Here is a 72,089-nt window from a genome sequence, read left to right on the forward strand (position 1 = left end):
GTGTATTGTTTTATCCTCACTATTATAATAAAGTGTATTGTTTCATTCTCACTATTATAATAAAGTGTAGTTTCATCCTCACTATTATAATAACGTGTATCGTTTCATTCTCACTATTATAATAAAGTGTATTGTTTCATCCTCACTATTATAATAAAGTGTATTGTTTCATCCTCACTATTATAATAAAGTGTATTGTTTCATCCTAATTATAATAAAGTGTATTGTTTAATCCTCACTATTATAATAAAGTGTATTGTTTCATCCTCACTATTATAATAAAGTGTATTGTTTCATCCTAATTATAATAAAGTGTATTGTTTCATCCTCACTATTATAATAAAGTGTATTGTTTCATCCTATTATAATAAAGTGTATTGTTTTATCCTCACTATTATAATAAAGTGTATTGTTTCATTCTCACTATTATAATAAAGTGTAGTTTCATCCTCACTATTATAATAACGTGTATCGTTTCATTCTCACTATTATAATAACGTGTATTGTTTCATCCTCACTATTATAATAAAGTGTATTGTTTCATCCTCACTATTATAATAAAGTGTATTGTTTCATCCTATTATAATAAAGTGTATTGTTTCATCCTCACTATTATAATAATGTGTATTGTTTCATCCTCACTATTATAATAAAGTGTATTGTTTCATCCTCACTATTATAATAACGTCTATTGTTTCATTCTCACTATTATAATAACGTCTATTGTTTCAACCTCACTATTATAATAACGTGTATTGTTTCATTCTCACTATTATAATAAAGTGTATTGTTTCATTCTCACTATTATAATAAAGTGTATTGTTTCATTCTCACTATTATAATAAAGTGTATTGTTTCATTCTCACTATTATAATAAAGTGTATTGTTTCATCCTCACTATTATAATAAAGTGTATTGTTTCATCCTCACTATTATAATAAAGTGTATTGTTTCATCCTATTATAATAAAGTGTATTGTTTCATCCTATTATAATAAAGTGTATTATTTCATCCTCACTATTATAATAAACTGTATTGTTTCATCCTCACTATTATAATAAAGTGTATTGTTTCATTCTCACTATTATAATAAAGTGTATTGTTTCATTCTCACTATTATAATAAAGTGTATTGTTTCATCCTCACTATTATAATAACGTGTATTGTTTCATCCTCACTATTATAATAAACTGTATTGTTTCATCCTCACTATTATAATAAACTGTATTGTTTCATCCTCACTATTATAATAAAGTGTATTGTTTCATTCTCACTATTATAATAACGTCTATTGTTTCATCCTCACTATTATAATAAAGTGTATTGTTTCATCCTCACTATTATAATAAAGTGTATTGTTTCATCCTATTATAATAAAGTGTATTGTTTCATCCTCACTATTATAATAAAGTGTATTGTTTCATCCTATTATAATAAAGTGTATTGTTTCATCCTCACTATTATAATAACGTGTATTGTTTCATCCTCACTATTATAATAAAGTGTATTGTTTCATCCTCACTATTATAATAAAGTGTATTGTTTCATCCTATTATAATAAAGTGTATTGTTTCATCCTCACTATTATAATAACGTGTATTGTTTCATCCTCACTATTATAATAAAGTGTATTGTTTCATTCTCACTATTATAATAACGTCTATTGTTTCATTCTCACTATTATAATAACGTCTATTGTTTCAACCTCACTATTATAATAAAGTGTATTGTTTCATTCTCACTATTATAATAAAGTGTATTGTTTCATTCTCACTATTATAATAAAGTGTATTGTTTCATTCTCACTATTATAATAAAGTGTATTGTTTCATCCTCACTATTATAATAAAGTGTATTGTTTCATCCTATTATAATAAAGTGTATTGTTTCATCCTCACTATTATAATAAAGTGTATTGTTTCATCCTATTATAATAAAGTGTATTGTTTCATCCTATTATAATAAAGTGTATTGTTTCATCCTATTATAATAAAGTGTATTGTTTCATCCTCACTATTATAATAAAGTGTATTATTTCATCCTCACTATTATAATAAAGTGTATTATTTCATCCTCACTATTATAATAAACTGTATTGTTTCATCCTCACTATTATAATAAAGTGTATTGTTTCATTCTCACTATTATAATAAAGTGTATTGTTTCATTCTCACTATTATAATAAAGTGTATTGTTTCATCCTCACTATTATAATAACGTGTATTGTTTCGTCCTCACTATTATAATAAAGTGTATTGTTTCATCCTCACTATTATAATAACATCTATTGTTTCATTCTCACTATTATAATAAAGTGTATTGACCAACCAGCCCAGGTGGCAGGCAGGGCCGACGCTAGCATTATTTGGCAGCTGCCTAGATCACCGGCCACCAGAGGGCGCCACATAGTCCCCTCAGCAATATGTCTTTCATCCCTCTTTTTATATGGCATTAGTGGCAGCTGCAGGTCTCATCCGCCACAGCTGCCGCTATGCCTGACCCAGGGGCAGACCAGTGTTAGCAGACAGCTTCTGCAGTGATCTGGCCGCTTACAGAGCAATTACCGTTGGTGCAGGTCCTGCCTCATCTGCCTCCAGTCACTCTGCCGAAACATGCTGCCTGGTGACCTGCTGGACTGAGTGTGAGGCCCTTCTGCACCCAGCGCTCCGTGTGTGCCGGCCAGAGACCTGTGTAGGGCATCTGTGTGTGTGGTTGGAGTAAGGCCTATTTCACATGTGACGGTTTTCCCCGTGCGGCAAAAAAATGGCCGTTTTTTTTGCCGGGTGTTAAATTTAATAATACATGAATGCAGGTGGGTTCTTTCACACGGCACAGTCGCCGTGTAACAGCCGGGAGTATCCACTGAGCAGGACGGCTGCCGTGCCATGTCCATGCCATCCAAGCAAGGCAGTGGAGTATAGGAAACAATGTTTCCTCACACACACCGGCCAGCTTGTACAGCTGCTGCTGCGCATACCCAGTAGAAGAAGGGGGAAAAAACACATTAAAAATGGCTGAAAGCTGATCCATGTGAGAGGCGCAGAGTGCCTGAAAAAAAAAACGGCCAGTTTCTGCCTGTTTTTTGGCCGGCCAAAACCGGCAAGTGTGAAGTAGCCCTAAGGAGGGTTATGTGATACAGTAGTCTTCCGGCCGGGGTGCAGGCGGTTGGTGTACTGTTGTGCAGTGTGACTGGGGGTTGGGAGAGGAGGAGGCAGTTTTGCAGCGTTGGTGGATCACTGAGGGCTGTAGTTGGACCGGAGATCTGAGGTGTCATTTGTCACCATAAGAGCGGCTGCTGGTAAGCCGGGGACATGCAAGATGTGTGCAACAGCTAGGGTAAGGGACTGTGCAGGCTATACGGATGCCTGGCTGTATATACTGTATATGTAATGTATGTGAAGGTGTATGTACCAAGTGCTATGTATGATAGTGGCAGGGCTGACGAGAGTAATAGGTTTGGCATGTACTGTAGGTCGGGATGTCCTATTGGTGGCACCTGAGAGCTGTCAGACTGGGCTGCTGGTGGTAGTGTGACCACTGGTATCAGGCGTTATTACATGCCAATGTGTGACCACCTGAGAGCTGTCAGACTGGGCTGCTGGTGGTGGCGTGACCACTGGTATCAGGCGTTATTACATGCCAATGTGTGACCACCTGAGAGCTGTCAGACTGGGCTGCTGGTGGTCGTTTACTGTTTTCTCGGGAGTGATGTGCTCAATATATTTAACGATGTAGTTCAGTGCCGGCTCCCTCATCCCTGAACCTGCACAACCTGACGAGATTGGTTAGTGTTTTCCCGGCAGCGGTGTGCTCAATGTCGTTCAGTACCGGCGGCGAGAGTAACACGGGGCCCCTACAGTGAGGGATCAGAGAGCTGCTGCAGGAATAGCGCATTCATTTCCCTTACACTGTAGTCAGGATAAATGCAGGGAATCGCGTCATTTATTATGTCATAAAAGCAACACATTTAAAAAAGGTAAAAAAGGGTGTAGGAGCGCTTGTATGCAAAGATGAAACAATAAAGTATACAACAAATGTTTATAACAATATTAAAATTGTAAATGACAGAAATATCACAAATAAGTAATAGAGAGAGTGAATAACTCCATGCAGGATTCAGACCATCGTGCTCATGTGGCCATAATGATAGAAATGAATGTCCTGTATAAGTCCATATAGAAAGAATGTTCCAAAGTCAGAAAGCAATGTTGTAACTATTGGAAATGGAAACAGTTCTCACAATGTGTTACCCCAGCCTGAGTAATAAGTGCTGTACGGAGCCGCTGTTACCGGAAACCGAGAGCAGGTATGGAGCAAACCCTCTGACCGCTGATGGCGGGAGTATGACTGGCAAATGAATGTAATAATTACCGTCTCATTCTCATTTATACCATAGCTCTTATGTGGAGATGGTGTAAAGGGATCTCTGGAGAGTGGTAATGCTCTGGCGCTCGTCAGCGGGAGCGTATTGCTGGATGGGTACAAGCCAGGTATCTCCGTGCTCTGTATCCTGCTGGCTGTGTCACTCATAGTGCAGTCAGCGTGTAGAACTCATGGAGGGCTCGCGGCAGGGGGGGGGGGGGGGGGAGGACCAATGAACACTCCAGTGTGCAAATGCGATCTGGCAGCAAACAGGATGTTTCTTGACGCGTTTCTCCGGGTACAAAGAACTCTGGTTTCCTTCTGAGGAACGATCAGTGACACAACCAGCCGGATACAGAGCACGGAGATACCTGGCCTTTACCCATCCAGCAATACGCTCCCGCTGACGAGAGCCAGAGCATTACCACTCTCCAGAGATCCCTTTACACCATCTCCACATAAGAGCTATGGGATAAAGGAGACTGAGACGGTAATTATTACATTCATTTGCCAGTCATACTCCCGCCATCAGCGGTCAGAGGGTTTGCTCCATACCTGCTCTCGGTTTCCGGTAACAGCGGCTCCGTACAGCACTTATTACTCAGGCTGGGGTAACACATTGTGAGAACTGTTTCCATTTCCAATAGTTACAACATTGCTTTCTGACTTTGGAACATTCTTTCTATATGGACTTATACAGGACATTCATTTCTATCATTATGGCCACATGAGCACGATGGTCTGAATCCTGCATGGAGTTATTCACTCTCTCTATTACTTATTTCTGATATTTCTGTCATGTACAATTTTAATATTGTTATAAACATTTGTTATATACGTTATAGTTTCATCTTTGCATACAAGCGCTCCTACACCCGTTTTTCCTTCAGGTAGCAGATCCTGCTTGTTGGGAGCTGCCAGTCTGTAAGCATTGTACACTGTTTTGTGGCCGACAGGCGCACTTTATTTTGTTTAACATTAAAAAAGGTGAATGAAAAACATGATGAGACAGCGGCATAAACCCACAATCTATATACACAGTAATTAGTAACAATGTAATCACTAGTACACGAGGCATCACTGCCAGTTCTTTTATTACAAAATATTTTTATACAAAATATAAGGCACAGCGGCAAAACTAAATGCACATAACACATGGCATAGGGCACATACCACACGGCATAGGGCACATGGCACACAGCACATGGCATCGGGCACACAGCACATGGCATAGGGCACACAGCACATGGCATAGGGCACACAGCACATGGCATAGGGCACACAGCACATGGCATAGGGCACACAGCACAGGGCTGTTCTCCAGTTACACAATATCCAGACCATATAAGAGACACACCTTACAGAGGGCACACACAGACACACAGCATTGATACACACAGTGTACCAGATATAACCAGACACGTAACATAGAAACTTACTCAGTCACCATCATACATACACATTCTCCATTACTGAGGACTGCGCTGGGGGCGGACCCTCGGGTACATCTGCAATAAGAGAGGAGAGAGGACGTCAGTGCTGACACAAGATGGGGCACGTTACACAGATAAACTCATCATACTGTACAAGTCCACCTAATATAATATATATATATATATATATATATATATATATATATATATAGCATCCAGCTAAAGCTATACAATTATATGGTGTACAGTAATAAATGATGATACTCCCAGCTCACCCCTCCCCCTATCAGACATTATATCTTCAATCAACAACATAACCCTCCTCTATCCCCCCATGTACATTCCCTATACTCCCTCTCCCTCCTCTATACTCCCCCATGTACATTCCCTATGCTCCCTCTCCCTCCTCTATACTCCCCCATATACATTCCCTATGCTCCCTCTCCCTCCTCTATACTCCCCCATATACATTCCCTATGCTCCCTCTCCCTCCTCTATACTCCCCATGTACATTCCCTATGCTCCCTCTCCCTCCTCTATACTCCCCCATGTACATTCCCTATGCTCCCACTCCCTCCTCTATACTCCCCATGTACATTCCCTATGCTCCCTCTCCCTCCTCTATACTCCCCATGTACATTCCCTATGCTCCCTCTCCCTCCTCTATACTCCCCCATGTACATTCCCTATGCTCCCTCTCCCTCCTCTATACTCCCCATGTACATTCCCTATGCTCTCTCTCCCTCCTCTATACTCCCCATGTACATTCCCTATGCTCCCTCTCCCTCCTCTATACTCCCCCATATACATTCCCTATGCTCCCTCTCCCTCCTCTATACTGCCCCATGTACATTCCTTATGCTCCCACTCATGTACATTCCCTATGCTCTCTCTCCCTCCTCTATACTCCCCATGTACATTCCCCTATGCTCTCTCTCCCTCCTCTATACTCCCCATGTACATTCCCTATGCTCCCTCTCCCTCCTCTATACTCCCCCATATACATTCCCTATGCTCCCTCTCCCTCCTCTATACTCCCCCATGTACATTCCCTATGCTCCCTCTCCCTCCTCTATACTCCCCCATGTACATTCCCTGTGCTCCCACTCCCTCCTCTATACTCCCCATGTACATTCCCTATGCTCCCTCTCCCTCCTCTATACTCCCCATGTACATTCCCTATGCTCCCTCTCCCTCCTCTATACTCCCCCATATACATTCCCTATGCTCCCTCTCCCTCCTCTATACTCCCCCATGTACATTCCCTATGCTCCCTCTCCCTCCTCTATACTCCCCCATGTACATTCCCTATGCTCCCTCTCCCTCCTCTATACTCCCCCATGTACATTCCCTATGCTCCCTCTCCCTCCTCTATACTCCCCATGTACATTCCCTATGCTCCCTCTCCCTCCCCCCATGTACATTCCCTATGATCCCTCTCCCTCCTCTATACCCCCCCATGTACATTCCCTATACACCCTCTCCCTCCTCTATACTCCCCATGTACATTCCCTATGCTCCCTCTCCCTCCTCTATACTCCCCATGTACATTCCCTATACTCCCTCTCCCTCCTCTATACTCCCCATGTACATTCCCTATACTCCCTCTCCCTTCTCTATCCCCCCATGTACATTCCCCTATGCTCCCTCTCTCCCTCCTCTATACTCCCCATGTACATTCCCTATGCTCCCTCTCCCTCCTCTATACTCCCCATGTACATTCCCTATGATCCCTCTCCCTCCTCTATACCCCCCCATGTACATTCTCTATGCTCCTTCTCCCTCCTCTATACTCCCCATGTACATTCCCTATGCTCCCTCTCTCCCTCCTCTATACTCCCCATGTACATTCCCTATGCTCCCTCTCCCTCCTCTATACTCCCCATGTACATTCCCTATGCTCCCTCTCTCCCTCCTCTATACTCCCCATGTACATTCCCTATGCTCCCTCTCCCTCCTCTATACTCCCCCATGTACATTCCCTATGCTCCCTCTCCCTCCTCTATACTCCCCCATGTACATTCCCTATGCTCCCTCTCCCTCCTCTATACTCCATGTACATTCCCTATGCTCCCTCTCCCTCCTCTATACTCCCCCATATACATTCCCTATGCTCCCTCTCCCTCCTCTATACTCCCCCATATACATTCCCTATGCTCCCTCTCCCTCCTCTATACTCCCCATGTACATTCCCTATGCTCCCTCTCCCTCCTCTATACTCCCCCATGTACATTCCCTATGCTCCCACTCCCTCCTCTATACTCCCCATGTACATTCCCTATGCTCCCTCTCCCTCCTCTATACTCCCCATGTACATTCCCTATGCTCCCTCTCCCTCCTCTATACTCCCCCATATACACTCCCTATGCTCCCTCTCCCTCCTCTATACTCCCCCATGTACATTCCCTATGCTCCCTCTCTCCCTCCTCTATACTCCCCATGTACATTCCCTATGCTCCCTCTCTCCCTCCTCTATACTCCCCATGTACATTCCCTATGCTCTCTCTCCCTCCTCTATACTCCCCATGTACATTCCCTATGCTCCCTCTCCCTCCTCTATACTCCCCCATATACATTCCCTATGCTCCCTCTCCCTCCTCTATACTGCCCCATGTACATTCCTTATGCTCCCACTCATGTACATTCCCTATGCTCTCTCTCCCTCCTCTATACTCCCCATGTACATTCCCCTATGCTCTCTCTCCCTCCTCTATACTCCCCATGTACACTCCCTATGCTCCCTCTCCCTCCTCTATACTCCCCCATATACATTCCCTATGCTCCCTCTCCCTCCTCTATACTCCCCCATGTACATTCCCTATGCTCCCTCTCCCTCCTCTATACTCCCCCATGTACATTCCCTATGCTCCCTCTCCCTCCTCTATACTCCCCCATGTACATTCCCTATGCTCCCTCTCCCTCCCCCCATGTACATTCCCTATGATCCCTCTCCCTCCTCTATACCCCCCCATGTACATTCCCTATGCTCCCTCTCCCTCCCCCCATGTACATTCCCTATGCTCCCTCCTCTAAATTTGTCTGCTCAGTTGAGCTGTCACTCATTGGCTTGTCCCTGCAGCATGTGTATGGGGGGGGGGTTCCCTGCAGCATGTGTACGGGTGATGGGGGGGGTTCCTGCAGCATGTGTACGGGTGATGGGGGGTCCCTGCAGCATGTGTACGGGTGATGGGGGGGTCTCTGCAGCATGTGTACGGGTGATGGGGGGGGTCTCTGCAGCATGTGTATGGGTGATGGGGGGGTCTCTGCAGCATGTGTACGGGTGATGGGGGGTCCCTGCAGCATGTGTACGGGTGATGGGGGGGGTCTCTGCAGCATGTGTACGGGTGATGGGGGGGTCTCTGCAGCATGTGTACGGGTGATGTGGGGCGGAGGTCTCTGCAGCATGTGTACGGGTGATGTGGGGCGGAGGTCTCTGCAGCATGTGTACGGGTGATGGGGGGGTCTCTGCAGCATGTGTACGGGTGATGGGGGGGGGTCTCTGTAGCATGTGTACGGGTGATGGGGGGGGTCCCTGCAGCATGTGTACGGGTGATGGGGGAGGGGTCCCTGCAGCATGTGTACGGGTGATGGGGGGGGGTCTCTGCAGCATGTGTACGGGTGATGGGGTGGTCCCTGCAGCATGTGTACGGGTGATCAGGGGGTCCCTGCAGCATGTGTACGGGTGATCGGGGGGGTCCCTGCAGCATGTGTACGGGTGATCGGGGGGGGGGTCTCTGTAGCATGTGTACGGGTGATGGGGGGGTCCCTGCAGCATGTGCACGGGTGATGGGGGGTCCCTGCAGCATGTGTACGGGTGATGGGGGGTCTCTGCAGCATGTGTACGGGTGATGGGGGGTCTCTGTAGCATGTGTACGGGTGATGGGGGGGTCCCTGCAGCATGTGTACGGGTGATGGGGGGGGTCTCTGCAGCATGTGTACGGGTGATGGGGGGGTCTCTGCAGCATGTGTACGGGTGATGTGGGGCGGGGGTCTCTGCAGCATGTGTACGGGTGATGGGGGGGGTCTCTGTAGCATGTGTACGGGTGATGGGGGGGTCCCTGCAGCATGTGTACGGGTGATGGGGGGGGGTCCCTGCAGCATGTGTACGGGTGATGGGGGGGGGTCTCTGCAGCATGTGTACGGGTGATGGAGGGGGGGTCTCTGCAGCATGTGTACGGGTGATGGGGGGGTCCCTGCAGCATGTGTACGGGTGATGGGGGGGGTCCCTGCAGCATGTGTACGGGTGATGGGGGGGTCCCTGCAGCATGTGTACGGGTGATGGGGGGGGGGTCCCTGCAGCATGTGTACAGGTGATGGGGGGTCCCTGCTGCATGTGTACAGGTGATCGGGGGGGGGTCCCTGCAGCATGTGTACAGGTGATGGCGGGGGGGGGTCCCTGCAGCATGTGTACGGGTGATTGGGGGGGTCTGTGAATTACATCAATTACAGACGTGTTGGGTGCAGTCGCTCGCTAATGTACTAGAGCTATATATCGGCCTGTATAGTGTGTACCCAGCTAATAATAATAAATGATGATAATAATAATAATAATGATAATGATGATGAAAATAATTATGATAATGATGATGATAATGATGACAATAATAATAATAATAATGATGATGATGCTGATGATAATAATGATGATAATGATGATGATAATACTGATGATAATGATAATAATAATGATGACAATAATAATGATGATGATAATAATAATGATGATGATGCTGATGATAATGATGATAATAATAATGATGCTCATGATAATAATGATGATAATAATAATAATGACGCTAATAATAATAATGATGCTGATAATAATAATGACGCTAATAATAATAATGATGCTGATAATAATAATGATGATAATAATAATAATAATAATGATGATAATAATAATAATGATGCTGATGATAATGATGCTGATGATAATAATAATAATAATGACGCTAATAATAATAATGATGATAATAATAATGATGCTGATGATAATAATAATAATAATAATGATGATGACAATAATAATGATAATAATAATAATGATGCTGATTATAATAATAATGATGCTGATAATAATAATAATGATAATGATGATGAAAATAATTATGATAATGATGATGATAATGATGACAATAATAATAATAATAATGATGATGATGCTGATAATAATGATGATAATGATGATGATAATACTGATGATAATGATAATAATAATGATGACAATAATAATGATGATGATAATAATAATGATGATGATGCTGATGATAATGATGATAATAATAATGATGCTGATGATAATAATAATGATGATAATAATAATAATGACGCTAATAATAATAATGATGCTGATAATAATAATGACGCTAATAATAATAATGATGATAATAATAATGATGCTGATGATAATAATAATAATAATGATGATGACAATAATAATGATAATAATAATAATGATGCTGATTATAATAATAATGATGCTGATAATAATAATAATGATAATAATAATAATAATGATGCTGATAATAATAATGATGCTGATAATAATAATGATGCTGATAATAATAATAATAATAATAATGATAATAATAATGAAGATAATAATAATAATGATGATGATGATGATGATGATGATATAATAATAATGATGATGACAATAATAATAATAATGATAATAATAATAATGATGCTGATTATAATAATAATGATGCTGATAATAATAATAATGATAATAATAATAATGATGATAATAATAATAATGATGCTGATAATAATAATGATGCTGATAATAATAATAATGATAATAATAATAATAATGATGATAATAATAATAATGAAGATAATAATAATAATGATGATGATGATGATATAATAATAATAATGATGATGACAATAATAATAATAATGATAATAATAATGATGCTGATAATAATAATAATGATGCTGATAATAGTAATGATGATAATAATAATAATGATGATGCTGATGATAATAATAATAATGATGATGATAATAATAATAATGATGATGAAAATAATAATAATAATGATGATAATAATAATGATGATGATGATAATAATAATAATGATGATGATAATAATAATGACGATAATAATAAGGGTAGCTGTATTATTCTATCATATGATCTTGTAGTGTCCTTACCCCAAAGTAGTTTCGGGGTACGTAACCCTCCCGTCCACAAAGAGCCGCCCACCACCAATTGCCTCCTTCACCGTCCTTCCTCAGAACAGTGACAGAGTCGCCCTCACGTAAGGACAGTTCATCGGAGAACTCTGCGGCGTAGTCCCATAAGGCGTAGACCACTCCGCTCTGCGTCTCCCCCATACACTGCTCCACCTCTGAGAGAAGAACAAGGAGCCTCATGAATGACAGAAGTACAAGGAGGAGAGAGGAGGATTCACGCAGAGAGTAGTTACCAGTCAGGTAGGTGAGACAATCTTTGTAGCCGTCCTTGTAGGGATCACACTTCTCCACGGCTAAGGTGCCATCACTGTAAGTTGTGGCAAAGATGGCCGCCCCGTGACGCACCAAAACGGAACATATCTGGAGGTCATTACAGGAAGCAGCACAGTGCAGAGGAGTCCTAGGGACAGACAAACCATTTATTTCATGCATTCCCCTCACATCACCCAGGCTAGGGTCCCCGTGTAGCCCCCTCTCTCACCAGCCGTGGCTGTCTGCTGCATTCACGTTGGCTCCACTGCTAATCAGCAGGTTGACAATATGGAAATTGGCCCCACAGATGGCGTTGTGCAGGGCGGTGATACCCTCTTCATTTGGCTGACTTGGGTCATTAACCTAATTAAAATGGGGGAAGTTTAAGAATGACTGAAAATAAACACACCCGACACTAGGACAGAACAGGTGACGTAGAGATACAGCGCTGCGCACCCCCAGCTCAGACCTGCACCCGATGCTAGGACAGGACAGGTGACGTAGACATACAGCGCTGCGCACCCCCAGCTCAGACCTGCCCCCGACGCTAGGACAGAACAGGTGACTTAGACATACAGCGCTGCGCACCCCCAGCTCAGACCTGCACCCGACGCTAGGACAGAACAGGTGACGTACACATACAGCGCTGCGCACCCCCAGCTCAGACCTGCACCCGGCGCTAGGACAGAACAGGTGACGTACACATACAGCACTGCGCACCCCCAGCTCAGACCTGCACCCGACGCTAGGACAGAACAGGTGACGTAGACATACAGCGCTGCGCACCCGCAGCTCAGACCTGCCCCTGACGCTAGGACAGAACAGGTGACGTAGACATACAGCGCTGCGCACCCCCAGCTCAGACCTGCACCCGACGCTAGGACAGGACAGGTGACGTACACATACAGCGCTGCGCACCCCCAGCTCAGACCTGCACCCGACGCTAGGACAGGACAGGTGACGTAGACATACAGCGCTGCGCACCCCCAGCTCAGACCTGCACCCGACGCTAGGACAGGGTTCCTGCTTTGGTGAAGTTTGAAACATTTTGGTTGTTGCCAATGTTATATATAGTAGAATATACTAAGGGTTATATTTACTAAACGCCCCTTTTCAAGGGCACAGAAGGACGGCGCTGTCACCTGCAGAAGCTAAAATGGAAATCATATTACACACATAACCAGCCATGTTTTCTCCTTGGCTTGCCGATGTGCCAGGAGCTGGGTGCAGCACAGTGGGCTGACATGCCTGGGTAGATAGCGCTAATATACCTGGTACAGCACTGAGGAAACATTGCAGTATATACTTAGGCCCAAAGATCCATCTCCCATTGTGTCAGGTAACACATAGATATTGGTTGTGTACATACCTCTCTTAGAGCCTGAGAGACCACCTCTATCTCTCCGGTAAGTGCGCCATCAAGCAGCAAGATGAGGGGGTCTAGACGGGCTCGTCGGAGCTGAGACTTGTTGGGGGAATTACGACCCTTTAAAGCTGAACGAAGTTCCTGAAGGGGAGAAGGAATAAGTGATGATGTACAGCGATCGCTCCCTGCATTCTGCAGCACCTAAACCCATCTGCACATCGCCCAATGGCTCTCATCTACCTCCTTCCCCTGCTGGCTTCATTATACAGAAGCACCATATGTACTGAGTGCCTAATTCAGACGCGCTCGCAAGCGGGTCGATGGTGCCCTAGTGCGCATGCGCACGACGGAGGGAGCTCCGTCGTGCGTATGTGCGAGACCCGCATAGCGACAGCCAAGCTGTCATTATGGGTCTCGCACCAAAGGGGGAGCGCTGTCGATGGTGATTGACAGCACGCCCCCTTTGGTGGGCGTGCCGGGGGCGTTGATGCCCAGACGGAGGCGTTTTCCATGGCGTTTTCCCTACCGTCTGGGGCCGGCCCCACTGACATCACTAGTGATGTCAGTGGGAGTGCTTTTGGCTCTGATAGAGCCAAAAGCACCCCCCTGGGCTTGCGGCAGCGAGACCCTACTGCAGGGTCTCGTCGCAAGCCTGATGGTCGCGATGGTCTTGACCATCGCGACCATCTTTTTGGCCGCTCGCATAACCTGTGGGTGGTCACCTACAGCTATGCGAGAGGCCAGGAGGCCACTCCAATTTTAGGTAGGAGGGCCCTGATTCAGAGCGAGCGCTCTGGTCAGAGCGTCCGGCTCTGAATCAGGCCCTGAGTACACTACTGTCACATGTATGACACCCTTATAACGTATATTACAGGTCAGACATTACACCGAATGATACTGTGCCCCCTCCTATAGCTGTGATACCAAATGCAATATCAATACAGTATGCAACCCCCCCACCAATACCAAATCTATACATTACACCCCCCACCAATACCAAATCTATACATTACACACACACCCCACACCAAATCTATACATTACACCCCCCACACACCAATACCAAATCTATACATTACACCCCCCCAGACCAATACCAAATCTATACATTACCCCCCCCACACACACACCAATACCAAATCTATACATTACACCCCCAATACCAAATCTATACATTACACCCCCCCACACCAATACCAAATCTATACATTGCACCCCCACCAATAACAAATCTATACATTACCCCACACACACAAACACACACCAATACCAAATCTATACATTGCACCCCCCCATACCAAATCTATACATTACACCCCCCGTATCTCCACCCATACCAAATCTATACATTACACCCCCCGTTTCTCCACCCATACCAAATCTAGACATTGCTCCCCCCGTATCTCCACCCATACCAAATCTATACATTACACCCCCCACACCAATATCAAATCTATACATTACCCCCCCACACACCAATATCAAATCTATACATTGCTCCCCGTTTCTCCACCCATACCAAATCTATACACTGCACCCCCGTATCTCCACCCATACCAAATCTATACACTGCACCCCCGTATCTCCACCCATACCAAATCTATACATTGCTACCCCGTATCTCCACCCATACCAAAGCTATACATTGCTCACCCGTATCTCCACCCATACCAAATGTATACATTGCTCCCCCGTTTCTCCACCCATACCAAATCTATACATTGCTCCCCCGTATCTCCACCCATACCAAATCTATACATTGCTCCCCGTATCTCCACCCATACCAAATCTATATATTGCTCCCCCGTATCTCCACCCATACCAAATCTATACATTACACCCCCCGTATCTCCACCCATACCAAATCTATATATTGCTCCCCCGTATCTCCACCCATACCAAATCTATACATTGCTCCCCCAGTATCTCCACCAATACCAAATCTGTACATTGCACCCCCCCGTATCTCCACCAATACCAAATCTATACATTGCACCCCCGTATCTCCACCCATACCAAATCTATACATTGCTCCCCCGTATCTCCACCCATACCAAATCTATACATTGCACCCCCGTATCTCCACCCATACCAAATCTATACATTGCACCCCCGTATCTCCACCCATACCAAATCTATACATTGCTCCCCCGTATCTCCACCCATACCAAATCTATACATTGCTCCCCCGTATCTCCACCCATACCAAATCTATACATTGCTCCCCCGTATCTCCACCCATACCAAATCTATATATTGCTCCCCCGTATCTCCACCCATACCAAATCTATACATTGCTTCCCCAGTATCTCCACCAATACCAAATCTGTACATTGCACCCTCCCGTATCTGCACCAATACCAAATCTATACATTGCACCCCCATATCTCCACCCATACCAAATCTATACATTGCTCCCCCGTATCTCCACCCATACCAAATCTATACATTGCACCCCCGTATCTCCACCCATACTAAATCTATACATTGCACCCCCGTATCTCCACCCATACCAAATCTGTACATTGCACCCCCCCGTATCTCCACCCATACCAAATCTATACATTGCTCCCCCGTATCTCCACCCATACCAAATCTATACATTGCACCCCCGTATCTCCACCCATACCAAATCTATACATTGCACCCCCGTATCTCCACCCATACCAAATCTATACATTGCTCCCCCGTATCTCCACCCATACCAAATCTATACATTGCTCCACCGTATCTCCACCCATACCAAATCTATACATTGCTCCCCCGTATCTCCACCCATACCAAATCTATATATTGCTCCCCCGTATCTCCACCCATACCAAATCTATACATTGCTCCCCCGTATCTCCACCCATACCAAATCTATACATTACACCCCCCGTATCTCCACCCATACCAAATCTATACATTACACCCCCCACACCAATATCAAATCTATACATTACCCCCCCACACACCAATATCAAATCTATACATTGCTCCCCGTTTCTCCACCCATACCAAATCTATACACTGCACCCCCGTATCTCCACCCATACCAAATCTATACACTGCACCCCCGTATCTCCACCCATACCAAATCTATACATTGCTACCCCGTATCTCCACCCATACCAAAGCTATACATTGCTCACCCGTATCTCCACCCATACCAAATGTATACATTGCTCCCCCGTTTCTCCACCCATACCAAATCTATACATTGCTCCCCCGTATCTCCACCCATACCAAATCTATACATTGCTCCCCGTATCTCCACCCATACCAAATCTATATATTGCTCCCCCGTATCTCCACCCATACCAAATCTATACATTACACCCCCCGTATCTCCACCCATACCAAATCTATATATTGCTCCCCCGTATCTCCACCCATACCAAATCTATACATTGCTCCCCCAGTATCTCCACCAATACCAAATCTGTACATTGCACCCCCCCGTATCTCCACCAATACCAAATCTATACATTGCACCCCCGTATCTCCACCCATACCAAATCTATACATTGCTCCCCCGTATCTCCACCCATACCAAATCTATACATTGCACCCCCGTATCTCCACCCATACCAAATCTATACATTGCACCCCCGTATCTCCACCCATACCAAATCTATACATTGCTCCCCCGTATCTCCACCCATACCAAATCTATACATTGCTCCCCCGTATCTCCACCCATACCAAATCTATATATTGCTCCCCCGTATCTCCACCCATACCAAATCTATACATTGCTTCCCCAGTATCTCCACCAATACCAAATCTGTACATTGCACCCTCCCGTATCTGCACCAATACCAAATCTATACATTGCACCCCCATATCTCCACCCATACCAAATCTATACATTGCTCCCCCGTATCTCCACCCATACCAAATCTATACATTGCACCCCCGTATCTCCACCCATACTAAATCTATACATTGCACCCCCGTATCTCCACCCATACCAAATCTGTACATTGCACCCCCCCGTATCTCCACCCATACCAAATCTATACATTGCACCCCCGTATCTCCACCCATACCAAATCTATACATTGCACCCCCGTATCTCCACCCATACCAAATCTATACATTGCACCCCCGTATCTCCACCCATACCAAATCTATACATTGCTCCCCCGTATCTCCACCCATACCAAATCTATACATTGCTCCCCCGTATCTCCACCCATACCAAATCTATATATTGCTCCCCCGTATCTCCACCCATACCAAATCTATACATTGCTCCCCCGTATCTCCACCCATACCAAATCTATACATTACACCCCCCGTATCTCCACCCATACCAAATCTATACATTGCACCCCCGTATCTCCACCCATACCAAATCTATACATTGCTCCCCCGTATCTCCACCCATACCAAATCTATACATTACACCCCCCACACCAATATCAAATCTATACATTACCCCCCCACACACCAATATCAAATCTATACATTGCTCCCCGTTTCTCCACCCATACCAAATCTATACATTGCTCCCCCGTATCTCCACCCATACCAAAACTATACACTGCACCCCCGTATCTCCAATACCAAATCTATACATTGCTCCCCCGTATCTCCACCCATACCAAAGCTATACATTGCTCCCCCGTATCTCCACCCATACCAAATCTATACATTGCTCCCCCGTATCTCCACCCATACCAAATCTATACATTGCTCCCCGTATCTCCACCCACACCAAATCTATATATTGCTCCCCCGTATCTCCACCCATACCAAATCTATACATTACACCCCCCGTATCTCCACCCATACCAAATCTATATATTGCTCCCCCGTATCTCCACCCATACCAAATCTATACATTGCTCCCCCAGTATCTCCACCAATACCAAATCTATACATTGCTCCCCCGTATCTCCACCCATACCAAATCTATATATTGATCCCCCGTATCTCCACCCATACCAAATCTGTACATTGCACCCCCCCGTATCTCCACCAATACCAAATCTATACATTGCACCCCCGTATCTCCACCCATACCAAATCTATACATTGCTCCCCCGTATCTCCACCCATACCAAATCTATACATTGCACCCCCGTATCTCCACCCATACCAAATCTATACATTGCTCCCCCGTATCTCCACCCATACCAAATCTATACATTGCTCCCCCGTATCTCCACCCATACCAAATCTATACATTGCTCCCCCTTATCTCCACCCATACCAAATCTATACATTGCACCCCCGTATCTCCACCCATACCAAATCTATACATTGCTCCCCCGTATCTCCACCCATACCAAATCTGTACATTGCTCCCCCCACCAATACCAAATCTATACATTGCTCCCCCCGTATCTCCACCCATACATAATCAATACATTGCTCCCCCCGTATCTCCACCCATACCAAATCTGTACATTGCTCCCACCATATCTCCAATACCAAATCTTTACATTGCACGCCCGTATCTCCACCCATACCAAATCTGTACATTGCTCCCACCATATCTCCAATACCAAATCTATACATTGCACCCCCCGTATCTCCACCAATACCAAATCTATACATTGCACCCCCCGTATCTCCACCCATACCAAATCTATACATTGCACCCCCGTATCTCCACCAATATCAAGTCTATACATTGCTCCCCCGTATCTCCACCCATACCAAATCTGTACATTGCTCCCACCATATCTCCAATACCAAATCTATACATTGCACCCCCGGTATCTCCACCAATACCAAATCTATACATTGCACCCCCTGTATCTCCACCCATACCAAATCTATACATTGCTCCCCCGAATCTCCACCCATACCAAATCTATACATTACACCCCCCGTATCTCCACCCATACCAAATCTATACATTGCTCCCCCCCACCAATACCAAATCTATACATTACACTCCCGTATCTCCACCCATACCAAATCTTTACATTGCACCCCCCCACCAATATCAAATATATACATTGCTCCCCCCCGTATCTCCACCAATACCAAATCTATACATTACTCCCCCTGTATCTCCAATACCAAATCTATACATTACACCCCAAATATCCACCCATACCAAATCTATACATTACACCCCCCGTATCTCCACCCATACCAAATCTATACATTACCCCCCCTGTATCTCCAATACCAAATCTATACATTGCTCCCCCCGTATCTCCACCCATACCAAATCTATACATTGCTCCCCCCGTATCTTCACCCATATCAAATCTATACATTGCACCCCCCACCAATATAAAATCTATACATTGCTCCGCCCCGTATCTCCACCCATACCAAATCTGTACATTGCACCCCCCGTATCTCCAATACCAAATCTATACATTGTCCCCCCCTTCTCTCCACCAATACCAAATCTATTTATTGCACCCCCGTATCTCCACCCATACCAAATCTATACATTGCTCCCCCGTATCTCCACCAATATCAAATCTATACATTGCTCCCCCGTATCTCCACCAATATCAAATCTATTTATTGCACCACCGTATCTCCACCCATACCAAATCTATACATTGCTAACCCCATATCTCCAATTCCAAATCTATACATTGCTCCCCCGTATCTCCACAAATATCAAATCTATACATTGCTCCCCCCGTATCTCCACCCATACCAAATCTATACATTGCTCCCCCAGTATCTCCACCCATACCAAATCTATACATTGCTCCCCCAGTATCTCCACCCATACCAAATCTATACATTGCACCCCCGTATCTCCACCCATACCAAATCTATACATTGCTCCCCCGTATCTCCACCAATACCAAATCTATACATTGCACCCCCGTATCTCCACCCATACCTAATCTGTACATTGCACCCCCGTATCTCCGCCCATACCAAATCTATACATTGCACCCCCGTATCTCCACCCATACCAAATCTATACATTGCTCCCCCGTATCTCCACCAATATCAAATCTATACATTGCTAACCCCATATCTCCAATTCCAAATCTATACATTGCTCCCCCGTATCTCCACAAATATCAAATCTATACATTGCTCCCCCCGTATCTCCACCCATACCAAATCTATACATTGCTCCCCCAGTATCTCCACCCATACCAAATCTATACATTGCTCCCCCAGTATCTCCACCCATACCAAATCTATACATTGCACCCCCGTATCTCCACCCATACCAAATCTATATATTGCTCCCCCGTATCTCCACCCATACCAAATCTATACATTGCTCCCCCGTATCTCCACCAATATCAAATCTATACATTGCTCCCCCGTATCTCCACCAATATCAAATCTATACATTGCACCCCCCGTATCTCCACCCATACCAAATCTATACATTGCTAACCCCGTATCTCCAATATCAAATCTGTACATTGCACCCCCGTATCTCCACCCATACCAAATCTATACATTGCTCCCACGTATCTCCACCAATACCAAATCTATACATTGCTAACCCCGTATCTACCATATATCAAATCTGTACATTGCACCCCCGTATCTCCACCAATATGAAATCTATACATTGCTCCGCCCCGTATCTCCACCCATACCAAATCTATACATTGCACCCCCGTATCTCCACCCATACCAAATCTATACACTGTACCCCCGTATCTCCAATATCAAATCTATACATTGCTCCCCCGTATCTCCACCAACCACTTACCAGAGCTTGGCTTCCGCAGATCACCTCCGGGATACGGAATTCCATCTCTATGTGTGCTGGGGCTGCTTCCCCGACTGCAGATTCCGATGTCTCCAGGATGATGCAGATGGGATCCTCAGCACTGACCATGGAGCTCTCCAGCTTCTCTTCAGCCTTCATCTCCTCAGATATAGGAGGCATCTGGAAGAGGTTCTCCTCCTCGGGAAGCTGTTCTGCCACAGGGAAGCCGCTTTTACCTGCAGATCCTTGCAGCTTCTCTTCAGCTTTTGTCTGTTCTGGAGCAGGGTAGGTTTTGGGTGCTGCCCTCCCAAAGAGTCTGCCCAATATTTGGCGATATTGAAGGCGGTCAGTGGGCAGGAGAGGAGCCTGCAGAGTTTGTTCCTGTGAGCCGCGCCTCCTTAGTGGTCGAGGAATATCTTCCAGCACTCTCTGTACCTCTGCTAATGCAGGAGGGAGCTGTGGCTGGAGACGGGTGGGACTGAGAGGACGGGGGACCTCTTCACTTGCTGGTGGCGCTGCCGCAGCAGAATTTGGCAGATCTATGACCACTGGTATGGGTCCTGGAGATGCATATATAGTCATTGGAGTAGATGGTACTTGTGTCTGGGGTGGAGTTTGGTGCTCCCAAAAGGCATTCTGTAGGCGGAAAATCATGGAGAGTGGTAGGGGTCTATGCGGCTGGCCTCTACCTCCAGGAGGAGGGACAGGAATGCGAGAGATGGGTTGCTGAGAAGGAAAGGATCTAGGCAAAGTTCCAGTACCAGTTCTCCATACAGGGTCCGGCCCCTGAGAGCCACGGTCAGATCCCGGAGAGCCACGGTCAGGCCACTGAGGACTCCGATCCATTGAAGTGAACTTGTAGCCCCGGGGGAGAGTAGAAGAGACATCACCCTGCAGCAAAAAAGAAAATATAGCTGAAATAACCAACAGTCAAGATAAAAACAATTCGGGGTAATTATGGGGTATAAACCGACACCTAATGAAATCCTGGTATAGTTCCAATGTAACCACTACAAGGCAGATTGTGCCTATGTCACTAGTAGATTTATGTACTGTAAAGCTGGGTACACACTATACGATCCGTCATACAATGTATCGTTCAATAGTCGTGCATTGTATAACGCCATGTTGTATTTTACGATATATATTGCGCCGTCGTACACTCGATTGTGCAGTGTGTACAGCACGCATGATGTATCATTACATCGTGGCGTTCCGTTACTGGATACACACCTCATATAGTATGTACACAGTATAACACTCTCTCTGAGGGGTGTATAGGCAGGGCGAGTACAGTTCCTGTGCCAGGTACACAGTATAACGCTCTCTCTCTGAGGGGTGTATAGGCTGGGCGAGTACAGTTCCTGTGCCGGGTACACAGTATAACACTCTCTCTCTGAGGGGTGTATAGGCTGGGCGAGAACAGTTCCTGTGCCGGGTACACAGTATAACACTCTCTCTCTGAGGGGTGTATAGGCTGGGCGAGTACAGTTCCTGTGCCGGGTACACAGTATAACGATCTCTCTCTGAGGGGTGTATAGGCTGGGCGAGTACAGTTCCTGTGCCGGGTACACAGTATAACACTCTCTCTGAGGGGTGTATAGGCTGGGCGAGTACAGTTCCTGTGCCGGGTACACAGTATAACGCTCTCTCTCTGAGGGGTGTATAGGCTGGGCGAGTTCTGTTCCTGTGCCGGGTACACAGTAGAACGCTCTCTCTGAGGGGTGTATAGGCTGGGCGAGTACAGTTCCTGTGCCGGGTACACAGTAGAACGCTCTCTCTGAGGGGTGTATAGGCTGGGCGAGTACAGTTCCTGTGCCGGGTACACAGTATAACGCTCTCTCTCTGAGGGGTGTATAGGCTGGGCGAGTTCTGTTCCTGTGCCGGGTACACAGTAGAACGCTCTCTCTGAGGGGTGTATAGGCTGGGCGAGTACAGTTCCTGTGCCGGGTACACAGTATAATGCTCTCTCTCTGAGGGGTGTATAGGCTGGGCGAGTACAATTCCTGTGCCGGGTACACAGTATAACGCTCTCTCTCTCTGAGGGGTGTATAGGCTGGGCGACTACAGTTCCTGTGCCGGGTACACAGTATAACGCTCTCTCTCTCTCTGAGGGGTGTATAGGCTGGGCGAGTACAGTTCCTGTGCCGGGTACACAGTATAACGCTCTCTCTCTGAGGGGTGTATAGGCTGGGCGAGTACAGTTCCTGTGCCGGGTACACAGTATAATGCTCTCTCTCTCTGAGGGGTGTATAGGCTGGGCGAGTACAGTTCCTGTGCCGGGTACACAGTATAACGCTCTCTCTCTCTGAGGGGTGTATAGGCTGGGCGAGTACAGTTCCTGTGCCGGGTACACAGTATAATGCTCTCTCTCTGAGGGGTGTATAGGCTGGGCGAGAACAGTTCCTGTGCCGGGTACACAGTATAACGCTCTCTCTGAGGGGTGTATAGGCTGGGCGAGTACAGTTCCTGTGCCGGGTACACAGTATAACGCTCTCTCTGAGGGGTGTATAGGCTGGGCAAGTACAGTTCCTGTGCCGGGTACAGAGTATAACGCTCTCTCTCTGAGGGGTGTATAGGCTGGGCGAGTACAGTTCCTGTGCCAGGTACACAGTATAACGCTCTCTCTCTGAGGGGTGTATAGGCTGGGCGATTACAGTTCCTGTGCCGGGTACACAGTATAACGCTCTCTCTCTCTGAGGGGTGTATAGGCTGGGCGAGTACAGTTCCTGTGCCAGGTACACAGTATAATGCTCTCTCTGAGGGGTGTATAGGCTGGGCGAGTACAGTTCCTGTGCCGGGTACACAGTATAACGCTCTCTCTCTCTGAGGGGTGTATAGGCTGGGCGAGTACAGTTCCTGTGCCAGGTACACAGTATAACGCTCTCTCTCTGAGGGGTGTATAGGCTGGGCGAGTACAGTTCCTGTGCCGGGTACACAGTATAACGCTCTCTCTCTCTGAGGGGTGTATAGGCTGGGCGAGTACAGTTCCTGTGCCAGGTACACAGTATAATGCTCTCTCTGAGGGGTGTATAGGCTGGGCGAGTACAGTTCCTGTGCCGGGTACACAGTATAACGCTCTCTCTCTCTGAGGGGTGTATAGGCTGGGCGAGTACAGTTCCTGTGCCAGGTACACAGTATAACGCTCTCTCTCTGAGGGGTGTATAGGCTGGGCGAGTACAGTTCCTGTGCCGGGTACACAGTATAACGCTCTCTCTCTCTGAGGGGTGTATAGGCTGGGCGAGTACAGTTCCTGTGCCGGGTACACAGTATAACGCTGTCTCTGAGGGGTGTATAGGCTGGGCGAGTACAGTTCCTGTGCCGGGTACACAGTATAACGCTCTCTCTCTGAGGGGTGTATAGGCTGGGCGAGTTCTGTTCCTGTGCCGGGTACACAGTAGAACGCTCTCTCTGAGGGGTGTATAGGCTGGGCGAGTACAGTTCCTGTGCCGGGTACACAGTATAACGCTCTCTCTCTGAGGGGTGTATAGGCTGGGCGAGTTCTGTTCCTGTGCCGGGTACACAGTAGAACGCTCTCTCTGAGGGGTGTATAGGCTGGGCGAGTACAGTTCCTGTGCCGGGTACACAGTATAACGCTCTCTCTCTCTGAGGGGTGCATAGGCTGGGCGAGTACAGTTCCTGTGCCGGGTACACAGTATAACGCTCTCTCTCTCTCTGAGGGGTGTATAGGCTGGGCGAGTACAGTTCCTGTGCCAGGAACACACTATAACGCTCTCTCTGAGGGGTGTGTAGGATGGGCGAGTACAGTTCCTTTGCCGGATACACAGTATAACTCTCTCTATCTCTGAGGGGTGTATAGGATGGGCGAGTACAGTTCCTGTGCCGGGTACACAGTATAACGCTTTCTCTCTGAGGGGTGTATAGGCTGGGCGATTACAGTTCCTGTGCCGGGTACACAGTATAACGCTCTCTCTCTGAGGGGTGTATAGGCTGGGCGAGTACAGTTCCTGTGCCGGGTACACAGTATAACGCTCTCTCTCTGAGGGGTGTATAGGCTGGGCGAGTACAGTTCCTGTGCCGGGTACACAGTATAACGCTCTCTCTCTGAGGGGTGTATAGGCTGGGCGATTACAGTTCCTGTGCCGGGTACACAGTATAATGCTCTCTCTCTCTGAGGGGTGTATAGGCTGGGCGATTACAGTTCCTGTGCCGGGTACACAGTATAATGCTCTCTCTCTCTGAGGGGTGTATAGGCTGGGCGAGTACAGTTCCTGTGCCGGGTACACAGTATAACGCTTTCTCTCTCTGAGGGGTGTATAGGCTGGGCGAGTACAGTTCCTGTGCCGGGTACACAGTATAACGCTCTCTCTCTCTGAGGGGTGTAGGCAGGCGGTACGTAGGCAGAGACATAAATTAGACAATGTTTAGACAGTGTAGACCTATTCTTTGTTAGAGATGAACTACAAGTCCCAAGCAGCCTGCCTCGGCATGCCGCCACTTGTGGAACAACAAGTGCCAGCATGCTTGGACATTAAGGGCCGGCTGGCACCTGTAGTCCGTCTGTAGAGAGAATATTAATATAGACACAGGACTCGCATGCTGCATTATTTTATATAAAAAGTAAATTCACACTTAGCGCAGCCCCTGGGTGGTCGCCTCTTTGGTCCGTGTGGGCATCGTAGGAAAATAACAAACGGGAAACCTGAGCCCCAGGGACAGCGCTGTACAGGCTGCGAGAGGCTCTGCCGCGCTCTCAGCCAATCAGTGCTTCCCCCATTCACTCCTATGATAGTGAGCGGCAGTGACCTGTCATTTTGCATGGCACAGTACACACTATTATTTTATGTGCGCAGAACTCTGGGTTTCGGTTTGTTATTTCCTATGGATGCCCACAATGACCCAAAGAGACGGACACCCAAGGGCTGCGCCAAGTATGAATTTATTTTTTTATATAAAATAATACGTCAGTATGAGAGTCCTGTGTGTATATTAATATTCTCTTTACAGACGGACTAAAAGTGTCAGCCGGCCCTTAATGTCTGGGCATTCTGGCACTTGTTGTTCCCCAAGTACCGGCATGCTGAAGCAGGCTGCCCAGTATCTGTAGTCGACATGTAACGAATATTATTTACTATTTTATTACTATTAACCCTGCACCCACCGCCACCATTGGTGCGGGGAATAGCTGGCAGTTACACGGGAGGGTGGCTATTTTATTTTTGGGGTCCTGACTTTCCGAGGAATACCAGCCCTGCGCAGACAAGTTTGGGGCTTGTTGCCATTATAGCATTATGTGCGTCTCCCAGCTATTCAGTTATCCCCCCGGCTGGTTGTAAGAAAATTGGGGTAACTCATGCCCTTCCCCCCCATTTTACCATACCAGCCCAGGCTGAGAAATTTGGGTCTGGTTACAGATTTGAGTGAGGGGGTGGGGGGCCACACGGATATGGGTCATTCAATGAAATATAGGAGAATATATGGATACAATGGAGCAGAGTGGCAGCACCAGGACATGACCATCAGATTACATATACAGGCTGACATTCATTCATTCATGTCATTCTACAGGTATATTGTATCAGAGCAGTGACTAGGGACTGAAATGTAACATGAGTCACATTCATATGTAACATGAGTCACATGCCAAAAATTATTTTAAGTATAGTTTGGTTAATATTCAGTTTTTTGTTTGTGTGTAAATCATAGGTTTAGGGTCTTATAAGTGTATAGTATAACAATCATATTGCAAAAATAATTAAGAGACCAGGTTTAAATAAATATATACGTCCCCTGATTTCCTTTATCCATTGTGTTGTAACATGAGTCACGCATATAAATGATAATTTAACTACTAAGAGTGTACAATTTTTCTGCTTCTGAGCATTAATTATGGCTATTTACCCCATATATTGTTGTCATATTTTTAAAAGGTTGAATTTCACCTACATTTTTGTGTTTGATGGATTTAAACTTCTAAAAAATAATTTAAGAATAATTGGCGCTAGGGTGGGACACGTTCCTTTGTGATTTTCTAAAAAATAACTTGAAATGTAACGTGAGTCACATGGAATGGCCCATTTGTATAAGTTTCCTTTTTTTTATTATTTAACTATTTTGCGGCTCGTAGCAGAGTGTAAACTGGCGGCAGCTGGCAGGCAGCTTCTTTAGTTGGCCGACTTTTGACCCAGTGGACCTTACGTCATGTCGATCTTTTGGTGACTACATCCCCTGTGCAGGACATCATGCTTCCACCGCACTCTGCGTCACTAGGTGCCCGGGGTCCTAGACAGTGATTCACCGTCCTAGACGCTGTGTCAGCGCTCAGCCACTACCTCACCCTCAGGGCGATCCATCCATCTGTGCAGCTCACCCCTCAGGAGTTACGTGATACCAGTCCCACACTACACAAAGAGACGTTATCCTGAAATATTGCCTTTTCTAGAATTGCAGCAACACGGTAAGAATTTATTTATAATGTTTTCAATAGAAAATGTGAAAGTTGAATAAAGCAGGTTCCTGGCTGAGCCATGTAATGTCTGTATGACCTACACATGTATGACCTACACATGTATGTACATAGGAAGCTTCTCCTGAACAGACATTATAAAGAGGACAATCACCATCATGTTTCCGTCACACACTTGGTAATATTATATTATCTTGTGCCCTTTATACTCTAATGCTTCCTATGTCCCACGATCATCTGCTGCTCAGACAGTGCCGACACCCCCAACAGCCGGACCTGCACCCTACAAACTCTGCCATCTGGCACTATATAACTAGGCACCGCGGGCCAGTACATGAGGGGGAATACACCGGACTAATCCCAATCTTAGCAACTAGACCAATTAATAAAGACACAGCTGTGGCCGGAGGCCGGCCACACGTGGATAATGGCGCCCGTGGCACTGAGGGGGTTAACCCCCGTGCTTCCGTGCCATTTTTAAATGTACCAATAGGCGCTAGGCGCCCTGCTGCAAATTGTATTAGCGGCGCTAGGCGCCGGGTGTGTGTGAAAAATGTTTAGGCTGCCGCGGTCGGACCCGCTCTGTGGCCACGGCAACGCTATGGTTTAACTGTCCGAAGCGCCGCAGCGGCTGGAGATGGGCTCCAGCGGCAGCAAGGCAATGTTAACCCCTCGGTGCGCGGCGCCGGGGGGACGGATGTAGGAGCCTCTCAGTGCTCCATGCTGGGGACCGGGAGCTTAGCGCCCAGCACAACATGACGGAAGGAATCCACTGCAGCCGTGGCCGCACGCTGAGGGTAGGGAGTGCTAGCTCCTGATACCCCAGTGTGGATGAGCGCCAGGCCTGGGCTGTGAGGGGGTGACTGCTGGGCCTGGGAGCTCAGCTCTCAGCATCCAGCAGTAAAAGACAGCCAGGCTGGGTGCTGTACTGTGGGGGAGGGGGAAAGCCGGGCCCCTGTGCAAGGATAGGAGGAGCAGAGGGCTGGGGGCCGGGAGCATAGCGTCCACAGAGTATAAGAACAACGCTGAGCAATAATTAACTGGCGTCCACAGAGTACAACAACAACAACGTGGAGTAATAACTAACTAGCGTCCACAGAGTACAACAACAACATGGAGCAATAATTAACTAGCGTCCACAGAGTACAACAACAACAACATGGAGCAATAACTAACTAACGTCCACAGAGTATAACAACAACAACATGGAGCAATAACTAACTAGCGTCCACAGAGTACAACAACAACATGGAGCAATAACTAACTAGCGTCCACAGAGTACAACAACAACATGGAGCAATAACTAACTAGCGTCCACAGAGTATAACAACAACAACATGGAGCAATAACTAACTAGTGTCCACAGAGTATAACAACAACAACATGGAGCAATAACTAACTAGCGTCCACACAGTATAAGAACAACGCTGAGCAATAATTAACCGGCGTCCACAGAGTACAACAACAACAACGTGGAGTAATAACAACAACAACGTGGAGCAATAACTAACTAGCGTCCACAGAGTACAACAACAACATGGAGCAATAACTAACTAGCGTCCACAGAGTACAACAACAACATGGAGCAATAAGTAACTAGCGTCCACAGAGTATAACAACAACAACGTGGAGTAATAACTAACTAGCGTCCACAGAGTATAACAACAACAACGTGGAGTAATAACTAACTAGCGTCCACAGAGTATAACAACAACAACGTGGAGTAATAACTAACTAGCGTCCACAGAGTATAACAACAACAACGTGGAGTAATAACAACAACAACGTGGAGTAATAACTAACTAGCGTCCACAGAGGGGGGCGTGGCCTGGAAGCCGAGGAGGAAAGCTGCATGGAGTCGGGGCTCCGTTACGACTGAGCCTGCTGATCCAGTCCCTCCGGCCGTGCGCGGTGCTTCTTGGCTCTCCTACCGCCACAAGCCATCTCTGCCCCCAAGGCGGGTGTTCCCATTGCCTAGCGGGATCCTGGTTCCCGGACTCGGGCTGCCGGACCTCGCGGCCTACTGCAGACGCGGTGCGTGGTGCTGGATTCCGGCCCTCGCCTCCCGGCTCCTGCATCGCGCCTGGTCCACTGCCAAACCCCGCGACGCTGGCTCACAGACAGTCAGCTGGTGGGTGCGAGCAGCAAGGGGAACACACGGGGACGCCGCTGGACGGGTCCCCGCGACCGCATATCATAATTGCAGAAGGCAGACGCTGGCTCCTTTCAAGGTCCTTTTACAGACGGCGCCATTTTGCAGACACTGCATATACAGGAGACAAGGTACTGTGTGTTACCAGTTAAAGCCCTATACTGGAGAACGTACAGCTGCTTATAAACAGAAGTCTTGCAACTCTATACTTCTTTTGAATCCCCAGCTATAGCTGATGATAAATTTGGCAATATTTATGTACATATCCTTTACTCTGGGGAATAGTTACAGTGCCAGCTTCTACCACCAGATGGTGCTCCAGCCCTATTTTTCAAGTTACTTCACAATTATTTGAAATGTAAAGGATCTCCTGTCTGTGATCACAGCCATTTCTAAGCAACACACTCCTCAGTATTATCATAACCTGGTGAAAATTAGGACCAATCTCTACATGGATAAGTTCATGGCTCCACAGCCCACCCCCAAGGCAAATCGAGCCAGGGGTAGTAGCAAACGTACAGATCAACCTACAGACTCTGTGGAAAACATGCCACATACACATAGTTCCGAACCCGCTACTACCCATAACACAATGGGCCCGGTTCCTGCTCCTCTCTCATATGCAGAGATAGTTAGAGCCATTAAAGAAACAGTGGAACCACTACTGCAAAACCAAGCGGATAAATTCATGGGGGCACTGGCGGATATTAAGACGCAAATGTCTTCTGTCTCACAACAAGTGCGTGAAAATGAAAACAGGATCGGAGTCAACTTTCATGAACTTTCGGAACTAAAACAACAAGTTGCTACCATGTCGACCACTCAACAACAATTACTATCCAAGGTAGACGATCTGGAAAATAGGTCCAGACGCAACAACCTGCGACTTCTGGGTCTTAAGGAAACGATTAAAGGCAACGATCTCACTAAATTTCTTCAAACCGATCTCCCTGAGCTACTCGGCATCTCGGCTGAACTGAATCATTTTGAGATAGAACGAGCACATAGATTAGGTCCTTTTCGCGATTCTAACATCTCACGACCTAGAGCTGTTATCTTCAAGTGCTTAAATTTTCGTCACAAGGATCTGATATGGTCAACTGCTCGACAGAAGGGCCCTCTTCAGTGGGACGGCCAACGTATCCTCTTGTTCCAGGACTACTCCGCGGAGGTTGCCAGAGCACGCAGAAATATGTCCCCTGTCTGCTCTCAGCTCATCCAATCAGGGACTCGCTTCGCGCTCTTATTCCCAGCTAGACTTCGCATTTTCTCATCTCAAGGCCCTAAAGATTTCACAGAAGTTGCTGACGCCCAAGCTTTCCTTAACGAAGTAAAAGAGTCCTCGGACCCCTCCACGATGGATCATAATGATTGATTACGGGAAGATGTCCCATACCTATTTTGATGCCTTTACCAGGTTTTACCCTTTTCTTCAAAAATATGTTTATAATCTGATTTAGGATTATAATTACATATATACTTGTGATGTTGCTTTATAGTTATTATTAATACTATTGTCTTTTTTTTTTTCTTTTCAATAGGCTGAGATCAATGACTATAGTTTTGGTTATATGTTTGCATTTGATTCGCAATCTCTGCATATAAGCGTCTATCTTTATTTTCTTTTTATGTCTATGTCCATTTGTCTATTTGTTTCTTTATACTGTATGAATCACGAAGCTCATGCCCTTCATAGCTTATTTATGACTTATACTAGAGCCGACATTCATATTATTATGAACCTACCTAACACCAACCGGTATTATGGGGAGTATATTAACATTTATACTACACTTTTTTACTATTTGCATTACCTAATTTCCACACCTTGTGATGCCTTCCCACCTTAGGTTTTGCACCTGGAATGTCAGGGGGATTCACTCACCAGTGAAAAGAAAGCGCATATTGACATATCTTAATAAGCTTAAATCCGATATCACTTATTTACAGGAGACCCATTTAACTCCCACAGAACACGCCAAGCTAAACACACTGCACCACCAGGTATTGGCGTCATCATCATTTGGTTCTAAGTCACGTGGAGTGGTAATCCTAATACGCAAGGGTATTCAATTCGATATTCATTCCTCTGATGTAGACCAAGAAGGCCGATACATTCTTATGGATGTCACGCTAGACGGCACTAGATACTGTTTGTGTAATGTCTATGGTCCCAATATATATGATAAATCTATTTTCCTAGGATTGATTAACAAATTATATTCTTTTGCAGATTCTAAGATTATATTAGGGGGTGATTTCAATCTGGTCGCTTCCCCAACCTTAGATAGGAAAACTTTCTCTCATTCCTCCCCCAAACAACCAAAAATAGGTTTAAATTATATGGCCAAAGAATTGAATTTATTAGATGTGTGGAGAATGAGACACCCCACTGATCTGGAATACACGTACTACTCAGCCACTCATAACGCCTTTTCTAGGCTTGATTATTTTTACTTATCTAACTCAATATCCCCAATGATTATCGATACATCGATTGAAACTATAGCTATTTCGGATCATGCGCCGGTGTGGGTGGATGTACAGGGGAAATTCCTTTTGGGTTCATACTCCCAATGGCGATTTCCGGCAAAATTAGCCTCATCCCTTAAATTTAAGTCAATGCTAGAGTCTGCTTGGGCCAATTACGAAATGAACAACCAAATACATAAAGATAACCCAGGTTTATATTGGCAAACTGCTAAGGCGGTGATTAGGGGGGAAATTATCTCCTTTATGACAAAATATAAGGCTGAACAGGACGCCACTTATAGATCTGCACAGACGGCCTTAACATCCGCATTTCAAGCTCTAAGAGCTTCACCCTCACCGGTGACTAGAGCCGCATATGGTGAATGCAGGTTACACTTTGATCAAATCCTCACTCAAATGGATGATAAATATGTATACTCAGGTAAATTACATTTCTTTCGATACGGCAACAAACCTAGCCGACTCCTATCAAACATGCTGAGAGGTACCAAGCCACATAATAACATTGCAGCGCTCAAAGATGAAAGCTCTGCCATACAATACAATGGCAAAGATATCGCGAATATCTTTTTCCGTTACTACCAAAACCTCTATTCCCAAGACCCAATAGATATCACTAAAAAGGAGGCTTTTTGGGAATCACACACCCTGCCACAGATTTCATCTGCACAGGCTGATATATTGATTGGCAAAATTACACATGAAGAGGTAGATCAGGCTGTTAGATCTCTCAAGACGTTCAAGGCCCCAGGCCCAGATGGTCTGAGTGGGGAGTTTTTCAAAATATTACGTCCCCAAATCACAGAGACTTTAACTAATGTATTTAACTCCATAATGGATAGTAAAATAATCCCTCACTATTTTAATTCGGCCATTATAAAAGTTCTGCCGAAGTCAGGTAGAGACCCCCTTTTGCCTTCATCATACAGACCCATTTCTCTACTTAACGTAGACTATAAATTATTGACAAAAATTTTAGCAGAGCGGTTGAAGTTGATTCTCCCGTCTATCATACACCCGGACCAAACCGGGTTTATTTGTGGCAGAAATTCTGTCACAAACATTAGGAAAGTCCTTACGGTGCTGCAGTCTCTGCATATGGGCGAGACGGGTGATCCCGGGTTCTTGTTGTCTTTAGACGCAGAAAAAGCGTTTGATCTGGTAACCTGGGATCACCTGTTTGAGTCTCTGCGTCGGTTCGGCATGCCCACCCTTTTTGTTGAGATCATACGATCCTTATATACTTCTCCCCTTACTCAGATTCTCACTAATAGATATTTGTCACCTGTATTCTGTACACAGAGAGGGACGAGACAGGGTTGCCCGCTTTCTCCACTTTTGTTTGCAATTGCGCTAGAGCCATTGGCGATAGCAATAAGACAGGAAACGGAGGTAAAGGGTATTACTATCAGAAACCAAACATGTAAATTGTCTTTATTTGCAGACGATATGATGCTTTTTATATCTGATCCCCTACGATCCATCCCTACACTTCTGGATCTAATTACCACATTTGGATCATTTGCAGGTTATCGCATCAATGTGAGTAAATCTGAGTTGCTCCCTATTGATGCAGCTACTTTTTTAGCTACACATCCCCACATAGCCTCTCTTTTCACAATTGCAACACATAAATTAAAATACTTAGGTATATTTATACCAGCTCAATTATCCTCTCTATATGCTTTTAATTTCTCTCCATTGCTAAATAGATTAAACTCCCAACTCCAGAATTGGAAAGATCTTAAACTCTCTCTACTCGGACGAGTAACTGTAATAAAGAGTGTGGTGTTCCCGAAACTAGCCTATCTTTTACAAACTTTACCCATTACTTTAACAAGAGCGGATGTACTGAAGTTTACGCAGATCTTTTTTAAATTCATTTGGCAGTACAAGAAACCCAGAATGCCGCGTTCCCGAGCTTACCTACTGAAAAAAAATGGAGGGCTGAGCATCCCAAGCATCTCTGCATTTGCAAAAGCTGCCATATTCCGATATATAACTGATTGGTTATTACATACCGATCACTATACTAATCCTGACTTGGAGGAAGCATTATTTCACCCATATGCCCCAGCAGCCTTGTTACACACCCCTAAAATACACATTCCTAAGATATTTTGTTCTAATATTTTATTCTGGGACACTTACACTACGTGGTTGAAGGTTAATACACATTTGGGGAAAAATCCTTTTTCATCCCCGTACATCCCCTTATGGGGTAATCCCTGTTTTCCCCCTTCACTTGACATTCCTCTTTTTAAAATGTGGAATCAAAAGGGAATCATGTCCATCAAAGATGTATTTGATCCGGGTGGCAATTTGCTCTCCTTTGTACAATTACAGGATAAATATGACATCCCTCGTACACAATTTTTTATGTTTCTACAAGTACGTCATTTCATTCAATCCTTAGATAATCCTTTATGGATCTCAATTAACACAGATACAATGGGTCGCATTCTACTCTTATGTCGCTCAACCAAATTCAGAATAGCTCATTTATATAAATACCTGATTGAAGTTCCTATACATGCTTGGGCACCAGTTGCGGAAGCTTGGCACACAGAGATACCCGAATTATGTGACTTGGAGCCATTTATTGCGAATCTGGATCGTGTTTTACCCTGTCTTAAGTCAGCGAGACTTCAAGAAATTCATCTTAGAATTTTAAATCATACATATATGTCCCCGGCCCAACGGAGACATTTTGTGCCACTGGAGGAGGGAAATTGTGTGAAATGTGACTGCTCTAATGCCTCTCTCTCGCATAGCCTCTGGTACTGCAGAAAGATCCATAGATTTTGGAATAAAATTTTGTGTTATCTAAATAATACAATACATCTTAAATTATCCAAAAATACGGCAACTCTTATTTTCGCAGAATTTTCAATATGGGAGTCTGAGTCCTCCTTGGGCCCATGGAAACCTGCTCTGAGAGTCATGGTTACAGTAGCTAAACAACTTATCCTTAATTACTGGATCTCAAAATCAGCACCTACACTAATGGAATGGAAAACTGCGCTGCTGGAGGTTATTTATGCGGAGAGACGTATGGCTATCTTTAACATCGAAAGAGGGGTACGGATTTTTTCCAAAAAATGGGAACCATACATACAATGTTTACCGGTCCAGATTCAGAATAACATATGGAAAGTCTTTGATCACACGGAATGGTTTATGCTAAGAAATATCACTTAAAATGCCCCTATTGGTGCTATTTATATGTAGCTCTCTGTGAATCCCCCCAGACAAGGTATCTCTCACCTTCTGTCAGTGGTTCCCCCTCTATTTCACCTTTCTTTCTTCTTCTGTTTCTTTTATCATTTTATTCTAATTCTCCCCCTTTTTTCTAATATAATTCTGCATTGATGTAGATTATATTGATGCAACGATTGACTGATATACCGAAGTTGATGTGATAATTGGTTGCTTACACTGGCTCTATAAGTTGCATAGTTTGAGTGACATTGATTGTATATTTACTTGCATTTCTATGCGGTGTACTATATCGATTTTTTTTTATACAGTATTTGTAATTTTCTACATTATATTATATTCAAGTACTTTGTTTCTTTGTACTTTGACATAATTTCAATCTATATTTGTACTATTTTCCAAAAAAGTTTGAAAAGATTAACAGTAATTTGTATATTGTTTGTTCCAAGAAACAGACTAATCGTTTATCAGACAATTTTATTTTCTCTAATTCTTGGATTGTGCAATGTATAATTGTTTTATTGCTGTTCAATAAAAAGATATTTAAAAAAAAAAAAAAAAAAACTAGCGTCCTCAGAGTACAACAACAACAACATGGAGCAATAACTAACTAGCGTCCACAGAGTATAACAACAACATGGAGCAATAACTAACTAGCGTCCACAGAGTATAACAACAACAACATGGAGCAATAACTAACTAGCGTCCACAGAGTATAACAACAACATGGAGCAATAACTAACTAGCGTCCACAGAGTATAACAACAACAACATGGAGCAATAACTAACTAGCGTCCACTGAGTACAACAACAACATGGAGCAATAACTAACTAGCGTCCACAGAGTATAACAACAACAACATGGAGCAATAACTAACTAGCGTCCACAGAGTATAACAACAACATGGAGCAATAAGTAACTAGCGTCCACAGAGTATAACAACAACAACATGGAGTAATAACTAACTAGCGTCCACAGAGTACAACAACAACATGGAGCAATAATTAACTAGCGTCCACAGAGTATAACAACAACAACATGGAGCAATAACTAACTAGCGTCCACTGAGTACAACAACAACATGGAGCAATAACTAACTAGCGTCCACAGAGTATAACAACAACATGGAGCAATAACTAACTAGCGTCCACAGAGTATAACAACAACAACATGGAGCAATAACTAACTAGCGTCCACTGAGTACAACAACAACATGGAGCAATAACTAACTAGCGTCCACTGAGTACAACAACAACAACATGGAGCAATAAGTAACTAGCGTCCACTGAGTATAACAACAACATGGAGCAATAACTAACTAGCGTCCACTGAGTACAACAACAACATGGAGCAATAACTAACTAGCGTCCTCAGAGTACAACAACAACAACATGGAGCAATAACTAACTAGCGTCCACAGAGTATAACAACAACATGGAGCAATAACTAACTAGCGTCCACAGAGTATAACAACAACAACATGGAGCAATAACTAACTAGCGTCCACTGAGTACAACAACAACATGGAGCAATAACTAACTAGCGTCCACTGAGTACAACAACAACAACATGGAGCAATAAGTAACTAGCGTCCACTGAGTACAACAACAACATGGAGCAATAACTAACTAGCGTCCACTGAGTACAACAACAACATGGAGCAATAACTAACTAGCGTCCACAGAGTATAACAACAACATGGAGCAATAACTAACTAGCGTCCACTGAGTATAACAACAACAACATGGAGCAATAAGTAACTAGCGTCCACAGAGTATAACATCAACAACATGGAGTAATAACTAACTAGCGTCCACAGAGTACAACAACAACATGGAGCAATAACTAACTAGCGTCCACAGAGTACAACAACAACATGGAGCAATAACTAACTAGCGTCCACAGAGTACAACAACAACATGGAGCAATAACTAACTAGCGTCCACTGAGTACAACAACAACATGGAGCAATAAGTAACTAGCGTCCACAGAGTACAACAAAACATGGAGCAATAAGTAACTAGCGTCCACAGAGTACAACAACAACAACATGGAGCAATAACTAACTAGCGTCCACTGAGTACAACAACAACATGGAGCAATAACTAACTAGCGTCCACTGAGTACAACAACAACATGGAGCAATAAGTAACTAGCGTCCACAGAGTATAACAACAACAACATGGAGTAATAACTAACTAGCGTCCACAGAGTACAACAACAACATGGAGCAATAATTAACTAGCGTCCACAGAGTACAACAACAACAACATGGAACAATAACTAACTAACGTCCACAGAGTATAACAACAACATGGAGCAATAACTAACTAGCGTCCACTGAGTACAACAACAACATGGAGCAATAAGTAACTAGCGTCCACAGAGTATAACAACAACAACATGGAGTAATAACTAACTAGCGTCCACAGAGTACAACAACAACATGGAGCAATAATTAACTAGCGTCCACAGAGTACAACAACAACAACATGGAGTAATAACTAACTAGCGTCCACTGAGTACAACAACAACATGGAGCAATAAGTAACTAGCGTCCACAGAGTACAACAACAACAACATGGAGCAATAACTAACTAGCGTCCACTGAGTACAACAACAACATGGAGCAATAACTAACTAGCGTCCACTGAGTACAACAACAACATGGAGCAATAAGTAACTAGCGTCCACAGAGTATAACAACAACAACATGGAGTAATAACTAACTAGCGTCCACAGAGTACAACAACAACATGGAGCAATAATTAACTAGCGTCCACAGAGTACAACAACAACAACATGGAGCAATAACTAACTAGCGTCCACAGAGTACAACAACAACAACATGGAGCAATAATTAACTAGCGTCCACAGAGTACAACAACAACAACATGGAGCAATAATTAACTAGCGTCCACAGAGTACAACAACAACAACATGGAGCAATAACTAACTAACGTCCACAGAGTATAACAACAACAACATGGAGTAATAACTAACTAGCGTCCACAGAGTATAACAACAACAACATGGAGCAATAACTAACTAGCGTCCACTGAGTACAACAACAACATGGAGCAATAATTAACTAGCGTCCACAGAGTACAACAACAACAACATGGAGCAATAACTAACTAGCGTCCACAGAGTATAACAACAACAACATGGAGCAATAACTAACTAGCGTCCACAGAGTACAACAACAACATGGAGCAATAATTAACTAGCGTCCACAGAGTACAACAACAACAACATGGAGCAATAACTAACTAGCGTCCACAGAGTACAACAACAACATGGAGCAATAATTAACTAGCGTCCACAGAGTACAACAACAACAACATGGAGCAATAATTAACTAGCGTCCACAGAGTACAACAACAACAACATGGAGCAATAATTAACTAGCGTCCACAGAGTACAACAACAACATGGAGCAATAACTAACTAGCGTCCACTGAGTACAACAACAACATGGAGCAATAAGTAACTAGCGTCCACAGAGTACAACAACAACAACATGGAGCAATAACTAACTAGCGTCCACTGAGTACAACAACAACATGGAGCAATAACTAACTAGCGTCCACTGAGTACAACAACAACATGGAGCAATAAGTAACTAGCGTCCACAGAGTATAACAACAACAACATGGAGTAATAACTAACTAGCGTCCACAGAGTACAACAACAACATGGAGCAATAATTAACTAGCGTCCACAGAGTACAACAACAACAACATGGAGCAATAACTAACTAACGTCCACAGAGTATAACAACAACAACATGGAGCAATAACTAACTAGCGTCCACAGAGTATAACAACAACAACATGGAGTAATAACTAACTAGCGTCCACAGAGTATAACAACAACAACATGGAGCAATAACTAACTAGTGTCCACAGAGTATAACAACAACAACATGGAGCAATAACTAGCGTCCACAGAGTACAACAACAACATGGAGCAATAACTAACTAGCGTCCACAGAGTACAACAACAACATGGAGCAATAACTAACTAGCGTCCACAGAGTACAACAACAACATGGAGCAATAACTAACTAGCGTCCACTGAATACAACAACAACATGGAGCAATAACTAACTAGCGTCCACAGAGTATAACAACAACAACGTGGAGTAATAACCAACTAGCGTCCACAGAGTATAACAACAACAACGTGGAGTAATAACCAACTAGCGTCCACAGAGTACAACAACAACATGGAGCAATAACTAACTAGCGTCCACAGAGTACAACAACAACATGGAGCAATAACTAACTAGCGTCCACAGAGTACAACAACAACATGGAGCAATAACTAACTAGCGTCCACTGAATACAACAACAACATGGAGCAATAACTAACTAGCGTCCACAGAGTACAACAACAACAACATGGAGCAATAAGTAACTAGCGTCCACAGAGTATAACAACAACAACATGGAGCAATAACTAACTAGCGTCCACTGAGTACAACAACAACATGGAGCAATAACTAACTAGCGTCCACTGAGTACAACAACAACATGGAGCAATAACTAACTAGCGTCCACAGAGTATAACAACAACAACATGGAGTAATAACTAACTAGCGTCCACAGAGTACAACAACAACAACATGGAGCAATAAGTAACTAGCGTCCACAGAGTATAACAACAACAACATGGAGTAATAACTAACTAGCGTCCACAGAGTATAACAACAACAACGTGGAGTAATAACCAACTAGCGTCCACAGAGTACAACAACAACATGGAGCAAAAACTAACTAGCGTCCACAGAGTACAACAACAACATGGAGCAATAACTAACTAGCGTCCACTGAATACAACAACAACATGGAGCAATAACTAACTAGCGTCCACAGAGTACAACAACAACAACATGGAGCAATAAGTAACTAGCGTCCACAGAGTATAACAACAACAACATGGAGTAATAACTAACTAGCGTCCACAGAGTACAACAACAACATGGAGCAATAACTAACTAGCGTCCACAGAGTACAACAACAACAACATGGAGCAATAACTAACTAGCGTCCACTGAGTACAACAACAACATGGAGCAATAACTAACTAGCGTCCACTGAGTACAACAACAACATGGAGCAATAAGTAACTAGCGTCCACAGAGTATAACAACAACAACATGGAGTAATAACTAACTAGCGTCCACAGAGTACAACAACAACAACATGGAGCAATAAGTAACTAGCGTCCACAGAGTATAACAACAACAACATGGAGTAATAACTAACTAGCGTCCACAGAGTATAACAACAACAACGTGGAGTAATAACCAACTAGCGTCCACAGAGTACAACAACAACATGGAGCAATAACTAACTAGCGTCCACAGAGTACAACAACAACATGGAGCAATAACTAACTAGCGTCCACAGAGTACAACAACAACATGGAGCAAAAACTAACTAGCGTCCACAGAGTACAACAACAACATGGAGCAATAACTAACTAGCATCCACAGAGTACAACAACAACATGGAGCAATAATTAACTAGCGTCCACAAAGTGTAACAACAACAACAACATGGAGCAATAACTAACTAGCGTCCACTGAGTACAACAACAACATGGAGTAATAACTAACTAGCGTCCACAGAGTACAACAACAACATGGAGCAATAACTAACTAGCGTCCACAGAGTATAACAACATGGAGCAATAACTAACTAGCGTCCACAGAGTATAACAACAACAACATGGAGTAATAACTAACTAGCGTCCACAGAGTATAACAACAACAACATGGAGCAATAACTAACTAGTGTCCACAGAGTATAACAACAACAACATGGAGCAATAACTAGCGTCCACAGAGTACAACAACAACATGGAGCAATAACTAACTAGCGTCCACAAAGTATAACAACAACAACGTGGAGCAATAACTAACTAGCGTCCACAGAGTATAACAACAACAACGTGGAGTAATAACTAACTAGCGTCCACAGAGTATAACAACAACAACGTGGAGTAATAACCAACTAGCGTCCACAGAGTATAACAACAACGTGGAGTAATAACTAACTAGCGTCCACAGAGTATAACAACAACAACATGGAGCAATAACTAACTAGCGTCCACAGAGTATAACAACAACGTGGAGTAATAACTAACTAGCGTCCACAGAGTATAACAACAACAACATGGAGCAATAACTAACTAGCGTCCACAGAGTATAACAACAACAACATGGAGCAATAACTAACTAGCGTCCACAGAGTACAGCAACATGGAGCAATAACTAGCGTCCACAGAGTACAACAACAACATGGAGCAATAACTAACTAGCGTCCACAAAGTATAACAACAACAACATGGAGCAATAACTAACTAGCGTCCACAGAGTATAACAACAACAACATGGAGCAATAACTAACTAGCGTCCACAGAGTATAACAACAACGTGGAGTAATAACTAACTAGCATCCACAGAGTATAACAACAACATGGAGCAATAACTAACTAGCGTCCACAGAGTATAACAACAACAACATGGAGCAATAACTAACTAGCGTCCACAGAGTACAGCAACATGGAGCAATAACTAGCGTCCACAGAGTACAACAACAACATGGAGCAATAACTAACTAGCGTCCACAAAGTATAACAACAACAACATGGAGCAATAACTAACTAGCGTCCACAGAGTATAACAACAACAACATGGAGCAATAACTAACTAGCGTCCACAGAGTACAGCAACATGGAGCAATAACTAGCGTCCACAGAGTACAACAACAACATGGAGCAATAACTAACTAGCGTCCACAAAGTATAACAACAACAACATGGAGCAATAACTAACTAGCGTCCACAGAGTATAACAACAACAACATGGAGCAATAACTAACTAGCGTCCACAGAGTATAACAACAACGTGGAGTAATAACTAACTAGCATCCACAGAGTATAACAACAACATGGAGCAATAACTAACTAGCGTCCACAGAGTATAACAACAACAACATGGAGCAATAACTAACTAGCGTCCACAGAGTATAGCAACATGGAGCAATAACTAGCGTCCACAGAGTACAACAACAACATGGAGCAATAACTAACTAGCGTCCACAAAGTATAACAACAACAACATGGAGCAATAACTAACTAGCGTCCACAGAGTATAACAACAACAACGTGGAGTAATAACTAACTAGCGTCCACAGAGTATAACAACAACAATGTGCAGTAATAAGTAACTAGCGTCCACAGAGTATAACAACAACGTGGAGTAATAACAAACTAGCGTCCACAGAGTACAACAACAACATGGAGTAATAACTAACTAGCGTCCACAGAGTATAACAACAACAACATGGAGCAATAACTAACTAGCGTCCACAGAGTATAACAACAACAACGTTGAGTAATAACTAACTAGCGTCCACAGAGTATAACAACAACGTGGAGTAATAACTAACTAGCGTCCACAGAGTATAACAACAACAACATGGAGCAATAACTAACTAGCGTCCACAGAGTATAACAACAACAACGTGGAGTAATAACTAACTAGCGTCCACAGAGTACAACAACAACATGGAGCAATAACTAACTAGCGTCCACAGAGTATAACAACAACAACGTGGAGTAATAACTAACTAGCGTCCACAGAGTATAAGAACAACGTGGAGTAATAACTAACTAGCGTCCACAGAGTACAACAACAACAACAACGTGGAGTAATAACTAACTAGCGTCCACAGAGTATAACAACATGGAGCAATAACTAACTAGCACCCACAGAGTATAACAACGTGGGGTAATAACTAACTAGCGTCCACAGAGTATAACAACAACAACGTGGAGTAATAACTAACTAGCGTCCACAGAGTATAACAACATGGAGCAATAACTAACTAGCACCCATAGAGTATAACAACATGGAGCAATAACTAACTAGCACCCACAGAGTATAACAACGTGGAGTAATAACTAACTAGCGTCCACAGAGAATAATAGCAACGCAGAGTAATAACTAACTAGCGTCCACAGAGTATAACAACAACAACGTGGAGTAATAACTAACTAGCGTCCACAGAGTATAAGAACAACGTGGAGTAATAACTAACTAGCGTCCACAGAGTACAACAACAACAACGTGGAGTAATAACTAACTAGCTTCCACAGAGTATAACAACATGGAGCAATAACTAACTAGCACCCACAGAGTATAACAACGTGGAGTAATAACTAACTAGCGTCCACAGAGTATAACAACAACAACGTGGAGTAATAACTAACTAGCGTCCACAGAGTATAACAACATGGAGCAATAACTAACTAGCACCCACAGAGTATAACAACATGGAGCAATAACTAACTAGCACCCACAGAGTATAACAACATGGAGCAATAACTAACTAGCACCCACAGAGTATAACAACGTGGAGTAATAACTAACTAGCGTCCACAGAGTATAACAACAACAACGTGGAGTAATAACTAACTAGCGTCCACAGAGTATAACAACATGGAGCAATAACTAACTAGCACCCACAGAGTATAACAACATGGAGCAATAACTAACTAGCACCCACAGAGTATAACAACATGGAGCAATAACTAACTAGCACCCACAGAGTATAACAACGTGGAGTAATAACTAACTAGCGTCCACAGAGAATAATAGCAACGCAGAGTAATAACTAACTAGCGTCCACAGAGTATAACAACAACAACGTGGAGTAATAACTAACTAGCGTCCACAGAGTATAAGAACAACGTGGAGTAATAACTAACTAGCGTCCACAGAGTACAACAACAACAACGTGGAGTAATAACTAACTAGCGTCCACAGAGTATAACAACATGGAGCAATAACTAACTAGCACCCACAGAGTATAACAACGTGGAGTAATAACTAACTAGCGTCCACAGAGTATAACAACAACAACGTGGAGTAATAACTAACTAGCGTCCACAGAGTATAACAACATGGAGCAATAACTAACTAGCACCCACAGAGTATAACAACATGGAGCAATAACTAACTAGCACCCACAGAGTATAACAACATGGAGCAATAACTAACTAGCACCCACAGAGTATAACAACGTGGAGTAATAACTAACTAGCGTCCACAGAGTATAACAACAACAACGTGGAGTAATAACTAACTAGCGTCCACAGAGTATAACAACATGGAGCAATAACTAACTAGCACCCACAGAGTATAACAACATGGAGCAATAACTAACTAGCACCCACAGAGTATAACAACATGGAGCAATAACTAACTAGCACCCACAGAGTATAACAACGTGGAGTAATAACTAACTAGCGTCCACAGAGAATAATAGCAACGCAGAGTAATAACTAACTAGCATCCAGAGTTTTGTTTTATTCATCTTTTTACTATATTCTGTCCAATGCTCTCAGCTGGAAACTAATGATGTTACTGCAGCAATGAATGGTCTACGCTGGAAACTAATGATGTTACTGCAGCAATGAATGGTCTACGCTGGAAACCAATGATGTTACTGCAGCAATGAATGGTCTACGCTGGAAACCAATGATGTTACTGCAGCAATGAATGGTCTACGCTGGAAAGTAATGATGTTACTGCAGCAATGAATGGTCTACGCTGGAAACTAATGATGTTACTGCAGCAATGAATGGTCTACGCTGGAAACCAATGATGTTACTGCAGCAATGAATTGTCTACGCTGGAAAGTAATGATGGTACTGCAGCAATGAATGGTCTACACTGGAAAGTAATGATGTTACTGCAGCAATGAATGGTCTACGCTGGAAAGTAATGATGTTACTGCAGCAATGAATGGTCTACGCTGGAAAGTAATGATGTTACTGCAGCAATGAATGGTCTACGCTGGAAAGTAATGATGTTACTGCAGCAATGAATGGTCTACACTGGAAAGTAATGATGTTACTGCAGCAATGAATGGTCTACGCTGGAAAGTAATGATGTTACTGCAGCAATGAATGGTCTACGCTGGAAAGTAATGATGTTACTGCAGCAATTAATGGTCTACGCTGGAAACTAATGATGTTACTGCAGCAATGAATGGTATACGCTGGAAACTAATTATGTTACTGCAGCAATGAATGGACTACGCTGGAGACACTCACTGCGCCCTTCATCGGAGCAGAGTCCAGGCTACTCTCCCTCCAGGCCTTCGCCACAGGAACTCCCGAAAGAGATGCTCGATCAGACCCTGCAGAGGAGGAAATGAGGATGTTACCATGGAAAGAACATCTGACACCAACCACAGCCTCACTCACACTCAGCCAGGTTCACTTACTTTCCTGAGAGGCTTTCTTGTCATATACCGTATCCAGATCAGACTCATTCCAGCTGCGATGGGGATGCCGGCGGCGTAAGGAACTGACATCATCTGGGACACAGAAGATCCAATTAGAGCTGAAGAGTCCTTCTTCTACCTACATTATCGGATATTCTCTACGACGTGGCCATCTCCATTATCTCCTCTACTGACATCTCTATTGAACTTCTTCCACATCCCTTACTTGTACGTCTAACATGTTATCTGCTTATGCACCCTTTGGTCTCTGGGTTTCAGGCTCTTTCTAGATATTGCGAATGCACCGAGATACAGTAAAATGATTTGTTCCTTTCACCTCTCACCATAAACACAACACAAACATAACACTTCACACAATGCAAAGTATGTACAGTACCTGAGAACCTGGGCTGTGCCTCGTAAGGGGACGGTGACCTCTGCGGTGGACCCCATTCTGCATACATCCCAACTGGAGGTCCATTGGGGCCTTGTGAGGTTGATCTGGGGCCTAACGCATAGTCATATGAGCCCGAAGACAGGCGTGATGATGAATTGGAGATGGGCCTCTCATAGTACTGGAGGCGAGGCGAGGAAGGTCTTCCCCAGGTAGGACGCGATGGGACAGTCATAAAGGGGTCTGTATTCTCCGTGGATAAGGACCTGCGTGTAAGGTTGGGGGAGGAGCTGAGGGACAGTGTGGGGACTGTGGATGTGGAATTAATGGTCAATGAAGGAGCTTTTGGGGCAGAAAATGATGGCTCTGGAGTCCGAAGTCTCTGAGGATGCAGAGAAGAGACTGCACCAAGCGATGGTTGGGCTTGTGTTGGCTGAGAACGACGTGTGAGGGATGGGGATAGGGTGCTTGGGGAGCTTAAGGAGGTGAGAACTTCGGGGGTCTGTGAGGATGAATACAGAGAAAGTTTGGGTTAGATAATCTGGTGATTAGTCAGTCTGTTCATCTAATGGCCGATTACCAGGTGGACACCAATTTGTACCCACTAGGACAGGCATGTCAAACTCGCGACCCAAAGTAACATTTTATGCGGCCCAACAGTGTGGGCCCAAATACATATATTAGGCGGCCGAGATCGCAGCAGGGGTGACTGGGCCACATAATATTTGTGTTTAAACTTGGAACGCTGGGACCTTTACTGATTCTTCACACCCGCGCACTGTGATATTTAGATGTCTCAACTTTGCGCACAAAGTGACTCTCTGGTCAGCTGCGCGTAAATTAGACCGAATAATGTGGATGGATCACCGTTTGCTTATTTTTCAAGACTATTCGGTAGAAGTTACCAAAGCCCGTAAAGAAATGAGTCCTGTTTGCTCCAAACTTTCCAAGCCAAGAGAAAATTTGCCCTTCTTTACCCAGCCAAGCTAAGAGTTTTTCAAGGTAGAGACTTTAAGGAATCCACCAATGCTGCGGGTGCACAAGTGTTTTTGGAGGATGAGGAACGAAACGCCTCTGTTGATTGACACTCCTTACCCATTGTTTGTTGAGTATAATCCTCCCATTTTTTCACATATTAGCATTTTTCCGTTTTTTGTTTTTTTTCGCTCTCTGTTTTATATGTGCCGTGTTATCTGAAGTTTTATACTTTAGATATGTTATTACATGATGATATACGGGATATGTAATTATATTCCTTTATTGCGTGTTTGATTTCTATATAATTATCATTGTTATTAGGAATGGTCCTTCTATTTACTAGTTAATGCTCCTGTTATTGCAGGTGTTTTTTGAAATATATATTGCGAACAATTTTATAGATGTGTCTTCGCTGGTTGAATGTTAAATATGATATAATATTTGTTCTTCTCTTTTTGGAATGTATTGGAGTGGGGAGCCCCACGGCTTTTCCTCCCTTTTTCTTGTGACCTTATGGAAAGGTCTTTGCTGTGGTTCACGTGTTTTAGTTTTTTCTGGTTCCCTTTTTATTTTATTGTTTTCCCCTTATCTCCTTTTTTGATTATAAGGCTGTTATGCTTTACAACATATTTCTTCTGTCTACTTAGAGTATATGTTCACGATATCTCCTATATAAGATTTTTGCATTGATATATCTATACCATTTTTCCTATGACCACTATTAAATTATGTTCGTGGAATGTCCAAGGTATTAATTCCCCAGCAAAGCGTCGGAAGATTATCTCCTATTTAAATATTTAAAGGGTAGAAATCTCCTTTCTTCAGGAGACACAGACTGATTTAGAACATGACAAATTATCCATGTTACGACAACAGAGAGTAGCATATTCTTCTTAGAATTTTAACTCTCGCGGAGTAGCTATCTTGATACGAAAAGTCCTTCCATTAACTATAGAAAAACAGATTTCCGACCCAAATGGCCGCTTTATTATCCTACAAATTACGCTCTTTGGCGCTCTCTACACTTTATGTAATATATATGCCCCTACAGTTTCTGATGGTTCCTTTTTTCAGTCACTGCTTAATTTGCTATACCAATTTATGGATACGGAATATGGCATCCTCCTTTTTCATGGATCGTCAATCCTCATCTCACTACTCAGGGAGACGGCGTAAATTTGGTATACCATTCTTATTAGATCAACTACATCTTACGGATCTTTGGCGGTTTCACCACCCAATAGATAAAGAATTTACATTTTACTCAGCACCACATAAGACGTACTCTCGAATTGATTATATATTACTGTCCCCTATATTGGTTACGGCTGCTTTGGCCTCATTCATTGAACCCCTTCGTCTTACAGATCATTCTTTAGTTTGGATAGAATTCTCTCCCTCAATACCTGTTGGTAATATTTATAATTGGCGTTTCCCTTCATATTTGACTTCCTCTCATAAATTTAAAGATACAGTACAATCATCCTGGATCTCTTATGTGCTTTCCAATGTCCAACATTTAGAAACCCCCTTTTTATATTGGCAGGCTGCAAAAGCGGTCATTGGAGGGCAAATTATGTCCTTTACTGCACAACTCCGCAAACATCACTCTCAGAAATTGCAGGATGCCCAATCTACCCTAACACTAACTTATCAAGATTTTAGTAGATCTCCCTCGCCCCTTACCAGAACTAAATTCGAAGAGGCTAGACTTAGTTTTGATTGCTTGGTGCAGCAGGTTGCAGATCGTCAAGTCAATACTAGCAAATTTACTTTTCATATGCATGGAGATAAATCCGGTAAACTCCTGTCCAATCTCCTACGAGGCACCCGTACTCCTTCTACTATTTTATCCCTTACTGATCGTGCTGGCTCTCCTCAACATACTGGTCAGAAAATCACTGAGGTACTTCATGATTTCTATTCTACTTTATATTCCCAAGATCCAATTGATACTACGCCAAGGACTCATTTTGGCAAAAACTTACCCTTCCACAGCTCTCGATAGATCAAAGTAAATTTTTATATCAACCAATTACCGAGGAAGAGGTTGCTGCAACTATTAAAAACCTTCCAAACTGCAAATCGCCAGGGCCGGACGGCTTTACTGGTGAGTTCTAGAAGCTCCTTCGACCACCAATTATTACTCCTTTGACTAGTTTATATAATCCCATTCTCACTACTTGTACTCTCCCACCGGGTTTTAATGAAGCCTTTATTACAGTGCTGCCTAAGCCCGGTAAGGATCTTACCATACCAGCTTCATACCGCCCCATATCGTTATTAAACGTAGAATATAAAATTTGCACCAAAATTATCGCTAATAGATTTAAACAGGTTATTCCCTCTTTGGTCCATGAAGATCAAACAGGGTTTATTCAGGGGCGAAGCTCTGTTTCAAATATCCGAAAGGTACTGGTGGTATTGCAACAAATAGATGACTTTCATGGGGATGATCTCAGCCTATTATTATCTTTAGACGCCGAAACGGCATTTGATTTGGGATCATCTTTATGAGGTACTTGGAAGGTTTGGTTTCCCATTGCAAATTATTAATTTGATTTGTGCATTGAATTTCTCTGCTTCCTCTAGAGTGATTGCGGATAAATATGTCTTCACAAATTTCCATTCAAAGGGACACACGCCAAGGCTGCCCACTTTCTCCTTTATTGTTCGCCCTAACATTAGAACCTTTGGCAATTTCTCTACGTAACAATTCCCTGTATATTGGTATATATATTGGAGATGAGCTGAAGTTATCCTTGTTTGTGGATGACATACTTTTATTTATATCGAAACCTGATGTTTCAATACCGGCTATCTCAGAGGAGATACAGAGCTTCAGTTCATTTGCTGGCTACAAAATAAATGTTCAGAAATCAGAAATCTTGCCCCTCACACGTCCTGACCTGCTGCACCAGCATCCGGTACTCTCCTCTTCCTTTCATATTGCTGAAAAGAATATTAAATATCTTGGTATATATATTACACCCTCTATCAAAAATATCTACAATTTTCCGACTGTTATAGCTAAAATTCCCAGGCTGGTTAAACAATGGACGTCATTACCTCTGTCTCTTTCGGGACGTATAGTGGTAATAAAAAGTGTCCTCTTTCCGAAATTAACATATCCACTTCAAATGCTCCCCATTGTTCTTTCCCCATCTGATACCAAGATATGTACAAATATTTTTCAATCTTTTCTCTGGAAAAACAAAAAACCTGGAATTGCCAGAGCTAGATAAGTTTTACCACGAGCTAAGGGAGGATTGGGTTTGCCAGATGTGAAGACTTTCGCCAGGCGGCATCGTCTCCTTATATATCAGATTGGTGTTTGGGACTATTTCATTTCACAAATCCATAAATAGAAAACGCTTTATTTTATCCTTACTCTATAGTAGCGATTCTACAAATGCCACGCTCTAAAATACCAGTTTGTATTCTACATCATTTTTTATTCAAAGACACTTATAAAGCATGGATAGATATTCCTAAGAAACTGAAATCTGACCCTACATTTACTAATTACCTTACAATATGGGGTAATCCTGTCTTCCCACCCTCGCTAACCATCTCCCATTATACCACATGGAAACAGAAGGGTATAGCGAAAATCAGAGATGTATTTGATCCGGGGGGGGGGACGATTTTATTCATTCTCAGAGCTTCAAGAAAAATACAATATTCCACATTCGCAATTTTTTCTCTATTTACAAGTCAGGCATTTTATTTTTAGTAGGTAGCCCCCTGGTACCAAGTCTTTACCTATGTCAGATTGTACATTACATTCTCTATTTATACTCTGTTCATCCATTAAATTCAAACTACGTTTCATATATACGGATTTATTATTTACTACTACCAGTTTATGGACCGGAGTATGGAGAGCTTGGTCAACGGATTTCCCCGACTTTAACTCCTCTGATGTTATACTGTCCACTATGCCGCGCACTATGAGTTCTCTTGTTTCTTCTAAATTACAAGAGGTTCATTTTAAATGTATGAACAGAGCTTATATATCACAGGCACAGAGGCACTCTATCTCACATGACGTCTCTGGCTATTGCCCTAAATGTCATTCCTCCTCTGCAACATTTATACATAACGTGTGCCAATGCTCTAAGGTCACAAAATGTTGGCGTAAGCTGCATAATTCTGTTGTGGATATGACTAAACTTAATTTACCTTTTTCTTGGGCTCCATTATTACGAATAGATTTTACACCTTGGATTCAGTCATCCTTACCTAAAGAATATATCCTGTTTTTGTCTTTACTGATTACAATTGCTAGAAAGGCTATTTTACAAAAATGGCTATCCCCGAGCCCACCATCCATTGGTATGGTGAGAACTGAACTACTTTCTATTATTTTGAGAGAAGGAGAGCTTTAATTGATATAGAAAAAGGGATTACACGCTTTTATAAGAAATGGGAACTTTATCTGGACTATCTCCCCCTGGATAATGTAACATATATAATGAAAATATTTGAAAATACCTCGTGGTCATTAATGCGTAGTCTCACATAAATAAATGTATCGTATTATAATATTCGAGCTCTGTTTCTTTTATATTCTTGAATATGTATTGCGATATACTAATCAAAAAGTAACTTTTTTTTTTTTCCCCCTCTTTTTTTTTTTTTTTCTCTATTTGGTTATATATAATTAAAAAGATGGTATTGGAATTATCTCTCTCAAAGTAATTGCACTATTTGTTACGATTTTATTATAGTATCTGACTATGTTTTATTATATTTTCTATTTTGAATTTTCAGAACGGAGATTGATTGTACTTTTGTATATTCTGTGCAGACTTTATTTTTGTTGTTATGAATACTTTTACTATACTAATAAAAACTGCTTTTCAAAAAAAAAAAAAAAACTTGGAACGCTGCTCTCTGAAGCGATCAGAGACTAAAGAAGCCTCATAGGCCAGCGTTCCCAGTGATGTAGTGTGCGGGTGACATCATCACCCGCGATGTGTGGCGTGCCCTGCTGGATCTAGTTAGAGCCAGTCAGCAGCAGCGTCATTGCAGGAGCGGTGGCCCAGCGCTAAGAGAGGTAAGTACTGCACAGGGGAGTGGGGCCTGTTCTATACTGGGAGGGGGCATTACTGGGGGACACAACAACGGGCACTACCTAAGGGGCTCTAATACAGGGGGCATTGCATAAGGAGCTCTTCTATAGGTGGCATTACATAAGGGGCTCTTATAAAGGGGGCACTGCATAATGGGCACAACTGCAGTGGCATTGCATGAGGGGCTCGAATACAGGGGGCATTGCATAAGGGGCACTGCATTGGTTTTATTAATAACCCTTTCAAAATTGCATATAATACTTTTTTTCCTCGCGGCACACACACACTTACACCTTGAATATTCGGCCCGGTTGGTATGGTGCGTTTGACATGCCTGCACTAGGAGATCCATCAGGAAAGCCAACACTGAATTGTGCACAGGAATATTGTACATTATATACCTCTCCCTTCCTGGGGCTGCTGGACGACCTCCGATTTTCAAGTTCAAGCCGCAGCTCATCCAGTTTGGCTGTGGCAGAATTCAGCTCCATCTGTTTCATACTCAGCTCCTCAGCCGCCAAAGCTGCAGAACAACAGCCAAAAAAACGTAATTACTCCCCAAAATGAAAACTGAGCTCAAAAGGAGAGGGAGAGTCCACGGAATGGGGGAGGGAGAGAGACAGAGAGACCACGGAATGGGGGAGAGGGGAGAGAGACCACGGAATGGGGGAGAGGGAGAGAGACCACGGAATGGGGGAGGGAGAGAGACCACGGAATGGGGGAGGGAGAGAGAGAGAGCACGGAATGGGGGAGAGGGAGAGAGACCACGGAATGGGGGAGGGAGAGAGACCACAGAATGGGGGAGGGAGAGAGAGACCACAGAATGGGGGAGGGAGAGAGAGACCACGGAATGGGGAAGGGAGAGAGAGACCACGGAATGGGGAAGGGAGAGAGAGACCACGGAATGGGGGAGGGAGAGAGAGACCACGGAATGGGGGAGGGAGAGAGAGACCACGGAATGGGGGAGGGAGAGAGAGACCACGGAATGGGGGAGGGAGAGAGAGACCACGGAATGGGGGAGGGAGAGAGAGACCACGGAATGGGGGAGGGAGAGAGAGACCACGGAATGGGGGAGGGAGAGAGACCACAGAATGGGGGAGGGAGAGAGAGACCACAGAATGGGGGAGGGAGAGAGACCACAGAATGGGGAGGGAGAGAGAGACCACGGAATGGGGGAGGGAGAGAGAGACCACGGAATGGGGGAGGGAGAGAGAGACCACGGAATGGGGGAGGGAGAGAGAGACCACGGAATGGGGGAGGGAGAGAGAGACCACGGAATGGGGGAGGGAGAGAGAGACCACGGAATGGGGGAGGGAGAGAGAGACCACGGAATGGAGAGAGACCATGGAATGGAGAGAGAGAGAGAGACCACAGAATGGGGGAGGGAGAGAGAGACCACGGAATGGGGGAGGGAGAGAGAGACCACGGAATGGGGGAGGGAGAGAGAGACCACGGAATGGGGGAGGGAGAGAGAGACCACGGAATGGGGGAGGGAGAGAGAGACCACGGAATGGGGGAGGGAGAGAGACCACAGAATGGGGGAGGGAGAGAGAGACCACGGAATGGAGAGAGACCATGGAATGGAGAGAGAGAGAGAGACCCATGGAATGGGGAGAGAGAGAGACCAGGGAATGGGGAGATAGAGAGACCATGGAATGGGGAGAGAGAGAGAGACCACGGAATGGGGGAGGGAGAGAGACCATGGAATGGGGAGATAGAGAGACCATGGAATGGGGAGAGAGAGACCACGGAATGGGGGAGGGAGAGAGACCATGGAATGGGGAGAGAGAGAGACCATGGAATGGGGAGAGAGAGAGACCATGGAATGGAGAGAGAGACCAAGGAATGGAGAGAGAGAGAGACCATGGAATGGAGAGAGAGAGAGAGAGAGACCATGGAATGGGGGGAGAGAAACCATGGAATGGGGAGAGAGAGAGAGACAGACCATGGAATGGGGAGAGAGAGACCATGGAATGGGGAGAGAGAGAGACCATGGAATGGGGAGAGAGAGAGAGAGAGAGAGACAGACCATGGAATGGGGAGAGAGAGAGACCATGGAATGGGGACAGAGAGACCATGAAATGGGAAGAGAGAGAGAGAGAGAGAACCATGGAATGGGGAGAGAGAGAGAGAGACCATGGAATGGGGAGAGAGAGACCGTGGAATGGGGGGAGAGAGAGACCATGGAATGGAGAGAGAGAGAGACCATGGAATGGGAGAGAGAGAGAGAGAGACCATGGAATGGGGAGAGAGAGAGAGAGACCATGGAATGGGGAGAGCGAGAGAGAGACCATGGAATGGGGAGAGCGAGAGAGAGACCATGGAATGGGGAGAGAGAGAGACCATGGAATGGGGAGAGCAAGAGAGAGACCATGGAATGGGGAGAGCAAGAGAGAGACCATGGAATGGGGGAGAGCGAGAGAGAGAGAGAGACACCATGGAATGGGGAGAGGGAGAGAGAGAGAGAGAGAGAAAGAGAGAGAGAGACAATGGGACGGGGGGGAGAGAGAGAGACCATGGAACGGGGGAGAGAGAGAGAGACCATGGAACGGGGGAGAGAGAGAGACCATGGAACGGGGGGGGAGGGAGAGAGAGACCATGGAATGGGGGGGGGGAGAGAGAGACCACGGAATGGGGGGGGAAGAGAGAGACCACGGAATGGGGGGGAGGGAGAGAGAGACCACGGAATGGGGGGGGAGAGAGACCACGGAATGGGGGGGGAGAGACCACGGAATGGGGGAGGGAGGGAGAGAGAGACCATGGAATGGGGGAGGGAGGGAGAGAGAGACCATGGAATGGGGGAGGGAGGGAGAGAGAGACCATGGAATGGGGGAGGGAGGGAGAGAGAGACCATGGAATGGGGGAGGGAGGGAGAGAGAGACCATGGAATGGGGGAGGGAGGGAGAGAGAGACCATGGAATGGGGGAGGGAGGGAGAGAGAGACCATGGAATGGGGGAGGGAGGGAGAGAGAGACCATGGAATGGGGGAGGGAGGGAGAGAGACACCATGGAATGGGGGAGGGAGGGAGAGAGACACCATGGAATGGGGGAGGGAGGGAGAGAGACACCATGGAATGGGGGGGGATGGGAGAGAGAGACCATGGAATGGGGGGGGATGGGAGAGAGAGACCATGGAATGGGGGGGGATGGGAGAGAGAGACCATGGAATGGGGGGGGATGGGAGAGAGAGACCATGGAATGGGGGGGATGGGAGAGAGAGACCATGGAATGGGGGAGAGGGAAAGGAAGAAGGGTCACTATTCCCATCTGGTAAAGTAGCCATATAATACACAGATCCTCTGTAAGTGTGCTCCTGAGTCTGCACATCTCTTTCAGGTAAGAAGAATTCTTGTACAGAATGTACTAGTCCCAGACACTGTTACTGGAGGGCAATTTCCAGAACTCGCCACACTACAACGTGCTCTGCCCCAGGTCATCTCACCCTGCTAGACAAGCACTTTCTCCTAACGATCCAAGCCGACACATACAGTATGTACAGGAGCGTTCCTTACAGCTTTATGTTTGTGCCCCTGAATCCCATCTGCTATATACTCCCGGGTATGTGATATATACTCCCGGGTATGTGATATATACTCCCGGGTATGTGATATATACTCCCGGGTATGTGATATATACTCCCGGGTATGTGATATATACTCCCAGGTATGTGATATATACTCCCAGGTATATCTGATGATATACTCCTAGCGGTATGAAATTAGAATAAATGCGTCTTCTTCTGCTATTCCTCAGTGTTGGTAATGATGGGAATAATGAGTAACAGCAGCGATCACTACACAGACATAGACAGGAACGCCTCAGTGCCCTCTGACATGCAGCAGAGTGAGGGAACCAGCGCCCCCTGCAGGCTGCATTTTGTATTGATGTTGCTGTTTATTCCATGATCTTCCTGCTATCTGTAGACTGATCCCTCTTTACAGGAGTATGTTGCTGTGTCATGTACAGAAGTATAAACATGTCCATCCCATAAGGGGTCTTTATATCGGACACCCATGTACAAACAATTCCACTGTACAGCAAACATTTGATTTCTATACCAGTCACAGACCCGAAAAAATCCTCAAACGCTAAGCAGATGCAACGCGGCCTGGTACACGCAACCGCCCTGTACACGCAACCGCCCTGTACACGCAACCATTAGCTACGTACTAATGGACATTTACTGTACCTGGGATCCAGGAGAACCAATAAATAACATCTCACACAAGATCTCTATTCAGTTCCTGGGTTACACAACATGTTATTTTTGTGACCTATATGAATACTTCCCCCTATAATCATAACTATGAGACAAAGCTTCCTGTATCTCTGGCCAAGTACAATACGCCTTAGTGAGTGAGTATAGGACAGAGACTTGTACTGTATCCTATACACGGGCACACTAAGGTCTGGCTGCTCCCAGGATGCCCAAACAACCAGCAGCAATCCCTCACATAGATAGGATAGATAGGAAATATGATATATAGGAGATATGATATATAGGAGATATGAAATATAGGAGATATGAAATATAGGAGATATGAAATATAGGAGATAGGAGATATGGGAGATAGGAGATATGATATATAGGAGATAGGAGATAGAGAGATATGATATATAGGAGATAGGATATATAGGAGATAGGAGATAGAGAGATATGATATATAGGAGATATGATATATAGGAGATATGATATATAGGAGATATGATATATAGGAGATATGATATATAGGAGATAGGAGATAGAGAGATATGATATATAGGAGATAGAGATATGATATATATGAGATAGGAGATAGAGAGATATGCTATATAGGAGATAGAGAGATATGATATATAGGATATAGAGAGATATGATATATAGGAGATAGGAGATAGAGAGATATGATATATAGGAGATAGAGAGATGATATATAGGAAATAGGAGATAGAGAGATATGATATATAGGAGATAGAGAGATAGGATATATAGGAGATAGGAGATAGAGAGATATGATATATAGGAGATAGAGAGATAGGATATATAGGAGATAAGAGATAGAGAGATATGATATATAGGAGATAGAGAGATATGATATATAGGAGATATGATATATAGGAGATATGATATATAGGAGATATGATATATAGGAGATAGGAGATAGAGAGATATGATATATAGGAGATAGAGATATGATATATATGAGATAGGAGATAGAGAGATATGATATATAGGAGATAGAGAGATGATATATAGGAGATAGGAGATAGAGAGATATGATATATAGGAGATAGAGAGATATGATATATAGGAGATAGAGAGATATGATATATAGGAGATAGGAGATAGAGAGATATGATATATAGGCGATAGAGAGATGATATATAGGAAATAGGAGATAGAGCGATATGATATATAGGAGATATGGTATATAGGAGATATGATATATAGGAGATAGGAGATAGAGAGATATGATATATAGGAGATAGAGAGATATGATATATAGGAGATAGGAGATAGAGAGATATGATATATAGGAGATAGAGAGATGATATATAGGAAATAGGAGATAGAGAGATATGATATATAGGAGATAGAGAGATAGGATATATAGGAGATAGGAGATAGAGAGATAGGATATATAGGAGATAGAGAGATAGGATATATAGGAGATAATATGAGATATGGTAAGAACTTACCCTTGTTATCTCTATTTCTACGAAGTCCATAGGGTTCCACAGGATACCTTGGGGTATAGGTGTGACGTCAGTCGCAGGGCACCAAAGAGTTAAGCTTCAGCCTCCCAGGATGCACTAAGGCCCTCATTCAGAGCCGTACGCTCTGAGCAGAGCGCACGCTCTGCATGAGGGCCGGGCTCCTTTTTCATGGAGCGTCCTCCTGGACGCTCGTATAGCTGTGGGTCACCACCCACAGGCTATACGAGCGTGCATTTTGATGGCCGCGATGGTCGTGACCATCGCGACCATCGAAATTGCGAGCCGGAGCCTGCGGTTGAGGTTTTCAACCGCAAGCTCCGGAGTGATTTTGGCTCTATCAGAGCCAAAATCACTCCCACTGACATCACTAGTGATGTCAGTGGGCCGGCTTCTGACGGGAGGCGTTCCCGTGGGAACGCCCCCGTCAGGGAGGCACGCCCCCGGCACGCCCACCAAAGGGGGCGTGCTGTCAATCAACATTGACAGCACGCCCCCTTTGATCGGACACAACGAGCGAAGGAAAGTCCTTCGCTCGTCGTGTCTGGCGCATGCGCACGACGGAGCTCCCTCCGTCGTGCGCATGCTCAGTGCAGACCATCGACCCACTTGCGAGCGTACAGCCGCTCGCGAGTGGGTCTGAATCAGGCCCTAAGTCCCCCTCCTATACCCCTCCCCCGAGCCAAAGCACCTCAGTTAGTTACCAAGCCATAGGCCGGAGGAGGAGAAGGAAGAGAGAGAACAAAGATCTGGACACATACAAGAATCACATTCTCACCAGAGGGAGACGGAAAACCGGTGACCAGGGCAAAGCCCATCTGCAGCACAGGTGCGACAGGGCGGGAGTCCTGTGGAACCCTATGGACTTCGTAGAAATAGAGATAACAAGGGTAAGTTCTTACCATATCTCATATTTTCTACTTCAGGGTCCATAGGGTATCCACAGGATACCTTGGGGATGTCCCAAAGCAGTATCCTTTAAGGGTGGGGACGCTCCTGTGCAGAAAAAAGAATCCGCCGCCCGAAGGAAGCATCCTGAGAGACGAAGGTGTCAAACCTGTAATACCTCACGAAGGTATGGACAGAGGACCACGTAGCAGCCTTGCAGATCTGGACTGCAGAGGCACCACGTCGAGCTGCCCACGAAGGACCCACAGACCTAGTGGAATGAGCCTTCAGAGAAGGAGGAACCGGTAGGCCTTCATGAAGATAAGCTTCAGAAATAGCCATACGGATCCAGGCTGCCAAAGTTTGCTTTGAAGCAGGCCAACCCTTTTTACGGAAGCCATAGAGGACAAACAAAGCGTCCGACTTCCTAAACGAAGAAGTGCGGTCAACGTAAGTCCTTAAGGCCCGCACAACATCCAAAGAGGCCTCACCCACGGAAAGACCCGGTGAGTTAAAGGCCGGAACAACGATTTCCTCGTTAACATGAAACTGGGAAACAACTTTGGGAAGAAACTCGGGCCGAGTGCGGAGTACTGCCATGTTCCCATGAAAAACCAAGAAAGGGGGTCTACAAGAAAGAGCCCCTAACTCAGAAACACGTCTGGCCGAAGCAATAGCCAGAAGGAAAACAGATTTAGCTGTTAGCCATTTAAGATCCACTGATCCCAGTGGTTCAAACGGCGGTCCTTGGAGAGCCCTCAGGACCACAGCCAAATCCCAAGGCGCCACAGGTGGAACAAAGGGCGGCTGAATGCGGACAACACCTTGCATAAAGGTGCGCACATCCGGGATTGTAGCAATCCTACGGTGAAACCAGACAGACAGGGCCGAAACCTGTACCTTCAAAGAAGCAAGGCGAAGCCCATGATCTAGTCCCGCTTGCAGGAAGGCGAGAATCCGAGACAGACGAAACTCCCGCAGTGCATAACCTCTCGGTCGACACCACTGGAAGAACGTATGCCACACGCGATAGTATATCCTCGCGGAAGACGGTTCCGAGCTCGCAACATGGTACGCACCACATAGCTAGAAAAACCCCGGGACCTCAGCATGGCCGTCTCAACAGCCACGCCGTCAAAGACAGCCGAGTCAGGTCCGGGTGACGACAAGGACCCTGAGACAGGAGGTCCGGTCGTAGCGGCAACCGCAGAGGACTGTCCACGGACAGACCCTGAAGGTCTGAGAACCAGTGCCGTCTGGGCCACGCGGGAGAATTTCCGGATTACCCGTGGAAGAAGGGAGACCGGAGGGAACAGGTATGCGAACCGGAACGTCCACCGGACGGACAGAGCATCCACCAGAGACGCCCCTTCGTCTCTTGTGCGAGACCCGTACACCGGCAACTTGTTGTTGTGCAGGGACGCCATGAGGTCGATCTCTGGAAGACCCTATCTGTCCACCAGTAGTTGAAAAACGTCCAGGTGCAGGGACCATTCCCCCGGATGAACGTCCTGGCGACTTAGAAAGTCCGCCTCCCAATTGAGCACTCCCGGAATGAAGACCGCTGATATGGCCGGAAGATTGCGCTCCGCCCAAACCAGGATCCGAGACACCTCTACGAGAGCCGCCCGGCTTCGGGTTCCTCCTTGCCTGTTTATGTAGGCCACGGTGGTAGCGTTGTCCGACTGGACCTGTACCGGGTGACCCTGGAGAAACCGATGTGCCTGCTGGAGAGCATTGAAGACCGCACGGAGTTCCAAGATATTGATTGGAAGCTCCGCTTCTGTCGGCGTCCACCTGCCCTGGAACAGATGTGGACCCGAAACTGCTCCCCAGCCCCGAAGACTGGCGTCCGTTGTCAACAGGACCCAATTTGGAACCCAGAACGGACGTCCCTCGCTTAGGTGGGTCGTCTGAAACCACCAAGCAAGGGACAGGCGAACCTCCGGGGTGAACACAATCGTCTGGGACTTCAGAGACTGAGGCAGCCCGTTCCACTTTGACAGGATCAGGTGCTGCAGAGGTCTGGAGTGAAACTGGGCATATTCCACCATGTCGAACACCGACACCATGGAGCCCAGTAACCTCATCGCCGAGTGTAGAGACACCCGGCGGCTGTGCAGACAACTGCGCACCCTTGACTGTAAAGCAGAGATCTTTTCCTCCGTCACGAAGATCTTTTGCTGTCCCGAGTCCAATAAGGCTCCAAGATGCAGAATCCTCCGAGACGGGATTAGAGTGGACTTCTGCCAGTTGATTAGCCAGCCGTGCCGTTGCAGCAGGGCAATGGTCAGGTTCAAGTGGCGTAACAGGAGCTCTGGAGATCCCGCCACCAATAACAGGTCGTCCAAGTACGGCAACATGCGGACTCCCTGCAGCCGCAGAGAAGCCGCCATGACCGCCATCACCTTGGTGAAAACACGTGGTGCTGTCGCCAGGCCAAAAGGTAACGCCCGAAACTGGAAGTGGTCGCTGCGGATTGCAAACCTGAGGAACTGTTGATGGCGCAAAAGAATAGGGACATGCAGGTAAGCGTCCTGTATGTCCAATGACACCATGTAGTCCCCAGGTTCCAGTGCCAGAATGATGGACCGTAGGGTCTCCATCCGAAACTTCGGTACCCGCAAAGACTTGTTGAGTGCTTTGAGGTAGAGAATCGGACGATACGACCCATTGGGCTTCTGTACCAAAAAAAGATTTGAATAGAAACCCTGGCCCCTCTGGGAGAATGGAACAGGCACTATAACTCCAGCCTGGAGCATAGTGTGCAATACCTCCCGCAGCTCCGTAGCCTTGTTCCGGTCTGATGGTAGACCCGTGGTGAAGAATCGAGCCGGGGGTCTGTGCCGGAAGGAGAGGGCGTACCCGTGGGAGACCACCTCCAGAACCCAAGTGTCTGTCGTAGTGACCGACCAACACCGGGCGAACTGCAGCAGGCGGCCTCCCACCCTGGGATCCCCCAAAGGGAGGCCCGGACCGTCAGGCCGCAGGCTTGTCATCTGGCTTGGGGGCCGGACGTCTGGTACTCCATGCCTGTTTCCGGGGCTTGACTGATTTCTTAGGGCCAGCCTGTCGAGGAAACGACTGTGGTTTGGGCCTGCCCTGGGCCCTAGATGACCGAAAGGACGACGGTACAGAACCAGAAGGAGCAGCGGCCGACGGGAGACAAGCAGATTTGGCTGCCGCCAGCGTGGCCACAATCTTATCCAGATCCGGACCGAAGAGAACTTCTCCGGTAAACGGCAACGCTTCCAGACCCTTCTTGGAATCTGCGTCCGCCTTCCAGGATCGCAGCCACAAGGTGCGACGAGCAGCTGCCGCTGCTGAAGAAATTCTAGACACCAGAGTACTAATGTCTAGAGCCACCTCGTTGATGTAGGTGGCCGAATCACGGAGATTGCCAATCAACTCCGCCTGTTCGGCCGAACAGTCGGAATCAAAAGAAGCCTCTAATGAATCCGCCCAGCGCTCCATCGCTCTAGCAACCCAGCAAATGGCCATAGCCGGCCGTGCTGCACCCCCTGCAAGGGAATAAGCGGACTTCAGGCAGATTTCCACCTTGCGGTCCGTAGCATTCTTAAGGGAGGACATGGATGGCATCGGCAATGTGGCACTACGGACAAGACGGGTCACGTGAGAATCCACCTGTGGAGGAGATTCCCACTTAGCAAAATAATTATCCGCGAACGGATAAGCCACCGCCTACCGCTCTGCTGCAGTCCGCTGTCCCAGGGGGTAGTGGAAGCGCAGGTTGGTCGCCTGGCTCCACGCTGCAGCCAGTCCCCAGGGAGCCCCCTGCCTGGGGACTTAGGACCATGTGATCAGCGGGGACCCACCGCGGGACCCCGCTGCTTACCTCTGTCCCCCTTGAATCCGGCCATGGTCCGGAACATCTGGGGTCACCGCTAGCTGTGACCCCAGATGCCCACGAGCATCCCCGGATCAGTACCGGCGTTCTGGTACCGGCGGGGTGTAGGGAAGATAGCATGGACGTCAGGACTGACTGTCCATGCTGTTCATCCAGATGTGCATCCACAGCTGCATGAAGAAAAAGCTTCAGGGGCTCTTCAAGCCATCACTCCAACAGGTGCACCCGACTCCGGCCAAGCACCAAACTAAACTGAGGTGCCTTGGCTCGGGGGCGGGGTATAGGAGGGGGACCCTGCGACTGACGTCACACCAATACCCCAAGGTATCCTGTGGATACCCTATGGACCCTGAAGTAGAAAGAGAGATAGGATATATAGGAGATAGGAGATAGAGAGATATGATATATAGGAGATAGAGAGATATGATATATAGGAGATAGAGAGATATGATATATAGGAGATAGGAGATAGAGAGATATGATATATAGGAGATAGGGGATAGAGAGATAGGATATATAGGAGATAGAGAGATATGATATATAGGAGATAGAGAGATAGGATATATAGGAGATAGGAGATAGAGAGATATGATATATAGGAGATAGAGAGATAGGATATATAGGAGATAGGAGATAGAGAGATAGGATATATAGGAGATAGAGAGATAGGATATATAGGAGATAGAGAGATAGGATATATAGGAGATAGGAGAGAGAGATAGGATATATAGGAGATAGGAGATAGAGAGATAGGATATATAGGAGATAGGAGATAGAGAGATAGGATATATAGGAGATAGGAGATAGAGAGATAGGATATATAGGAGATAGAGAGATATGATATATAGGAGATAGGGGATAGAGAGATATGATATATAGGAGATAGGAGATAGAGAGATATGATATATAGGAGATAGGAGATAGAGAGATATGATATATAGGAGATAGGAGATAGAGAGATATGATATATAGGAGATAGGAGATAGAGAGATAGGATATATAGGATATATAAGAGGTAGGAGATAGAGAGATATGATATATAGGAGATAGGGGATAGAGAGATATGATATATAGGAGATAGGAGATATGATATATAGGATATATAGGAGATAGGGGATAGAGAGATATGATATATAGGAGATAGGGGATAGAGAGATATGATATATAGGAGATAGGAGATAGAGAGATATGATATATAGGAGATAGGGGATAGAGAGATAGGATATATAGGAGATAGAGAGATATGATATATAGGAGATAGAGAGATAGGATATATAGGAGATAGGAGATAGAGAGATATGATATATAGGAGATAGAGAGATAGGATATATAGGAGATAAGAGATAGAGAGATATGATATATAGGAGATAGAGAGATAGGATATATAGGAGATAAGAGATAGAGAGATATGATATATAGGAGATAGAGAGATAGGATATATAGGAGATAGGAGATAGAGAGATAGGATATATAGGAGATAGGAGATAGAGAGATAGGATATATAGGAGATAGGAGATAGAGAGATAGGATATATAGGAGATAGAGAGATAGGATATATAGGAGATAGGAGGTAGAGAGATAGGATATATAGGAGATAGAGAGATATGATATATAGGATATATAGGAGATAGGGGATAGAGAGATAGGATATATAGGAGATAGAGAGATATGATATATAGGAGATAGGAGATAGAGAGATATGATATATAGGAGATAGAGAGATATGATATATAGGATATATAGGAGATAGGAGATAGAGAGATATGATATATAGGAGATAGGAGATGGAGAGATATGATATATAGGAGATAGGAGATAGAGAGATATGATATATAGGAGATAGGAGATAGAGAGATAGGATAGATAGGAGATAGGAGATAGAGAGATAGGATATACAGGAGATAGAGAGATAGGATATACAGGAGATAGAGAGATAGGATATATAGGAGATAGGAGATAGAGAGATATGATATATAGGAGATAGGAGATAGGGAGATATGATATATAGGATATATAGGAGATAGGGGATAGAGAGATATGATATATAGGAGATAGAGAGATATGATATATAGGAGATAGAGAGATATGATATATAGGATATATAGGAGATAGGGGATAGAGAGATAGGATATATAGGAGATAGAGAGATATGATATATAGGAGATAGGAGATAGGGAGATATGATATATAGGAGATAGAGAGATATGATATATAGGATATATAGGAGATAGGAGATAGAGAGATATGATATATAGGAGATAGAGAGATATGATATATAGGATATATAGGAAATAGGGGATAGAGAGATAGGATATATAGGAGATAGAGAGATATGATATATAGGAGATAGGAGATAGAGAGATAGGATATATAGGAGATAGAGAGATAGGATATATAGGAGATAGAGAGATATGATATATAGGAGATAGGGAGATATGATATATAGGATATATAGGAGATAGGGGATAGAGAGATAGGATATATAGGAGATAGAGAGATATGATATATAGGAGATAGGAGATAGAGAGATATGATATATAGGAGATAGAGAGATATGATATATAGGATATATAGGAGATAGGGGATAGAGAGATAGATAGGAGATATGATATATAGGAGATAGAGAGATAGGATATATAGGAGATAGAGAGATATGATATATAGGAGATAGGAGATAGAGAGATATGATATATAGGAGATAGGAGATAGAGAGATATGATATATAGGAGATAGAGAGATAGGATATATAGGAGATAGGAGATAGAGAGATAGGATATATAGGAGATAGAGAGATAGGATATATAGGAGATAGGAGGTAGATAGATAGGATATATAGGAGATAGAGAGATATGATATATAGGATATATAGGAGATAGGGGATAGAGAGATAGGATATATAGGAGATAGAGAGATATGATATATAGGAGATAGGAGATAGAGAGATATGATATATAGGAGATAGAGAGATATGATATATAGGATATATAGGAGATAGGGGATAGAGAGATAGGATATATAGGAGATAGGAGATATGATATATAGGAGATAGAGATATAGGATATATAGGAGATAGAGAGATATGATATATAGGAGATAGGAGATAGAGAGATATGATATATAGGAGATAGGAGATAGAGAGATATGATATATAGGAGATAGGAGATAGAGAGATAGGATATATAGGAGATAGGAGATAGAGAGATAAGATATATAGGAGATAGGAGATAGAGAGATATGATATATAGGAGATAGGAGATAGAGAGATATGATATATAGGAGATAGGAGATAGAGAGATATGATATATATGATATATAGGAGATAGGAGATAGAGAGATATGATATATAGGAGATAGGAGATAGAGAGATATGATATATAGGAGATAGGAGATAGAGAGATATGATATATAGGAGATAGGAGATAGAGAGATATGATATATAGGAGATAGGAGATAGAGAGATATGATATATAGGAGATAGAGAGATATGATATATAGGAGATAGGGAGATATGATATATAGGATATATAGGAGATAGGAGATAGAGAGATACGATATATAAGAGATAGGGGATAGAGAGATATGATATATAGGAGATAGGAGATAGAGAGATATGATATATAGGAGATAGGAGATAGAGAGATATGATATATAGGAGAGATAGGAGATAGGATATATAGGAGATAGGAGATAGAGAGATAGGATATATAGGAGATAGAGAGATATGATATATAGGAGATAGAGAGATATGATATATAGGAGATAGGAGATAGAGAGATAGGATATATAGGAGATAGGAGATAGAGAGATATGATATATACGAGATAGGAGATAGGGAGATATGATATATAGGAGATAGAGAGATATGATATATAGGATATATAGGAGATAGGAGATAGAGATATGATATATAGGAGATAGGAGATAGAGAGATATGATATATAGGAGATAGAGAGATATGATATATAGGATATATAGGAGATAGGAGATAGAGAGATATGATATATAGGAGATAGGGGATAGAGAGATATGACATATAGGAGATAGGAGATAGAGAGATATGATATATAGGATATATAGGAGATAGGGGATAGAGAGATATGAAATATAGGAGATAGGAGATAGAGAGATAGGATATATAGGAGATAGAGAGATATGATATATAGGAGATAGAGAGATAGGATATATAGGAGATAGGAGATAGAGAGATAGGATATATAGGAGATAGGAGATAGAGAGATAGGATATATAGGAGATAGGAGATAGAGAGATATGATATATAGGAGATAGAGAGATAGGATATATAGGAGATAGGAGATAGAGAGATAGGATATATAGGAGATAGGAGATAGAGAGATATGATATATAGGAGATAGAGAGATAGGATATATAGGAGATAGAGAGATAGGATATATAGGAGATAGGAGATAGAGAGATAGGATATATAGGAGATAGAGAGATAGGATATATAGGAGATAGGAGATAGAGAGATATGATATATAGGAGATAGAGAGATATGATATATAGGAGATAGGAGATAGAGAGATAGGATATATAGGAGATAGGAGATAGAGAGATAGGATATATAGGAGTTAGGAGATAGAGAGATAGGATATATAGGAGATAGGAGATAGAGAGATAGGATATATAGGAGATAGAAGATAGAGAGATAGGATATATAGGAGATAGGAGATAGAGAGATATGATATATAGGAGATAGGAGATAGAGAGATAGGATATATAGGATATATAGGAGATAGGAGATAGAGAGATATGATATATAGGAGATAGGAGATAGAGAGATATGATATATAGGAGAGATAGGAGATAGGATATATAGGAGATAGGAGATAGAGAGATATGATATATAGGAGATAGAGAGATAGGATATATAGGAGATAGGAGATAGAGAGATAGGATATATAGGAGATAGGAGATAGAGAGATATGATATATAGGAGATAGGAGATAGAGAGATATGATATATAGGAGATAGGAGATAGAGAGATATGATATATAGGAGATAGAGAGATATGATATATAGGAGATAGGGAGATATGATATATAGGATATATAGGAGATAGGAGATAGAGAGATATGATATATAAGAGATAGGGGATAGAGAGATATGATATATAGGAGATAGGAGATAGAGAGATATGATATATAGGAGATAGGAGATAGAGAGATATGATATATAGGAGAGATAGGAGATAGGATATATAGGAGATAGGAGATAGAGAGATAGGATATATAGGAGATAGGAGATAGAGAGATATGATATATAGGAGATAGAGAGATATGATATATAGGAGATAGGAGATAGAGAGATAGGATATATAGGAGATAGGAGATAGAGAGATATGATATATACGAGATAGGAGATAGGGAGATATGATATATAGGAGATAGAGAGATATGATATATAGGATATATAGGAGATAGGAGATAGAGAGATATGATATATAGGAGATAGAGAGATATGATATATAGGATATATAGGAGATAGGAGATAGAGAGATATGATATATAGGAGATAGGGGATAGAGAGATATGACATATAGGAGATAGGAGATAGAGAGATATGATATATAGGATATATAGGAGATAGGGGATAGAGAGATATGAAATATAGGAGATAGGAGATAGAGAGATAGGATATATAGGAGATAGAGAGATATGATATATAGGAGATAGAGAGATATGATATATAGGAGATAGGAGATAGAGAGATATGATATATAGGAGATAGAGAGATAGGATATATAGGAGATAGGAGATAGAGAGATAGGATATATAGGAGATAGGAGATAGAGAGATATGATATATAGGAGATAGAGAGATAGGATATATAGGAGATAGGAGATAGAGAGATAGGATATATAGGAGATAGGAGATAGAGAGATATGATATATAGGAGATAGAGAGATAGGATATATAGGAGATAGAGAGATAGGATATATAGGAGATAGGAGATAGAGAGATAGGATATATAGGAGATAGAGAGATAGGATATATAGGAGATAGGAGATAGAGAGATATGATATATAGGAGATAGGAGATAGAGAGATATGATATATAGGAGTTAGGAGATAGAGAGATAGGATATATAGGAGATAGGAGATAGAGAGATAGGATATATAGGAGATAGGAGATAGAGAGATAGGATATATAGGAGATAGAAGATAGAGAGATAGGATATATAGGAGATAGGAGATAGAGAGATATGATATATAGGAGATAGGAGATAGAGAGATAGGATATATAGGAGATAGGAGATAGAGAGATAGGATATATAGGAGATAGAGAGATAGGATATATAGGAGATAGGGGATAGAGAGATAGGATATATAGGAGATAGGAGATAGAGAGATAGGATATATAGGAGATAGGGGATAGAGAGATATGATATATAGGAGATAGAGAGATATGATATATAGGAGATAGAGAGATATGATATATAGGAGATAGGATATATAGGAGATAGGGGAAAGAGAGATATGATATATAGGAGATAGAGAGATATGATATATAGGAGATAGGAGAGAGAGAGATAGGATATATAGGAGATAGAGAGATAGGATATATAGGAGATAGGGGATAGAGAGATAGGATATATAGGAGATAGGGGATAGAGAGATATGATATATAGGAGATAGAGAGATATGATATATAGGAGATAGAGAGATATGATATATAGGAGATAGGATATATAGGAGACAGGGGAAAGAGAGATATGATATATAGGAGATAGAGAGATATGATATATAGGAGATAGAGAGATATGATATATAGGAGATAGGGGAAAGAGAGATATGATATATAGGAGATAGAGAGATATGATATATAGGAGATAGGAGAGAGAGAGATAGGATATATAGAAGATAGAGAGATATGATATATAGGAGATAGGAGATAGAGAGATATGATATATAGGAGATAGGAGATATGATATATAGGATATATAGGAGATAGGGGATAGAGAGATAGGATATATAGGAGATAGGAGATATGATATATAGGAGATAGAGAGATATGATATATAGGATATATAGGAGATAGGAGATAGAGAGATATGATATATAGGAGTTAGGGGATAGAGAGATATGATATATAGGAGATAGGAGATAGAGAGATATGATATATAGGAGAGATAGGAGATAGGATATATAGGAGATAGGAGATAGAGAGATAGGATATATAGGAGATAGGAGATAGAGAGATATGATATATAGGAGATAGAGAGATATGATATATAGGAGATAGGAGATAAAGAGATATGATATATAGGAGATAGGAGATAGAGAGATATGATATACAGGAGATAGGAGATAGAGAGATATGATATATAGGAGATAGGAGATAGAGAGATATGATATATAGGAGATAGGAGATAGAGAGATATGATATATAGGAGATAGGAGATAGAGAGATATGATATATAGGAGATAGGAGATAGAGAGATATGATATATAGGAGATAGAGAGATAGGATATATAGGAGATAGGGGATAGAGAGATAGGATATATAGGAGATAGGAGATAGAGAGATAGGATATATAGGAGATAGGGGATAGAGAGATATGATATATAGGAGATAGAGAGATATGATATATAGGAGATAGAGAGATATGATATATAGGAGATAGGATATATAGGAGATAGGGGAAAGAGAGATATGATTATATAGGAGATAGAGAGATATGATATATAGGAGATAGGAGAGAGAGAGATAGGATATATAGAAGATAGAGAGATATGATATATAGGAGATAGGAGATAGAGAGATATGATATATAGGAGATAGGATATATAGGAGATATGATATATAGGAGATAGGAGATAGAGAGATATGATATATAGGAGATAGGAGATAGAGAGATATGATATATAGGAGATAGAGAGATATGATATATAGGATATATAGGAGATAGGGAATAGAGAGATAGGATATATAGGAGATAGGAGATAGAGAGATATGATATATAGGAGATAGGGGATAGAGAGATATGATATATAGGAGATAGGGGATAGAGAGATATGATATATAGGAGATAGGAGATAGAGAGATATGATATATAGGAGATAGGAGATAGAGAGATATGATATATAGGAGAGATAGGAGATAGGATATATAGGAGATAGGAGATAGAGAGATAGGATATATAGGAGATAGGAGATAGAGAGATATGATATATAGGAGATAGAGAGATATGATATATAGGAGATAGGAGATAGAGAGATATGATATATAGGAGATAGGAGATAGAGAGATATGATATATAGGAGATAGGAGATAGAGAGATATGATATATAGGAGATAGGAGATAGAGAGATATGATATATAGGAGATAGGAGATAGAGAGATATGATATATAGGAGATAGAGAGATATGATATATAGGAGATAGATAGATATGATATATAGGAGATAGGAGATAGAGAGATATGATATATAGGAGAGATAGGAGATAGGATATATAGGAGATAGGAGATAGAGAGATAGGATATATAGGAGATAGGAGATAGAGAGATATGATATATAGGAGATAGAGAGATATGATATATAGGAGATAGGAGATAGAGAGATATGATATATAGGAGATAGGGGATAGAGAGATATGATATATAGGAGATAGGAGATAGAGAGATATGATATATAGGAGATAGGAGATAGAGAGATATGATATATAGGAGATAGGAGATAGAGAGATATGATATATAGGAGATAGAGAGATATTATATATAGGAGATAGATAGATATGCTATATAGGAGATAGGAGATAGAGAGATAGGATATATAGGAGATAGGAGATAGAGATATGATATATAGGAGATAGAGAGATATGATATATAGGAGATAGAGAGATATGATATATAGGAGATAGATAGATATGATATATAGGAGATAGGAGATAGAGAGATATGATATATAGGAGATAGGAGATAGAGAGATAGGATATATAGGAGATAGGAGATAGAGATATGATATATAGGAGATAGGAGATAGAGAGATATGATATATAGGAGATAGGAGAGAGAGATATGATATATAGGAGATAGGGGATAGAGATATGATATATAGGAGATAGGGGATAGAGAGATATGATATATAGGAGATAGAGAGATATGATATATAGGAGATAGAGAGATATGATATATAGGAGATAGGAGATAGAGAGATATGATATATAGGAGATAGGAGATAGAGAGATATGATATATAGGAGATAGGAGATAGAGAGATATGATATATAGGAGATAGGAGATAGAGAGATATGATATATAGGAGATAGAGAGATATGATATATAGGAGATAGATAGAT

The 72,089-nt window shown here is 43.6% G+C and overlaps 1 protein-coding gene across 1 annotated transcript; it reads right to left on the minus strand.

Annotated features, from left to right (window-relative positions):
- Positions 1-5,415: 5,415 nt before the first annotated feature.
- Positions 5,416-52,837, minus strand: PPP1R13L (protein phosphatase 1 regulatory subunit 13 like). Its single transcript, XM_088464336.1, has 10 exons — positions 52,722-52,837; positions 46,268-46,766; positions 45,871-45,963; positions 45,698-45,783; positions 21,272-22,162; positions 13,621-13,758; positions 12,481-12,614; positions 12,233-12,399; positions 11,958-12,154; positions 5,416-5,870 (listed from the first exon to the last, which is right to left on the minus strand). Exons 1-10 carry the CDS (start codon positions 52,818-52,820, stop codon positions 5,832-5,834), a joined length of 2,343 nt encoding a protein of 780 aa, XP_088320462.1. The 5' UTR covers positions 52,821-52,837; the 3' UTR covers positions 5,416-5,831.
- Between the last annotated feature and the right edge of the window lie 19,252 nt (positions 52,838-72,089).

Source organism: Taudactylus pleione, unplaced genomic scaffold, assembly GCF_031769625.1.
Source record: "Taudactylus pleione unplaced genomic scaffold, aTauple2 ptg001655l, whole genome shotgun sequence".
Lineage (NCBI taxonomy): Eukaryota > Metazoa > Chordata > Amphibia > Anura > Myobatrachidae > Taudactylus > Taudactylus pleione.

Bases quoted from the DNA above. Each gene is read 5' to 3' on its own strand.
- PPP1R13L (XM_088464336.1), bottom strand. From the start codon at position 52,820: ATGAAACAGATGGAGCTGAATTCTGCCACAGCCAAACTGGATGAGCTG. The intron at 45,964-46,267 runs GTACTGTACATA...TCTGTGTCCCAG, and splicing joins GGCACAGCCCAGGTTCTCAG to ATGATGTCAGTTCCTTACGC. The intron at 22,163-45,697 runs GTGAGTGTCTCC...TTTTTGCTGCAG, and splicing joins CTGCTCCGATGAAGGGCGCA to GGTGATGTCTCTTCTACTCT.